Source organism: Impatiens glandulifera, chromosome 6 (genome assembly GCF_907164915.1).
Source record: "Impatiens glandulifera chromosome 6, dImpGla2.1, whole genome shotgun sequence".
NCBI lineage: Eukaryota > Viridiplantae > Streptophyta > Magnoliopsida > Ericales > Balsaminaceae > Impatiens > Impatiens glandulifera.
In genome coordinates, this window is record NC_061867.1 from 6,282,456 (window position 1) to 6,354,544 (window position 72,089).

The window sequence follows — 72,089 nt, forward strand, 5'->3', positions numbered from 1 at the left end:
AACCGGCTCCCCGTCGACCGAACCTGAATCCACATCTTCACGACTCCTCAATGGTACGTATTCCTGACTAGTAGCTTTTAATATTTAGGATTATGGAACTACTACACTAGATTCTGTTATGTGATGTTGTTGTCTCTTTAATCTTTTGGAAACCCTACTCTCAAAATGTTACCTTGACTGTAAATCAATGTTTTTTTCATGCACGTGCAGGCTGCCTCAGCATCCGTCCAAAACTTTGGCAAAGATTGGATTTTATGCCCAAATCAATTAACAAGTGAAGAGATAGTACTCTTCGTTACATTTCTCCCTTTTTTTTTCCATATTGTTTAAGTTTTCATCCTGTTTAACTGAAATATTTATGATTGTTCTTAAACAGCACTTGATGCAACAATATGCTAACACATGTGGTGCCACGGTGTCAATGAGGTGGCGAGACGATGTTACCCACGTCATAGCATCCACCGATTCTAATGGTGGATGCGGTCGCACTATCAAAGTATTGAAGGGCATATTGAACGGGAGTTGGGTCCTTACCATTGATTGTGAGACTCTGTTATTCTTAACCCTTTACTGTTAACTCAATATTCATTTTCACATATATGAAACTAAAAACACCTATTGCTTTTATACAGGGATAAAATCATCAATCAGATTTAACTGTTACGTGGACGAGGAACCATACGAGGTGCAGCGAGATAATCATGGGACTGTGGGCGGTCCAAGAGCTGGCAGAATGCGTTATTTGAACAATGTAAGTTTTGTCTTATTCCCTCCTCCATATGATATTCAATTGTCCATCATTACTAATAATGTATTGTATTTTCTTTCAGCTGCCCAAACTCTTCGACAGTTACACCTTCATATTTGCAGGGGAATTCATCCCGGCTTACAAACTTGATCTTATGGGGTTTGTAATTGCTGGAGGAGGTACAACTAAAGAAATGGAGAATCCATTTGTCGAGCCCGAGGACGACAAAACTATAGTTGTATACGACAAGTCTAGGCACGATGTTAATGAACTTGTTTGGGTATTTGAGGCAGAGAATCCTCTGAAGACATATTTGGATGTGTTTGGTGTTCCTCACACAAGCTTGCTAGAATCCATTGCTGCTTGTGATTTGCAGCCTTTATTTTTGTAATAGACATGTGTTGGTTTAATTTTTTACTTAATATTTGAATATTTTGCATTCTTGAAAATTCAATGTCATATTTGATTTCAGAATTATGTTTTTTGTTCTTCGAATTGTTTTTTTTTTAAACATCAGCCTTATATTTAACTAAATCTTGAAACATTAACAAATACTGTATAAATTGAAGTATAAATTTGATAAATAATTAATATTTTTTAAAACTACTGTCAAAATAATATTTGTGAAACAATTGTCAAAACAATAATGTGAAGAAATCTTCGCTTACTGATTGATTGATTGATTTATTAATTTAATTTCATAATAATTTTTGTCATTTAATTATTAAAATGAAATAATTTTTTTAACAAGTCACCTCACCGCCACCTAACACCTGCCACCTTTTCATTAAATGCTGCATGCAGCAAGCCATGCTGCTAAGCTAGACAACTTTGTACTCTTCTCTCTCTCTACTGTACGACCATTTCTTCGCCGGAGTTATACTACATTGTCTACCATCGACCTCTCCTTCGCCGGAGACTTCATTATAATATCAATCCGTCTTCCTAAATTATAAAATGGTTTGTTTTTGAATGTCATCTATACCTCCTTTACTTTTCTTCCCAACCTTTTCTATGTTTTTTGAATCATCGACATGAAAAGGTCATGTTCTTTTTGATTATCAGGAAGGAATACGTATCAGCGAGAATGATATGGAGGAGAATGATATTATTGATTTAAGGTAACATTTTTTAACTTCTCCAATTTTTGTAGTGCACATGTAAGCGAAGATCTCTTCACTACTACATTATGAGATAATATCTTATGAAGCGAAACTATATTCGCCTAATATTACATTCTTCATACTGTTGAAGTGAAGCATTCTTCGCTTATATTGTTTTCATTTTCCAATAATCTACAAACCTTTATTTTCCACTTGTTCAAACTGAACAGCGAATCTGCTACTTGTCGTCGTCAATTGAATTTCGATGGAAACGGCCAACCTTTGGAGGACATCGAATCCAACTTAATTCCACTTTTAGGTAGAGAATTTGAGAGTGAAGAAGAAGGCTACGTATTCTACTTAGCATACGCTAAACTAATAGGATTTGGTATAAGGCGCAGTTCAAAACATGTAGACAAGGAGGGTAAAATACTGGATAGAGTTTTTTGTTGTAGTGCACAGGGTGAACGGGGAAAGGACAAACGTGATGTCTATGTGAAACGTAGACGTTCTGTGACTCGGTTCTGTTGTGAAGCGAAATTGAGGATAAAGCGTGCAGACAATGGAAAGTTCCAAGTGGTAAATTTTATTAGTGATCATAGTCATCCTCTTGCAAGTCCAAAGAAAACTCACCTGTATAGATGCCATAGGAATATTTCTGCAGTTGCAGGCTTACATATCGAGATGGCCACTAACGTGGGAATTCCTCCTAAGTCATCACATGCTCTAATGTCTAAACAAATCGGTGGAAGGGAGAATCTAGGTTTTCTTCCTGAGGATTACAAAAATTACCTGCGCACGAAAAGAACCAGAGAGTGTAATTTTGGGGAAACAGGGGGTGTATTAGAGTATTTGCAGAACAAACAATCCAATGATCCTGGTTTTTATAATGCTTTTCAACTTGATGCGGACGATTTGATAACGAATATTTTTTGGTGTGATTCCAACATGCGGTCCGATTATTCATACTTCGGAGACGTGGTCAGTTTTGACACCACATACAAGAAGAATAATGAAGGTCGTCCAGTTGCGCTTTTTGTAGGTGTCAATCATCACAAACAATCAATTCTTTTTGGAGCAGCTCTATTATACGATGAAACTGCGATGACTTTTGATTGGTTGTTTGAGACTTTCACCAAAGCTATGCATGGGAAAAAACCAAAAACCATTCTTACAGATCAAGACGCGGCCATGGCTAAGGCCTTGGCGTCTCAATGGCCCGAAACAAATCATCGTCTCTGTATTTGGCACATATTTCAAAATGCAGCCATACATCTTAGCTCGGTGTTCCATAATTTCAGAGATTTTTCTAAGGATTTTTCTTCGTGTATATATGATTTTGAAGAAGAGATAGAGTTTGTTGAAGCTTGGAATCAAATGTTGACAAACTACGGGCTTGAAAACAACGATTGGTTGAAACGCATGTTTAGCATCAGGCGAAAGTGGGCATTAGTGTATGGACGACAAATGTTTTGTGCTGATATGACGACAACACAGAGAAGTGAGAGTATGAACAGTATGTTGAAAAGGTACTGCTCCTACAAACACAAGTTTTTAGAATTTTTCAAACACTTTGAAAGACTACTTGATGAAAGAAGATATGATGTGTTGAAGGCTGATTTCAAATCAATTACCAGCCAACCAAGTCTTAACTATCCAGTTTTGATCTTAAAGGATGCCTGCAAAGTTTACACCCCAGAGGTCTTTAAGTGCTTTGAACAACAATGGTTTATGTCGCATGATTGTGGTGTTGAAATGTTAGAGGATGTTGACACACACAGAAAATACAAGGTAACACCCCACACTAGGAGATGCTCTCATACAGTTACATTTCATAAGAATGACGATAAGAATATCGAGTGTAGCTGCTGTAAATTTGAATTTGGAGGGATTTTGTGTGCTCACATCCTAAAGATTTTCACAACGATTGACGTGTTGAAGATTCCTCCGGCGTTGATATTGAAGAGGTGGACAAGAACAGCCAAAGATGGAATATTTGGAACTGATCCAACCGTGGACAGTACTAATGTTGATCCGAGTGAGCTTCATAACATAAGATACAGAGATTTGTGTGGGTTGTCCATGCATTTATTTAACAAGGCAGCCGAAAGAGATGACACTTACAATCATGTCAAAGAAATCATGCTGAGCCAGTGCACGTTTGTGGATAAAAAATTGCAGGAGAGTTTAAATATGCAAACTCCACCAACCGGTTTATCACGTTCGGCCGAGGGTGCCCCTGTGCAAGCAAAAGGAATGAAAACTAAGAAGCCAACAAAGTCGGGTAAGAGAAGGAAAGGTGGACTGGAGAAGAACTCAAGAAAACGAAAATCAACAAGAATAACTAGTGAATCACATATTCCGGTATGAAATTGCTGACTTACCCTTCTTTACTAATAATTGTGTTATTAATATTCATATAATAACATACTTTTAAATAAATTTGATCTTCCTTTCCAGCCATCAAGTGCAATGCCAACGACAACTCCTCAGTTCTCAACTCCTCAACAATGGGACGAAAGTTTCAGCATGGACGCCAATACTCCGTTCACTGTTCTTTTGTCATCTCAACTATCGAATTCCAGTTTCATGTGAAATCTGATATGTATATAGTATTGTATGTACGTTGGATTTGAAACAAAGAATAAGGTCGAATGTATGCATGCGAAGTTTTATGAAATACCAAATGAATGACCACACTAATTCATTTCTAAAAAATTACAAACACCTATATGAATCGAATATTTATTCGCCCCAAGTCAACTAATATTAAGTATCCTTTTAGTTGCAAATTGAGAAAATGAAACATAATACTGAGGCGAAGATGTTTTCGCTTGAACCTAACCATCTTTGTCTGATGAAATTGATCTTTATGTTGAAACTGGTATTTACATGTCGTGGTAAGTGCAGTGACATGACAAGTCATCCCGCTTCTCATGGATGAGATGGTGGCTTTACATTATCAGTAACGTGAGGCGAATATGTATTCGCTTCATCGAAAATATGTATTAGAGGCGAATATTTATTCTCTTCATATTTCTTTCATGAAATTAGAGGCTTCACATACATATTTTATGAAGAGAAGGTGTTTGAAGCGAATATTTATGCGGCTCATGTTTATTTCACTTAATTTATTCATTTAACACATAATTGAACAAGTATTTGAAAATCAAATTTCATAAAAAAAACACTTCATGTAAACACGTTCCTAAGTGTGAGGATGTGAAGTAACAATTTTTTAGAATTGAAATTACACAACATATTCTTTATTGTAACAATAAATCATTACAATTATAGGAATAGTTTAATTACCCCATCTGTCTATGAGTACATTATTGTACTCATGTGAACTAAAATTATTTGTAAAATTTAATTACACAATATGTATATAGTTCCTAAATCATTGACTTATCCATTTACGGCAGGAATTGTAGACCTCGCTCCTGGCCTTGTTGAGCTCCGAGCCAATGACACGCCAACAGTATTCCATCCTCAATGTCCTTATTTGGTTCCTTACATTTCTTTTAACTCCAAAGCCAGTTTTCCACCCCTTCACCTCACCTTCATACGTCTCCATGTGTCTCATGCAATAAATGCCGCAGTCAGTGTAATTCTTTGAATCCTGCCATGGCAATTTCAGACATGTCTTTTCCAAACCGCCATACTTTTTAGCAAGAACGGGGTCTACGTCGTTCATATATTGTTGAATGTAGTCATCCTGATACATCATTACAAACAACATTATGTAATGTATTTTAGTGCTACTAGAATTTCAAAATTGAACTGTTTTAAATTTTAATTGTAGTGTCATACCAAGATTTGTGCATTCTTATATCTTCTTTCAAAGGGCGATTGCATAGGTGACTCGCGGTTATCAATTACTTGAAATTGCCTTTGTATGAAGTTATAGCAAACAAGGTAGAAATGTCTGTCATCAATGATTGGGAAAAACAACTGTGGATAGAATTAGAAAAGATTAGATTTGAACTGAGTGGTAAATGATATTATAAGGTATGACAGCCAAAGATGTACTTACGAGGTCCACTTCCCAGAGGTCCATTTTTGAAATTTGGAAAGCACGACCTTCTAGACAGAACCTGTCATTGAATTTTTCTCGCGTAGTTATCCCACCTTCACGAAAAATCTGTTTACAGCAGTCTTTAGTCTCACAAGAATAACATAATTGATAAATAACAGTGCTAGTACAACTTACGGTGAGCACGGTTGTGTAGAAAATCTTCTTGTAACGAGATTTGACATTTTTCCTACAAAGGTTGTGCAAAATGTATGACCAAACATCAATAATCATACTGTCTACCCAGGTTTCATTAGCCATTGTGAGCATGTCCCCGCGCGTCAAGTGTAGACATAGGTGTTCCGCAATAAATAACATTTCACTGCATGGAAACAGCAAAACATTTTTCAAGATGGTGTGCAATTCCTATTTTTTATGAATAATTAAGCATTTGCAGCAAACATTACCTTGGATCAAGTCCTCCAGCAAATACGAAACCCACAAAAATCTTCTGAAAGTTTGTTAGCTTCTTGTCATCCCTAAACATTTTATTGAATTGTGGTGTTTTCAAAGCTGTAGGCAATTCCAATGCTTTAACCCATTCTGTCGTTCGCATGTTTGGACGAGAAGAGCCAGTTTGAAGTGGCGGTAGTACACTGGAGATGCCTTCTTCCGGTTCATTCTTTACTATCTCCAAAGAATAGGCGGTGTGAAATGGCGTTAGTAGACTGGAGATGCCTTCTTCAGGTTCATTCTTCACTGTCTCCAATGACGAGGCGGTTTGAAGTGGCTGTGGTAGACTGGAGATGCATTCTTCAGGTTCCTTTTTAACTATCGCCAAAGAAGGGGAGTTTTTGTTGGTTTCGGTTTTGATGACATCGGTTAACCAATCAGTTTTCAAATTTCGTGGGGCTTTTCTTTGGACATTTAAGGCCTTTGAAGGTCCTGCTTCCTCATTTTTTTGGATAATTAGGGTAGGAGGCAAGGCTGGGGTGGTTGTAGTGCTGGGGTTCGTGTTGGTTTCTGTTTTGGGAGTAATTGGGTTGGCTTTGGTTTTGGCTTGTGCCATTGGAGGGGTTGTGGTTTTGAGTGGAGGAATGGGGTTTGCTTTGGGCTTGTCTTGTGCCATTGGAGGGGGTGTGGTTTTGAGTGGAGGAATGGGGTTTGCTGAGGGCTTGTCTTGTGCCAATGGAGGGGGTGTGGTTTTGAGTGGAGGAATGGGGTTTGCTTTAGGCTTGTCTTGTGCCAATGGAGGGGGTGTGGTTTTGAGTGGAGGAATGGGGTTGGTTTTGGGCTTGGTTTGTGCCATTGGAGGGGGTGTGGTTATGATTGGAGGAATGGGGTTGGCCTTGGCTTGTGCCATTGGAGGGGGTGTGGTTTTGAGTGGAGGAATGGGGTTTGTTTTGGGCTTGGCTTGTGCCAATGGAGGGGGTGTGGTTTTGAGTGGAGGAATGGGGTTGGCTTTGGCTTGTGCCACTGGAGGGGGTGGGGTTATGATTGGAGGAAGGGGGTTGGCGTTGGCTTGTGCCATTGGAGGGGGTGTGGTTTTGAGTGGAGGAATGGGGTTTGTTTTGGGCTTGGCTTGTGCCATTGGAGGGGGTGTGGTTTTGAGTGAAGGAATGGGGTTGGCTTTGGCTTGTGCCACTGGAGTGGGTGTGGTTATGATTGGAGGAAGGGGGTTGGCGTTGGCTTGTGCCATTAGAGGGGGTGGGGCTGGGGTTTGGGTAACTGTTTTGAGTGGAAGGGGGTTCTTGTGGGATTGGGGTGTTGGTGTGAGGGTGGGTTGTGTGTGGTCTAGGGTGTTTAGAGGATGGGTGTTGGATTTGGCTTGGTTGTCTGCGTTGATATTTTTTTGGATGTTGGGAGAAAGTGTGCTCTTGTTGGATGGGGCCGTTGGTGGGTGGTTGGCTTTTGTCTTCGTTTCGGTGGAGGGGGTGAATGTGTTCTTGTTCGATGGGGCCGTTGGATTGGTGTTGGCATGGTTGTTGGTAGGAAGGGTGTTGCCTTTCGCTTGGGTGGTGGCTTCCGTGTGGGGGTTAATGCGACTTCCTCTGGGCTGCTGCTTTTTGTTTTGGTCCAGACTCCGCTGTAAGCCTTCCCTCAGGATTGCATTGGAGTTTAGCACCGTGGCCAAGGGCTCAAACGCAGACTGTACAAGTTCCATGGCGTTTATCTGGTGCATCTCATTCAGATATTTAGCCCCTTGTGCCAATTCTTCGGCAGCGGCAGCAACCTTCCTCAAACATGACGCCAGGTTTTGTGTAATTGGAGCATGCTCAGTTGGATGGTCATCTCCAGTTTGTGGTGGTGTTGGCTGCACATTTTGTTGCATCGGTGGTTGCTCATTCGGCATGGCTATGCGAGCAACCACCCTACCATGTCCAAACCCCCCCTGTGCAGCCTCATAATCAACCCTTTCGTACATCTTCTTCTCGTCCCAGCATCCTAGAATAGGAAAACTCCTTGAGATCTTACTGTTTACCTTGAACTCAACCACACGGTCCAAGTAGCACAACTGATACATTAGCATGAACAAATATATGTTACGTTCAAAGTCATCAAAAAATTATGAATGGACAACCTCCAGCAAATAGATTTCTACACTCACCAAAAGAAAGGTTAATGGTCCATGGAAATAGGATGTCTTCTTTGCTTTCCACTTATAAACACTGTCGACTAGCCCGTCTAACGTGAACTTGCACCAGTTGTAGTCTTTGATTTTAGATACATCCTGGAGGGATTTCAGTACTTTGAATCTGAAAATAAAAAAGTATTGACTCAAGCCATTTAAAATTATATTGAAGTTCTAAATGAGATCACAGAATTAATGCTAGGTTCTTTGGGTATACCTGCACTGTGGATTTTGGGATGTCCACAAAAAACTGGATACAACAAACACCACGAAGTCCATCTTGAAGTTACTGTCTCCTTCTGTGTTCTGTAGAATTTTGTCCGGCATTTGGTAGGTTGAAGGACCTCCACTGTTCTCGAATCCCCATCTCCTTCTCCACGCCGTGAGATGGTCCTTGTACACCTGGTCGTCCGTGTGAATTCCCAAACACTCTGCCACAACTAATTCACCTCTGGGTATGTTCAATACACATTGAACATCCTCTTCATCAATCTGCATCTCCTCTCCACTGTGTAGGACGATGCTCCTCCTTCTGGGATTGAATAGACTCACAATGCAGCGTGAGAATTGAATTGGGCATTTTGATATCCCAAGTGACAGAAGGGAACCAAATCCTATGTCCCTCACAGCCTGCTTCTGTTCTTCAGATAACCTGTTAATCAGGTGATGAAGGCCCGATGGAGAGGTTCTGCTCTTGAAATCGACCTCAGGGTCACGAGTCCTTCTTCTTTTCTTCCGAACCTGGTTCTCACTAAGTGCTTCATTCGCCGCGTTGGCCAGAATATCCAGTGGTGTCGTTGGCGTGCCTGATGAATCGGGTTTTCGTTTCCTTTGTTCAACACTACATTATCATTAGCAAATTGGCTTATTTACCTAATCCAAATATAGTCAAATTTTAACAATTGTAACATTCGCGTAATTACCTTAGTGTGTTCACTTCAGTCGTGGATTCGGTATATGGAACTATTTGCATATCGGAATCCTGATTCTGAGATGTTAAAGTCACATTTAGATTCGAATGACGTAAACTAAGAAAAAGAAATACACACAAGCATGCAACCGTAAACACTTCTTACCATTTTCGCTGGAGCCGAAGATACTAACCGGAAGACAAATGGATTCGTAGTCGAAATGCAGGAGACGACAGCGCTAGGTCAGATGGTCGAATAACGTACGACGGCCGGATTCGGGTTTCAGATGTTTTACAGTTTTACTTGGCACAGTGCACTGTTAGTGTGAATGTATTTTCATTAGGCCGTATCGGGTTTCACAAACATGAATAAGGAGTTTCTCATTAACTTCGTACGAGTCGAAGCGATATTCGCTTTTGTAGTGTGAAAGGTAATTATTCATTATGAAAAGTAACATACTACAATAGACGAGGATGTATTCGTGCAGAACTCCGCCATGTACGAATATATCTTCGCTTAGTACATGTCATTCTTGTTTCACATGACTTGAAAAAAAATTCCAACGAAATGAACAACTATTTGCTTCTCGATCCTGAATAAGCGAACAAATCTTCGCTCTGCCAATCTTACAGATCGTATCCAATCTAAACGAATGACATTTGATTCGATGGTAGCGATTGACTGGCCGTCGTCACAAAGCCTGAGACTTTGTGACAGTTGACCTGACATGTGGAAAATTTTTTGGCGGTTCAGTGTATTAATTTCATTTTTAATTGAGCTGTGAATTAAATTTAATTAATTTTTTTTTTCAAATATATATGACAATATATAAATTTAACTTTCACACTCATGTAATAAATAAAAGGTTTGTTATGTATGAATAATTTAATATTTCATATAATGTTTTTTAGAGGAAATGTAATTTTTTAATTTATGACCGTCGTATTCAGATATGATGTATGTATGAATAATTTTGTTATGTATGAATAATTTTTTGAATAATTTTTTAATTTTTTAATTTTTTACAACAATTTTTTAATTATAGTAAGTGTAGATCAAACATCACCTAAACTTTTGAATTAACAATATATAAATTATGATTGATGTTCCCTATCTAAAATAATGAAGACTGGTCCGATTCGATGTATAATGATTACTTTAAGATATGATGTCAAGTAAAAAAATATGTGTGTAATGAATTATAAATAAAAATGAAATGTGATCCAGGGGATAAAAATATGTCTTGAAGCGAAGATTTATTCGCGGCGTGTGTTTTCCACCCACATTCATTCATTAATTTTGGTATTCACATACAAGCGTTGGTGCACTTACATCAGGTGTACAGAGTCTTCTCATGTAAGGGTTGTGTGTGCCACATGTACGTCAAATGAGAATTCATTCAAGCGAAGATTTATTCGCTTCAAATTAGTGCCTCATAACTTGCAATTTTCGCTGAACACGGATATATGTTCGCCTCTTTTCATATATAATTACTTGAATTCATGTGTGTAAAAATAGAAAAATAAAATAATTTGCAACTTTATTCAGATATAATATTTTTAACATTTTGTGATGTGACAACAATAATGCACACTGTTCCGATTTGACATGTCATGACAGGCTTAATACTTTTACTGAATCCATAGATATGAAATGATTTCTTTATAGGGTTTTATACAAAAACACACTTCTTTTTCGATGATGACATATAATTTCTGCATGATGTGACAAAACAAAAGGACTGCCTACTGATCCGCCAGGTCATTAGAGCGAATATTTGTTCGCTTAATGTCAGTTATAATAATATCATATTATATGAAATAAGGGGAAATTTAAAATACATTTCACGTTGGTCTACACATACACGGTTTAGTGTCTTTCCATGACAGACAAGTGGTCTACACATACAAGCGTTGGTGTACTTACATCAGGTGTAAAGGGTCTTCTCATGTGGGGGTTGTGTGTTTCACATGTAAGTCAAATGAGAATTGATTCAAGCGAAGATTTATTCGCTTCAAATTAGTTCCTAATAATTTGCAATTTTCACTGAACAAGGATATATGTTCGCCTCTTTTCATCTATAAGTAGATGAATTCATGTGTGTAAAAATTGATAAAAAATATAATGTGCAACTTTATTGAAATATACAATTTCTTACTTTTTGAGATGTGACAACACTAATCCACACTGTTCCGATTTGACATGTCATGACAGGCTTAATACTTTACTGAATCCGTAGATATGAAATGATTTCTATAAAGAGGGCTTCTTTTTCAATGATGACATATAATTTCTGCATGATGTAACAAGTCATTTGAGCGAATATTTGTTCGCTTAATGTCAGTTATAATACTTTCATATTATATGAAATAAGGGGAAATTTATAATACATTTAATTTTGGTCTACACATACACGGTTTAGTGTCTTCCCATGACAGACAAGCTGGCTTCTCATTGTTGTGTATGGGGGATGTACACGGGGGACAGGTCGAACACAATTGTGGCGAATATTTCTTCGCTTAGGGAGTTAATGAAGCTCAGATCTTTTCCCTGTTCATATAGCAATACTATTATAGTATTATATTGAATATAATTTTATAATTATTCATGAAAATATTTTTATTAATATTGAAATAATTTATTAACTAATATAATGTGTTGAATGACAATATTGAATTATTTCTTTTATTTAATATTATGAAGTGTTATTACTTTTTCGTGAATGAAATTACTTTTTAATGATGTAACAGAGAGACTACACACTGTACCGATTTGATATTTCATCACGGGACATTTACTTTTTCTGAATCAATAGAACTAATAATTTATGAACAAAACAGAAATTCTGTTTCCTATAAATGTAGTGATTACATGAACAATCTTCGTCGGCAGCATGAAATATCTATTGAGCGTTGTTGTTGAGAGTGTGTGTTTTTTTCATATAAACTATTGGGATGTATCATTTGGGAGATTCTCTGTGATGGAAAACTTGTACAATGAAGATCAACTGGTGGAAAACATCTTCAGTGTACACGAATGCTTGGTAACTCAAGTAGAAACTACCGATCAAATGAAGATCATTCGTGTACACTGCTGTGGTTGCTTCCCTGGGATGTACCATTTGGGAGATTCCCTGGGATGGAAAACATCTCAAGAGATAACTCAACAGGTGTATGACCCCAGTTATGCGTTAGAGATCCGCCGTGGTTGCTTCAATGGAGATGCCTTGAAGCTGGAGATGCAGATGAATATTGTTAAAATGTACAAATGTTTATGAAACGGGGAAATGTTTATGAAACTTGTAATGAAAATTTGTACGTCGAATGATAATAATTATTTGTTATTTATATTTTCATGCACATGTCATTAAACATTAAAAAAAATGAAGTTTTGGTCCGATTCGATTTGTAATGATTATAAATAAAAATGAAATGTGATCCACGGGATAGAAATAGAAAAATTGTTTGTAGCGAAGATTAATTCGCGGCGTGTATTTTCCACCCACATTCATTCATCATTTTGGTCTTCACATACAAGCGTCGGTGTACTTACATCAGGTGTAAAGGGTCTTCTCATGTAAGGGTTGTGTGTTTCACATGAACGTCCTCTTAGAATTCATTCAAGCGAAGATTTATTCGCTGCAAATTATTTCCTCAAATTTTGCAATTTTCACTGTACACGAATATATGTTCGCTTATTTTCATATGTAATGAGATGATTTCATGTGTTTAAAATTTGGAAAATACCCATAATTTGCAACTTCATTAAAATATACGCATTTTTATTTTTTGTGATGTGACAACAATACTGCACACTGTTCCGATTTGATATGTCATTACAGGCTTAATACAGTAATCCATAGATATGAAATGATTTCGTTATAGGGTTTTATTCGAAAACACACTTCTTTTTTCAATGATGAAATATAATTTCAATACAATTCCGTTCACTGTGGTCGACCTCAAATATGAAGATCAAGCGAATAGTATTTCGTTTCGTGACAATGAAAGTGTCAACAATAATATGTAAATTCAAAGATTGGATGCGCCATCATCTTCGTTTTCAAGGGTTTTACATGCGAAGAAATGTCCGTTTTACTGATTAGATACTGTGTAAGGAAGCGAGCAACCAATCGATGGATCAATCTAAGGGGTTTACATGAAGAGATCAGTTGTTTTACATTATACTTTGAATTGATCATGAGTCATGACATCCAAATTGCAATCATAGAATCAAACATAACAACAATGAGTCGATTTATATCACTCCACAATAAACTCACTACATAATGTAAAATATAACTTCAGACTATAATCAAACATAAATTCATAATATTGTTGAATACACAAAAACATTCCATAATCCGTTTACATAAGTACTGCACAGATTAACCAAAAATATAGCTGTTCAACAATACAAAGGAAGCTCTAGTCTGATTCATGAGATGATGACTCGTCTATCGGCCCTGTCAGCGACACGACCTCATGTTCGATGACGGGTGGAATGTATAGCTGAATGGCTTCGTTCACAGCATTGATCCATCGGTTGGGGATGAAAACAGTCAAAGAATTTTCAATTATTGATGCGTACTCTAAGTAAAGATGTTGAGGAGTAAACATGAAGTCCTCCGGAGGATTGTCTCCATTTGAAGGTAGGGGATTCCGTAGGCCAAATTGTCTGTATATGACACTTGTGCAGTAGGAGGTAGTTCCCTGAAGGCCCAACAAAATGATGAATGGAGAACCCCTCATCTCGTACATCATTTCAGTAAACAGATACCACGGAACAATGAACCTAATTGGGTGAATATCCGAAATAAAATTCGGAGGCACGTGTGCATTGACCCTTTGCACTTGTAGATTGGCAAAGGAAGTGTAGGGAACTGAAGGACGGGGCAACCAATGCAACTTGTCTAACAACCAGAGGTATAGAACCAAAGGTGATCCACGGCGAGAATAGTTGTTTTCCTCGGGAACAAATTCGTTAAGACCAAGTAATGTCTCAGCAAGTACCAGGCTAGCCAGGTTTGGGGCGTTTCCCATCAGTGCAGGAACTACCCGCAGGAGCCTTTCCGAAGGCCGGCGTCCTGCAGCCGGACATAAAAAAAAATGAGCCAGAACCACAAGCATGATCAGTTTGCTTTGTGTGTGGTTGATGGTCCTCTCAGCTCCCTGGACACGCCAAATGTACTCGTCTATGTTTGTCATATTCAGAAATCCATGTTGGAGGGTAAACAAGAGAGCATCAAACATTGTACATCCATAGAAGCTGTCGCAAATGTGGACGGCCATATGAGGATCTTGATGGACAGGCAAGATCATGAGTGCATTTGTACCACACCTAAGGATTGAAGCAAAGTCCTCTAGCGTCGGGCATATGTGCATTTCCCCAATAACAAAAGAACGAGAGTCCGTATCCCATCTGCTTTGCATGTGGGCCATCAGTCCGTCGTTAACGTTTATTCGTAATAGAGGAAGAATCTCATCTACATGATAGACACTAAAAGGGATAGGGTCATCGTTGATCAGACTTAAGTATCGCTCCAGCTGTTGCTGCGATAAAACCAGCATGTCTGGGTCCATCTCTACATCCATCTTATGAGTTTTACGCTTAATGACTGAATGAAAGACAACGGTAGATTGAGATTCGGGAAGGAGTGAGAGTGTAATGTGAGAGTGAGAGTGAGAGTGAGGGTATGAGAGTGATGATCTTGATACAGCAGTAGTTGAAGTTAATAAATGAGTTTTCATTCTTGAATTGACATCAATACATACCACAGGTAGGTGCATTACATGTTGCGAGGATATCTTCGTTTATGAATTGGCAAACATATAGCGAAGAAGATATCTTCGTCTCGGATATTAAAAATATGGATTGCCCCAAAATTTAACATAAGAAGATATCATCGTTTCGGATATTACAAATATGGATTGAGCCAAAAAATGAAAATAAGAAGATATCTTCGTTTACGAATTTCTAAATTTTCAGTGAAGAAGATATCTTCGGCTCGGATATTAAAAATATGGATTGAACCAACAAATAACATAAGAAGATATCTTCGTTTAGGATTTTGAAAATGTTTAGTTGCGAGGATATCTTCGTTCATGAATTTAAAAACATATAGTGAAGAAGATATCTTCGTCTCGTAGTTTCGAAATATCGACTGTACCCCAAAATAAATTAAGAAGATATATTCGTCTAGGAATTTGAAAACATATATTGAAGAAGATATCTTCGTCTCGTAGTTTCGAAATATCGATTGTACCCCAAAATAAATTAAGAAGATATATTCGTTTAGGAATTTCTAAATATATAGTGAAGAAGATATCTTCGTTTAGTAATTTGCGAACATATATTGAAGAAGATATCTTCGTCTCTGATTATCAAATTAAGGATTGCACCGAAAAGGAACATAAGAAGATATTCGTTTAGAAATTTGAAAATGAATAGTTAAGAAGAGGGCCACAAGAAGACATAACAACATAATTCTGTTTCAAGAGGTGGTCATCATGTCAATATTACGGTTGCAAGTTTATCAGTTTGATCATGTTAAGAATATATCTTCGTTTAAGAATATTCAAAGATACAGTTAAGAAAATAACATCGTCTAGGATTTCACAAATATGGGTACAAGAATACATATCAAACATCAATACATTATAAGCAATTCATTATAACTCCATACATTAAGATCTGAACTGCCTTCCATACATTAAGATCTGAATTGCATTATAAGATTTACTGTACAAGTATAATTCCGTATAACACATACAAAACCCTAATATCTTGATCTAATTGCAGTCTTTAACTTGAACCTATTGACATTGTGGTCAGACATAAGAATTCTGTATAAATATTTTATCCTCAATGTACTCAAAGCTTCGTCGGCCTTCAAAAGAACAAGAGAAAGTATAAGAACATTTAAAATTGATAAATGTCATAGAATAACATATAAAAAACACTCACATTTTTTTCGGTGATGTCACATGACCAACCCTTCATCTTTCCTCTATATGTTTCCATATGTCTCATTAAATATACACCGCAGTCGGTCTTGTTTGTTTGGTCTTGCCAAGGCAGCTTTGGGGCCGTTATCCTGTACATCTTAACCTTTTCTGCAAATCTTTGTATGCCTTGCCTTTCCAAGAAAGTCGAAAAACTATCGATTTGATTCCTCAACTGGACATACTTCTCCAAAATTTTCATTCTATGCGGACGACCGGAGTTGTCTAGGACATTTATTTGGGAGTCTTTAATATTCACACATACAAGAAAGAAATGTCCAGAAGTGACGACAGGTAGGAATATCTGCAAAAAGAACATAACATTTGTTATTTTATGGCAGTCTCGTTACTTGGAATTGAGGGATATGTACATACCAGGTCAGCGAAGATGATGTCTTCTTTTGTGACATGGTAGTTTCTCATGTCTTCTTCAAGGGATTGACAAAATAAGGTCCTATCATACTGCAGATTAACCTGCAAAATAAGGGGGGAGACTCAAAGTCATGAACATTGAAGGATACATAGAACAAAACAAGAGAAGCACTTACATGTGAAATTGTTGAAAAACATATTATTCGTGGCTCATGCCTTGGCAACCTACGGCATTTGAAGTGCACAATTATGGACCAAGCGTCCACAACTTCGCTCGCAATTTCACGACCCATTTTCACCGTTTGAAAGAGCTTACGGGTGATATTACCCGGTGCACCTACGTACAGAACGTCCCTGCAAAATACATTCATTTACAAGACCATAACTAACTAATTTCATATTTGAAATTCCGAAAAGCATGAGAGGTAACTTACATTTCAGGCAGGTCTTCATCGAACACAAAATCGGCTAATCTCTGTTCCTTGATGGTTATGTTGTGGTCCAACATATCTGCAACTTGTTGCATGTAGGGGGATCGAAGGTGCACAGGAATTTTCGTGATCTTCCTCTTAGGATATTCTCTAATGTTGATGCATCCCCCCCCATCACCTTCATCTTCATCTTCAGAAGATTCAACGGCATCAGAAGCCTCAACCTTTTCCTTGCCTTTAACCTGATCATTTGGTGCAACAGATTTGGGTTCCGCAACATGTTCATTCCCTTCACCCTGAGCATTTGGTTCAACATGCTGCGCTTTGGGTTCCTCAACCGGTTCCTTCCCTTCACCCTGATCATCGTCTTCAAGAGTGGGTGTCTGCACTGGGGGTACCTCATCCGGTTCCTTGACTTCGCCATCATGATCAGTTGGTTCAACACGGGGTGAGGCATCTTTGTTGGGAAGAACTGCATCCTCAGGTTCGTCCGGTTGAAAAGGGGGTGACTTTCTTTGAATGGGCTGAAATGCAGCCTGTACATCTTCCAGTTCAACAAGGAGTGATTCTTCGTCAATGTCATGACCTACATCCTCAACATCTTTCGGTTGAACAGGGAGTGACTGATCTTCATTGTGCAGAACTGCATCATCGAGATCATTCGGTTCCACGTGATCCGAACAATTTTCTTGATGGGGCATAACTGCATCCTCAGGTTCGTCCGGTTGAAAAGGGGGTGACTTGGCTTGAATGGGCTGAAATGCAGCCTGTACAACTTCCTGTTCAACAAGGAGTGATTCATCGTCAATGTCATGACCTACATCCTCAACATCTTTCGTTTCAAGAGGGAGTGACTGATCTTCATTGTGCAGAACTGCATCATCGAGATCATTCGGTTCCACCTGATCTGAACGATTTTCTTGATGGGGCATAACTGCATCCTCTAAATCATTCTGTTCAACCCGTGTTGTTTGATTGTCTGCATGGTCCTCCAATGCAGTCTCACATGTGTAATCAACCCGGGGACTAATGACTTTCAAGCCCGCACACGGTAAAGTGTCCACAAGTGCCTCCCTTGTAGGATCTTCCACACCTACATGAACCGGACCATCGATCACCACCTTCAAGTGTTTCATGAAGCCTTCAGACTCTCTGAGGTTCAGGAAACCGGCCTCAAAAAAGGGCTTCGGATCGATGTTGCGTTTCTCCAACTCCCCTGATAGGTAATTCAGCTGTTGGGCTGTATCTTTAAAAGTTTGCAGGATTTTGGATGTCAACAACTGTACATTATGAAAAACATACTTCATTAATCTTGAAAACAGGATAATAAAGAACAATGGGAGTCAATTTATTGTTTCCACATACCTCATTATCGTCTTCTTTTACTTCAACCGAGTCAACTGGATTCTCGGGTTGTCTAACTGCTAGGCGCGCCCTTGCCCTGCCAAGCCCAAAACCACCGGCACGACCTTCTAAGTTGGTAAACTCCAACACGCTGACGTCATCCCAACAGGAGATGATTGGAAATTTTCTTTCGTAGGGGATACGTTCACCTTCCACAAAAACACCATCTAGGTAGCAAATCTGGAGTAAAGGAGTGGGAGACATGTTAGAAAATATTACATATCTATAAATCATATATAAGAGAGGCAACAATACTTACCGATAAAAGGGTTATAGGTCCATCGAAATATGGATTTTTATTTTTACTTGCTTTTTCTTTCCAACTTCTTACACTGTCAATCAATCGTTGAAGTGTAAAGTGGCACCAGTTCAGTTCCTTTATGTTATCAACCTCCATTAAGGATTTGAGAATTTTGAACCTGAAATGAAAAAAATACATTTGTCAGTATTCAAAAATACAATTAGATATATAAGAGGTTTGAATACATGTTTACCTGGCTCGTGAATTTTGAACAGGACATAAAAAACTAGAGACAACAAAGACAACGAAGTCTATTTTGAAATCGTTGTCTGCACTTGTGTTACTTAATATCTTGGGGATCATAGAAAGTGTTTCGGGAGCTTTGGAGTCTTCCCCGGTCCATCTGGTCTTCCAATCCCTCAAGAAATTAAAATAAGCAGGGTCCTTAGTCTTGTCCAACCCAACGGACTCGACTACGTTCATTGAGCCTCTAGGGAGGTTCATCACGAGCTGTACGAGATCTTCATCGATACGGATCTCATCACCGTTGGCCAATACCAGAGAACTCTTATCCGGGTCAAAAGATTGGATTACATGTTTGGAAAAATGAGCAAGGCACTTGGAGACGCCCATTGTAAGAAGAGAACCAAACCCGATTTCCTTAACGGCTTCCCTCTGTTCTACGCTCAATTGAGGAATGAGTTGAGCGAGGCCATGAGGTGATGATCTGGTTAGAAATGTCACTGGACGTTTCTTGCGGGTTTTGATTTTTTGGGGAGAGGGGGGAAACTCTTCATCGAATGGGGTAGTAGACGGAGAAATATTAGTGGTTTCTGGGGGTGGTTCTGGTAACTCTTCATCGACTGTTGGATTGGAGGTAGGAATAACATTTGGTTTTTTTTTAGGGGGAAAAGGTGGTGGTAAAATATCATCAGTACCTGCAGCAACATCAGTAGCTTCGACATCAACTGTGGAAACTGATTCAGCAGTCGATGAAGACTTAGTATTCGTCTTCGGATTTCTCTTCCTCTTCCTTTCATATGTAAAGTTATTAAACCTCGAAGTCATTATTTTGGGTGGGATAGCATAAATCAGTATTCAACGAAATAAATTGAATAAACATGTGTAAAATTAGTATAAACACAATAAGATCAACATACCTCTCTGGTTTAGTGCTGGGATTGACGTTGGATGCCGGAGTGGGTGCAGTTTCGTTTTCGTTTATGCTCCTACAAACTTGCAAGACGACCTCTCGGGAGTCGATGGGATGATCCACTTCCATGTTCTTGCCTTGGTTACCCGACATGTTCAGAAGATATCCTTGTAGTATAAACGAAATATCTAGGGTTCGACGTTCAGTGTTTGGATTATCGCCGGGAGATAGAGAGAGAAGAATATGAACAGTTGCTTATGAAAATGAAATTGAGGGAGAGTCGGCTTGTAGCGGGAAATTGAAATTATATCAACTAGTCATGGAAGCGAATAAATATTCGTTCGATATCGTAACTTCTTAAAAAAATAATAAAAATAAATGCAAAGTAAAAACTATTCATCGAAGCGAAGATTTATTCGCGGAATGTAAATGCACGGGTAAGTGAATTTACATTACAGGCAAGTTGGCTTCTCATTGGAGGGGAGGTGGTTTTACATGAACGTGAGGATAAAATTATTTTAAAATAAGAAATCTTCGCTTTCAATCATCTACTCGAAAAACAAAATTCAAGCGAATATCTGGTCGTTTACTGATTGTCAATTTAATTTAATTACATTAACATTTATTAATAAACGGAAAAAAATAAAAAATAAAAAATAGCCTGGTAATTGAGGCGAAGATTTGTTCGGTTGCTGCATGTCATCTTCAATTAATTGAATTAATATTTAATACATGGAAATATAAATTCCATGTCAGTTTGGTCTTTACATAGACGGGTAAATGTGTTTACATGGTAGGCAAGCGGTCTTCTCACGGGTGGGTATGGGGGTTTTACATGATGTTTTTATTAGAATTAATTCAAGCAAATATATCTTCGCTCATGAATGTCTCCGGAAAAAAAAAATTAAATACAAAAAAAAAAAAAAAACCGGTAATTGAGGCGAAGATTTGTTCGGTTTCTGCATGTCATCCTCAATTAATTGAATTCATATTTAATAAACGGAAATATAAAATCCATGTCATTTTGGTGTTCACATAAACGGGTAAGTGTCTTTACATGGTAGTCAAGCGGTCTTTACATGTGTGGGTAGGTGGGATTTACATGGGGTTTTTATTAAAATTAATTGAAGCAAATATATCTTCGCTCCAGCGAGTCTCGAGGCAAAAAAAAATTAAATAAAAAAAGTAAATAAAAAATCCAAGAAAATAAAAGATTGAATTACTTGAAGCGAATATTATATCGCTGCCTGTGTTATTTAATAAATTAAATTAATATTTAATAAACGTAAATATAATATGCATGTCAATTCGGTCATTACATGGACGTGTAAGTGTATTTTCATGAACGGCAGACGGTCTTCTCATGGTTGGGTATGGGGGGTTTACATGAGGGTCATTTCAATGGGCGTGTAGATCAGAGCGAAGATATCTTATCTGGGTATTATCTGAATATTATATTATTTCCTGGCGTTAACGGGAGCTTCCGTTAACGGCGTCGTGTGTGAACCCGGGCCTAAACCCGGATTCCGGATTCTCCCTCCCTCCGTCTCCTGCCCAGATTGATTTATTATTAAATTAATAATGCTGCAATCTGATTGGTCCGCCACAGGGGAACACGGCAATCGGTAGCAGAAGATCTGAACTGTTGTTAGTGACCTGAACCTGAAGAATGCATTGGTTCGCGTCATGAGAGTATCGCGTCAATGTTGCATTTTACCGTTTCGAGTATATGATTATCATTCTCGTGTTGACTCAACTCTTGATTTTAATTTTTTCAGTACATGGGTGATGAATAAATGTGGATGATGAGGTTATATTTTATTTATATAGTTATTGACATTGATGTTGTTGATTGTAATAACAATGGCTAATATTGAAGTTCAAGGTCTCCTACATAGTTCTCATCAAATCCTGAATGTGAATATATTATATGCATAAGAGATCAAATAAATAGCGATTTTACATAACAAAAATGTATATTTTGTTCTCATCAATTTTGGCATGTGCATAGTTTGTATGCAGAAAAGAAAGAGATCAAATAAATATCAATTTTACATAATAAAGTTTTATATTTTTAAAACACTAAACCCTACATGTTGATATTGTGGTCATATTTTTTACTCTTTATGTTATAGGTACTCATGACTTGGTAAAATATCAAATACAAAAATGTAAATATCATGACTTTTTTACTTTTTTTGGCATAAAATATGATCTTCTAAGTCTTACTTTCTAAGTCTTACTTCTAACTCGAAGCTTTTTGAAGTGTAGGTAGAGATAGAAGACAAAGGCTTGAGGCGAGGGGTTGCAGCACAAATTGATGTTTTATTACGAAATGGGCAAACTAGTAACTGTTTGAAAAATTTGACAAAATAAAAGAAGAAACAAACGAAAAAACACACTAACAGAATTTGATAACGGAGTTCGGCCAAAATGTTACATACGTCTCCAAACACTAAGAATATCAATTAATAAGAAAGAAAAAAAATACAAGTATTGGGTGCAATAAATCAAATGGGGAGAATTTCTTTTATAGACTACGAAACTTCTCTCACTCCCATCATTTTCCGTTGTGAGATTCTATTCTAATTGTGATGAGAATTTCTTTTATATATTAAGAAATTTATCTCACTCCCATCATCTTTCAATGTAGAATTCTAATTGTGCCAAAAATAACAAATCTCCTAATTGACACAGTATCATTTCAAATCTTCATTATTAAAAAATAGTTCTTAAGTGTTTCTATTTGACGTTTTTTAGCGCCGACTCGAACGCGGAAGATTTTTACCAAATCTAAACAATGTTTAGATTTGTTTTTTCTCATGTCTTTCATCTCGAACTCTTTACCCAATTGAGTCTTCAATTTGTCAATTTCATATTGGCTCTTTGATGTTATCAACATATTATCAACGTACAAGAGTAGATAGATATAAAACTCATCTTACAGTTTGTGCAAATACATACAGGAATTGAATCTGCTTTTTGTGTATTTGTGCTTCATCATAAAATTGTCAAGTCGTTTGTACCATTGTCTCGGCGATTGTTTTGACTCGTACAATGATTTGTTCAACTTGCAAACCCTATTTTCTTTATCAACAACTTTGAATCTATCTAGTTGATAAATATAGATTTCCTTGTTCAAATGACTGTGTAGGACTGCGGTCTTCACATTTAGTTGAACTATTTCCAAATTCATCTACGCTATCAAGACCAAAAAAAATCTAATGGAAAAATTATTAACAACATGAGAAAAACCTCATTATAATCAACTCTTTCCTTCTGAGCGTAGTCTTTAACTACCAATTTTGCTTGTAGCGAACATCAATTTTTCGGGAAATCTTTCTTTCTTAGCGAATATCCATTTACAACTAATAGCCTTCTTCCCCTTTAATAATGCGTCAAATTGCATGTCTCATTTTTCTGAAGATTGCATCTCATCTTCCATATTACCTTTCTTTTTTCCATTTTCAGTACTTCAACGGACATCTGAAAAAGTGGATGAAACATCATTTACGACTAAAAGTGCATAGGTCGCCATGTCAACAAACCTGGTTTTTGAATAACTCGTCTTGGTTTGTTCAGAACAATTGATTCACGTTGTTGTGAAAGTTCTTGGGTCGGAACATCCTCCTCATTTGACTCTTCGTCTATCGTCGGAGAGTCACTTATAGTTGGACTTATCTTTATCAGCTAAAACTCCACATGTTGCAGAGTACAATCAATCTTGTCTGGTGTTACCTCATTTAACATTGAATAATCGTAAAAAAATAACATCTCTATTGATAATGATTTCTTTGTATCCAAACACTAAAGGTGATATTTTTTAACTCTAGTAGTAAATCTCATAAAAAAAACTTTCTTTCCTCGTGTATTTAACTTTGATTCAACTACATAATAATATATTGTAGAACAACAAATATGCAAAGAATCATAATCAATTACAGATTTTCAGACCATATTTCTAATGGTGTCTTGCCACCAAGTGCATATGATGGTAGGAGATTTACCAAATGTTAAGCGTATGACATAACTTCTGCCTAACAACCCTAAATAAACTTCAAATTGAGAGAAACATGAATAAATCAAGTAGGAATTCGAAACAAGATTTTACCTATGAGAACAACGATCTTCATAACACTTCAAATTGAGAGAAACATGAATAAATCAAGTAGGAATTCGAAACAAGATTTTACCTATGAGAACAACGATCTTCATAACACTTCAATCCTCATTTTTTATTTCCCTATACATATACTTTTATATAACTTAAAACTTTCCCATATTAGTTAGTTATTTTGACTTTAATACTTGTAAATGAATGATATATCTTATAAAATTAAGAGGCTTATATGAATATAAAAAATTAATTGTTGGGTTTTAACTTTTAATAATGTTTTGTGTTAAGGGTGTCTAGGCTGGTTGGGTTTTAATAAGAGATTTGGAGAATGGTTCATTATAATTCATGGGCTCAATAGACTTATTCTAAATATTGTAAATAGTTTATTATACAAAACTTCAAAACCAACTTGTTTCAAAATGTATTCATGGCCGAAATGGGATAAGCCCGACAAATATACAAATGATAGTAGTTCACCTAAGACAGACCATTTAATAAAAATAAAATTTAGTTAAATTTGTTAAGTCTTTTAATATGTTTAGTTTAATAGTTTATGATAAAAAATTGTAATTTTAATTGATTAGGAGTTATAATCTCACTTTAAAATATTTTCTTAACTAAATTAGGGCAAGTAAATAAAGTTTCACGTTTTTTTACATAGGGATTAGGCTACCCAATTCTCGAACCTGTCACTAAATATATTATTCTAACTGTGAAAGATTTCATTTTCACTAAGTTATTCAATTTTTGTATTGATCTGTGTAACACAATATTAGTTTAATTATAAAAGTCAATTAAAATGAAAATTTTAAGGGGAATGACTTGGCTAATTTGATTGGCTGAAAATAACAAGGTTTTGAAAACCGTTTCGTTCATCAACCCGGTTTTTTGGGCGAACTTCGGTCCCACCGGTTCAACCGGTTGAACCACTGGTTGGACCGGTTTAATTTTTGTAGGATGAAACCAATAAATAAATAAATAAAAATGTTTATTTAAAAGTAATAAATAAACAAAATCATATACTTTATTTTTAATTTAACCATGATTAATTTTTAACCTAACTATGATTAATTTTTAATCTTAAATTTATTTTCTCTCTCCAAATATCATTTCTCCAAAAGTATTATCTTCTCTCTCCTCTAAGAAATATCATCTTCTCTAAGTATCATCTTATCTTCTTCTATCTTCTTCCAGCGAAGGTAAAGGAAGGCTCATTCTCCATGTTTTTTATTTGACTTCATAGCTGAACAGATCTAATCAACGAAAGGAGAACACGGAGGAAGGAGATCAATCTTGAACAGATCTGATAAGAGGAGATCATATTGAAATTTTGGTGTTTAGAGAGAGAAAACCTTTCCAACCGGAAATTTCGGGATCATTTTTTCGTTCAAACCGTCTGGTTCAACCGGATTTTAACCGGTTCGTAAGGTTCACGTATTGAAGCCAACAACCGGTACGGTTAATCACCCGTTTCACGGTCGGACCGGTTGGACCGACGGTCCGACCGCGTATTTTAAAACCTTGGAAAATAACGAATTTTCCTATTCTTATCATTTATCTTTTATCAAATTTTAGTGATTTAATAAGACGCCCTTCCCTCTTGTATCCTTCTTATATTTATATCATTATATTGATTAATAAGGATTAAATTTATATTGGATTAGACATGATTGAGATAATTCAATTTAACATTTTTTTATAAAATTGTTTAATTAATTAATTAATTTTATTAATTAATGTTTAATATATTTAATTCATTTAATTATAAAAAAAATATTATTAAATTTTTAATATATAATATTTCTTGTTATAATTAATTTTGTTTATTTATAATAGTATTTTATTTACTTTTGTTAAAATTTCTAATTCGTTAATTTAAATTATTTTAATTAATTAACTAAATTCAATAGCTATTAAAAAAAAAAGAATTGATTGTCAAATTAATGTGAAAATAAGTAAAAGTATATTATATCGAGGTGAAATTTAATCTAGAAAAAATAAATTTCTTTTTATTTGAATAATTTGGATAAATCCAATTGATTCTGAATTAAATACAATCCGTATATTCAAATTAGTATTTTGAATTATAATCGAATTAATGTTAAATGCCTATCTCTAAACTTGATAATGTAAATATATTTTATATGAGAAAATAATTATCTTAATTATGACTAACGTTTTGTTTGAATTAATTAGGTTTTCGAGAAAATTTGATTATTTAAAAAGAAATTATTTGTGATAATTTTGTGGATTTAATTTTTTTTTATTTAAGAATATTATTAAAAAGTGATAAAATAAAAATTAATATTAATTTAAAATAAAAATTATTTTAATAATAAATTAAATAATAAAATTAATAATAAAAAAATAATAAGATATTTTTTTTGAATTGAATTATTTAAATAATTCAAACAAAAAAAAGTCTTAGGGAAGAAGATGATCGATCTTGTCCATATCCTCGTGACGTCTAAAATGTTGAAAATGAAAGACACAAATTGAAACCTCTTTTGTTCTCAATGTCTCCTTTTTCTTTAATGGCCAAAACTCATTATTATCATATCACACCAACAAATATTATTATCTATTTTTAACTTGAACATTATATTGAAACATTTACTAATTTTATATTTAAATTAACATAAATAATAGAGTCTATTTAGTTAAATATTTTAACACTGGAGAGGTAAAAACTTAAATGCCTGTCTAACTCACCTCACCCTAATAAGTTGATTCTGATTGTTAGAAATTATAAAATTCCTAAATAAATACATCTACACGTAATACCCTACTTTTATTAAGGTGTTCTTAGAAGAAAATAAATGAATTTGAAGATTTATTTTTCTTAAATGAAGGGATTAATTAATTTGAAAGGGTTATTTTCATTAGGTGGGGGTTAATGGGGGCACTTTCATTTCATACCAGGCCCCCACCATTCACATTTTCCAATCCTACTTTTAGGTTTCTCAATCACTCAATATTCAATTAACAAATTAAGCCTTTAAGTACTTCTAAATTTACCAATCAATTAACAACTTTCACAAACTAATCATTTACTAAACTTTATAGTAAATCACTATAAACATATTTAAAGTTAGGATATTATACTTAAAAATACAATGTTTATATATATAAAAAAATCATATTTTCTTGTCATCACAAGACTCTTTTTATGTGTGTGATGACATATTTATTTTGTCTAAATTATATTTTAACTTATATTTGATAGCTTAAAATGAATTGGGTCAATTTAAAAATTAGTATCATTAGTTGAACTAGGCCTAACTTTTCCATTTTAACTCAAGTGAAAACAAAAGTAATTTGAAATTATCTATTCTTAGCTTACAAATAAATACTTCACAATTTACAGAAAAATATCATTTTGTTTGAGTTAACATTTAGATAAAATATTGAATAATAATAATAATAACTTTTGTATAGATATTTTCTTGTTCAAATTCACTTCCAAGAAGTTTAATTTCTAAGTAGTGGTTGGCCTTGTGGTGGAATACACACATAAGATTTCAACATTTAATTATTTTTTCCAGTTTATTATCTCCCCACCAATAACGCACTAACTAATGGTTGGACTGTTTCTAGAAACAAATCAACTCAATTTCTTATACAATTTTATATTTTTACAAGTTTAAATTTTGAAACAATACATTCAATTCGAAATAAATCTTGTTAGCAAAAAGAATACAAAATACGAAATAAAACCCACTAACATAGTTTAGTGTCAAGAATAGGTTTAAGAGAACAAATATAACAGTTCAATTTTCGTGAAGAATATCTTAATTTGAGTTTTTATAATAACTTAAACTCTATATTATTTCCACTCTTATGTTTTGCCTTAATTATGATTGACACATAGTCTTATTATTGCCCTTAAATAAAAAAATGTAATTATAAAGAAAACTAAAATTTTGTAAAATGATATATAAATAAATAGTGGGAAAGGAAAAGATAGTCTCTTTTCCTATGGTGTGAGAAAAGAATATTTTGTAATTTGACTCCTAGCTTTGAAATATTTGTTGCATAATATAGGACAAGTATAATGTACCTTTCCAAAGACTCTTCAATTATTAATAAATTTAATTCTTAAAAACATAAAATAAAATAAACTAACAAAAATTTCGTTGGCTTAGTTGAATTGATAATTATTTTTGCAATTAATAGTTCTAAGTCCGATTAATCTAAGTTTTGTTGCATTGAGGTTTTATAAAACATGATAATTTTAAAAGTAATGATGGATCATTAATTATTTTCATAGAGCAATTTATTTAGATAAAAATATCTAAAAAGTATTAATATATAATAATAAAATAAATAATAATAATTTAAAGTTTAAAATATAATATATTTAATATTTTAATTAACGAATTTAGTGATGAAGTTGAATAAATAGAGAGTTTGATGTTATTTTTTAAATTATATTATTTAATCTCAACTCCGAACCAATTCGCCGTAATTTCATTTCATAAATATATTCTTTAACCTTATCTAGTCTTGAGTATTGACAATCTATAAACACTTTTTTTAGCTTAATTTAGTGACTATACTTTTATAAATATATATATATATATATATATATAATCTATTTATATGTGATAATATTTTAAAATACAAATGAACTATTTTATCTATTTAGTTTTTTTCCTTCTAAAACCTAAACTTATGTTTAAATTTAACTATATAAAATATTTTAAATAAACAGTCAAAATTAAAAATTTAATTTCTGAATCAATTTTAACAAATAATAATCGAGCTTGTGACATAAATTTTTTAAAGAATTTTTTTTATCACTTAAACTATTTTATTGAATTAAAATTAAAATAATTTATAAATTCATATCATTTTAAAAATAAAATAAAACTGACTAATTTCAAGATAATATCATTTCATTTAATAATAATATATTTGCATAGATCATTGTACATTAATTGTAACATCTTACTAACCGAATGAAATAAAGTACAAAATAAAAGGTCATATGTTGTTATCAGTAGTGACTGATGTAAAACAGTTGGCAAATAGATAATTGCACAAAAAAATTTTTATTTAATTACAATCAACTCTTCAATCTTCATAAATAAGTTAGTTTCATTTCTTTGTCAGTTTCTTCTCATTAACAAATTTACTTTGTAATTTATAAAATATAATGATGTTATTTAATTAATAATTCATTATCTTTAATTAATTTTCTTAATTATATATGGTTAGTTGGTTACTTGTACATTTCAAGTAGTCACCTCAAACTTATATTCCAATACAAATTTATTTACATCATACAAAATTATTTTGAAGAAAAATAAAACATTTCAAAATCTATATCATAATTCCAAAATAACCATAATTAATTAGTAAGAATGACAACATGAAATCGGTTCGAACCGAACAGATTGATGCGGGTTTTTTTCGCTTTGACTGGGGATCGAGACGGATCAAGAAAAACTTGAAATATGTTGATCGCTTTGACTGAGATCGAGACGGATCAAGAAAAACCTGAAATATGTTGATTGTGGTTCAAGGCGGTGATGATATTTACATGTCCCGCACTAATCCCCGAATCGAAACAAAAATATGCAAAATAAAAATAAAATAATAATAAAAATGATAGATGTTTAAATTAATTAATAAATATTTATTTATTTAATATAATCATTATATTTTACTTGATTTTTTTTTATCTTCTCTTATTTAGTTACTACAATCATTATGATTATAAATCATGAATATTTTCATAATTTATAAATATAATTATATGAATTATTTTATTATTTATATTTTAAATTTAAACTATTTTTGGGTTTCGGTGTACCTTGGAAAAACACCGTTCTCGATCGGGGCGGAAATGATTTATATTTAAAATCTCCATCGAGACAAGGCAGGAATCAGGACGGGACCAATAGATTCGGGACAAAAATAATAATCCAATTCTCCGAACCGAAACACCTCATTGCCATCCTTTATAAGATATCATTGACCTCAGAATAGATATGAATTTAAATTGGTTTAATTTGTACACTCTAATATTAATAAATAAAATATTATTTTAATTTATTTAAAATCAAAATTTATTTTTTTATAAATTTACACCCTATTTCAATTTAAATTGAGTCATTCTTAAAACCAAATTGTAATGGAATAATTATAAAGTTATATATTTACAATAATTATTTGTGATGAAGATAGAATTATAAGGCCATGTTCTCATGTCCCTCTCTTTCTTCTTAACCACCCATAAGAATATCATTTTCATTTTTTTATTATTTATTTGTCTTTAATTTCACAATCAACGGAAGAATTATAAATTGATTGTCAATATCAAAATATCCAATGAGTTTTGATATTATTTATCATCTTGTAATTCCTTATACAATTGATTTTTTTGTTGATTTTTTTATAATAATTAAGAGAAATTATCCCATAAACATGTTATATTTAGTTCGAAAAAAATAAATAAAATTATTAAAATCTTGAAGAGTTTCATTTTCATAGGGTGATCACGTGATTTTACCCTCTAACTAACTATAATCGATATTTAAAACAAGACAAGTTAATTGCTTATGTTTTAATTTATTTTCTAAAAATTAGATGAAACAAAATTATGATTTGAAATTGGACCATAAACACTTGATTAATGTAATTATAGACCCCACATAACACAAAGCAAACCGCGTAAGGAATGTGACATAATAAAGAAACAAACAAGGTTTTCATTGTGTATTTTTATATTATAATATTTCCATGCATTATAATTTCATTTTATTATTAAACTAAACTTAGTTAGGCACTAATCATTAATGCTTAGACCTAATTACTTAGGACTTATTATTCAATCATGTATTATCTTACTATCAATCTATTATGCATTATTTGATTCTTACTAAAATGTGTCCTAATTATTTTGGGATTGTATTAATTATTTTAAAATAATAAATTTTAATTTTATTAATAATAAAAAAAATATGTGACGGTTCCTTATATAAATTAATTCGATATTAAAATATATTTATAATATTAGTACAATAATTAACTCATTAATAATACACTAAATTTAGTTAGTACTAAGTTGACATCTTTTACTTAATTTTATATCACTACACATATTAAACATATTTTTTATATATATTTAATACAAATAAAATCAATTTCAAACATTTGATTGACATGATAAGTTATAGTTAAAATAAATATATTCATATAAATGTTAAATAAAATATTTAAATAAGATATGTAGATAAATATAAAAAAAAGTTATTTAATATTAATTATTTTTAAAAAAAAAAATTACGAGCTCAATAATTTTCTTATTTTTTATTTTCTATGGATGGAAGTATTCATTTATAATTCAAATTGAATAGTTGTTAGCATAAATATATTAGATAAAACAAGTATTCCATATAATTGATAGCATAATGATTGATAAATGATCTATTGATTACATGCTTAAAAAATACTCAAAAAATAGATTATTTTTTACATTCAATTTAAACAAGTATATTTTAAAACCCTATTTGATTAAAGTCTTAATATAGATGAAAAATAGAATCTTCCATAATCTTATGATTTTAGTTTATAATTAATATTCAATTTCCTAACTTTAAACAAGATACCCTTAATTTAATCCCAAATCCCAACCATAATTAAACTTTTAGTCAACATCTATCTAGTTGTCATGTAATTAAACTTAAAAAAAAATTAAAGGATACAAATAAATTAAAGTATGTAATTAATTAATTTGATCCTAATCATATATCATCGTATCAAAGTCCTTATTTGCCCTGGCTAATTGAAAACGACAAATTTTACAAATTTCTATCAATTATTATTTTTTAAATATGTTTTCTTTAGAGAATCTTTTTTAAATAACCTAAATCCAAACCCGCCTCAATCAAACGTGATACCAGAGATTCCCAAGTTTTATAGACAATGACTATTAGATAACTTATTTATCATTATTGTAATTATTATTTTAAAAAACCATCATTCAAGTAATTTGAAGGAAAAAAAATGATGATTTGTGATTATTTTGAAGAAGTGATTATGTTTTTTATTGTTTGGTAAAAATACTTAGAAACGTATTGATATATATAAATAAAATAAAAAAAATAATTTTAAATAAAATGTATTTTAGTTAATAAATTAAATGATAATGGGAATAAAATAATGTTTAATTTTTTTAAGGTTATTAAAATAACTCAAAACAAAATAAAATCTATGTTAGATAATTAATTTTAATGAAGAATTATAATCAATCAATTATTCCCATTTTAATTTTAATGCATAAAAATTAAAAATTAAATATAATAATTTAATACAAATAATTCACATTTTAATCAAACAAAAAATTCTCTCAATTTTTTTTTTATCATAACAACACTTACATAAAATAAACCCTAAACCTGTTTATATGTAATATCATTAAATAATAATAAAAAAATAGTAAACATAAAAATGTAACAAGTTTTATCAAGGAACTTGTTTGATGATGTGATTTTTAGGATTATTATCCAAATAATTATATAACCCAGAATTTAATTAAATTGTTATTATATTATAATAATTTAAAATTTTAAATAATCAATTTTGTTTTTTAGTTTTAGCTAGTTGATTTTGGGTTGTGTGTTTGGACTTTGGAGTCAATTTGAACACTAATAAGAATAAATATTTAATAAATATGTAATCGTATGAGATCATTTGTATTGGTGAGTGATGTCAAAAATTGAATATAATTTTACATTTTTTTTTTCATCTAAATTTTTTGCATTATATAAAGAATCTCCATGATAAGGTGGAATATAAAGAAAGAGAGAAAACAAAATAAGTGATAATGTCTTCTCTCTCTTCAATTGTGTTTTTCTTTTCTTCTCTTTCCTTTATCTTCTTCTGCTTTCTGGATAATGGTTTCGCCGGCGCCGACGAGATTTCCGGCGGTCGCCACCTTATCCGTGTCGCCTCTCTTGTTCCGGCGACCACTTGCTCTCCTTCTATGCCCAAAGGTAATTTCATTTATTTCTTGATCTGGTTTTTTCTTATGGGTTGAAAAAGTAGATTATTTGAATTTAATTATTAATATTTATGAAAGAAAATAAAGTAAGTAACCATGATATACATATTATATGATTTGTTTGGAGAAAGAAAATATATTTATATATTTTAATTAATAAATTTAATTAATTAAGAAATAAGTATAAGAATGATTGATTATTAACTACTCATATTTGGACGAACTCTTTAGCAAAAATACCATTTATAATTAATATTACAAAATAAATAAAATCATGTAAATGTTTACTTGTATAATTAGGTCTTTTAGAAGTGTGATATTAAAAAATAGTTTAATAATGATGTAATTTTGTTTTCTTATTGAGTTAATTATTAAAATATAAAACTTGTGGTTCTCTTCGTTTTAATTAATATTTTAAATAGTTATAAAGAATCTTATACATATCAAACAAGTTATAACACATATTTAAGTTTGGATTTAATTAACTTATTTTAAATACAGCTTTAGTTTAGTTATTTTGTTACACAAGTTATAGGTTAGAAGGTAAGGTAAAATCAGAACTAATATTATTTTTATTATTAGTTTTAAAATCAAGTTAATATTAAATTATTGAGGGAGAGAGATATTTTATAAAATGATATTATGTAATTGAGGAGGATATAAAAACATGTTTATGTTTAACATCGTTTTTTTTATCTTATTCAATTATTTAATTCATTTTAAATAAACTACTATTAAAGTAAATATTAAGTTTATTTTTCATTTTAAAAAAACAAAAGGGTCCTGAATTCATTATTACATTATAGAAAGTTTTTTATAAGAATAAATCATAATAATAAATCATTAGAATAATTGAAAGTGACCGGTGTTGACAATTAGGCCTTGTTTGAATTTTTTATAGCTAGAATTAGCTATACAGAGTGATTAGATATAACTAGACTATAGTGATTACAATCACACCAAACAAAGCTTTAGGTCGGGTCGCTTTGCAAATAAAGGAAAATATCTTTTGTCAGGCCTTCTTTGTTTTCATTAAAATAAAATAAAATGTTTTTAAATAAATATAAAATTAAAACTCCTTATTAATTTTCTTATCATTAAAGTTATTATCAAAAGCTTCTTATTTGAAATCTAAAGTGGCATCACAATATTTTGTACCTAATTTACTATCACTATTTTCACAAAAAAAAAATTTAGCCACCCATCCGACATACATCTCGGGTAGCCTTATGGGTAGAACCGTGATGAGGTTCATTACGATTGTTCTCTCAAAATTATTACTCATCATTATTTTTTTAAATAACCCTATTTCGAACTAAATCTAATCACGAAAGTTTTATTGCCGATGATAACTTCTTTTGTTTGTTTTTACTATCGAATTTCAAAGAATCGAGAATAATTTCATTCCTTTTCAGTTGCCGACGACAGGAAGTCATCATCAGCAAAGGTAGTACACCGGAACGGTCCATGTTCAAAGTTAACAAACAATAACAAAGCAACCGTGACTGAGTTCTTAATTCAAGACGAATCACGAGTCAAATCAATCCATTCTCGAGCCAAAATCAACTCGGCAAGCAAAACCAATACTCCTCTTCAAGACACAGATTCCATTTCAATTCCAGCAAAATCCGGTGACACTCTCGGCACCGGAAACTACATCGTAACCGTCGGTCTCGGCACACCAAAACGCGATCTCTCCTTAATCTTCGACACCGGCAGCGATCTAACCTGGACTCAATGTCAACCATGTGCACGTACCTGTTACTCACAACAAGAACCAATATTCGATCCATCTCTTTCAAAATCATACAAAAACGTCTCCTGTTCAGCACCTCAATGTTCCGCTTTAATCTCCGCCACCGGAAATACACCTTCATGTTCATCATCAACCAATACATGTATCTACGGTATTCAATACGGCGATCAATCGTTCTCTGTTGGTTATTTCGCTACCGAAACCCTAACCCTATCACCAACTGACATTTTCCCCAATATATACTTCGGATGTGGAGAAAACAATCAAGGCCTCTTCCGCGGCGCCGCCGGTTTAATCGGTCTCGGCCGGGATCCTCTCTCACTCGTATCACAAACCGCCGGAAAATACGGTAAATACTTCTCATACTGCTTACCTTCTTCAGGCGCCACCGGTCATTTAACATTCGGAAAAGGGAAATCGAATTTCGCGAATGCGAAATTCACATCGTTAAGTTCAAATTCACAGTTAAAATCGTTCTACTTCATCGATATAATCGGGATTAAAGTCGGGATGAAGATCTTACCGATACCCAGATCCGTATTCACTAACTCCGGCGGGACTGTGATAGATTCCGGCACTGTGATAACTAGGTTACCGCCTACAGCATATACAGCGATGAAAACGGAATTCAGGAAACAGATGTCGGATTATAATTTGACGAATCCGCTTTCAATACTTGATACATGTTACGATTTCAGTTCTTATAAATCGGTTCTTGTTCCGAAAATTGGCTTCATCTTCGCCGGAAACGTTGTGTTATCGTTGTCGTCGAACGGAATATTTTATGCGGCGAGTACGGCTCAGGTGTGTTTGGGTTTCGCCGGAAATAATGATGATACGAGTTTGGGTATATTTGGTAATGTTCAACAACAGTCGTTGGAAGTGATTTATGATGTCGCCGGAGGGAAACTGGGATTTGCCGCCGGCGGGTGTTCTTAGGATATGTTTGATTTCGTTTTATGATCACATTCAATAACGTAGTAAAATATATATATAAAAAAAAGGGACATCTCTTTAGTTTGGTTGTTTCGTTTAAAAGCAGGAAAAAAGGTCTGTCATTGTAAGTGTTTAAAAAACCCATTTATGTATTAGAATATGTTTTGGGGTATAAAATTTAAAATGTGATTATAAATTATTTAAAGTCTTTTAATTTACTGTCAATAAGAAATTTATTTGAAAATATTAATGAAGCATTAAGTGATGAGATCCATATAAGTGAGTTAAACAAGGCATCTAAGATGTAGTTGTATTATTATCCAATAGAATTTCTCACAGTAAAAAAAAAATTTAAACAAAATTTTGATTCATTTAATAAATCTAATATAATTTAACAATTTATTTTATTTTAACGTGTAAGTGTAAGAGTTTAAAGATTCAAAATATCACTTCACTATATGAGAGATTATTGATAGATATTTAATGCTAATTACCATAGTTCAATGCTTGGTGAAAAAATCAGCAATCTAAAATTGAGTATAAATATGTTTGGCCACAATAAAGTTCTCTTTAAATTTATCTATTGTAATATGAAAATCAATTTCTAGATGTTTCGTATTTTCATGAAAAACTGGATTTTCGGTGATGTAAATTGCAGCTTAATTATCACACCACATCGTGATCGGTAGCTGCACATTTTTTTTTCAAATCTATTAGAATATAACTAATCCAAACAAGTTCACATACTGATGAAGCAAGACTACGATATTCTGCTTCAGCGGTTGATCTTGATACCGTAGTCTGTTTTTTTTGTTTTCCAAGAAACAATTGAATTTTCTAATTTAATGCAAAATCTAGTTAAAGATCTACGACTATCTAAACAATTTACTTACTCAACATGTGAAAAACACTCAACAATTTTATCAGATTTATAAGTATAAAAAAGACCAATAGAAGGATTACCTTTTAGATACCTTAATACTCTTAAAGGTGTCTGCCAATGTAATGTATTTGGTTGATGCATATACCGACTAATTTGTTGAAGATAAAATGCAATATCTGTATTGTAAAATTAAAGTAAATAAGTCTACCTATGAGTCTTCGATATTTGTCTAGATTTTTTAACAATTCATGACTAGATTATTCCAATTTAAGACATTTCATCATTGATTTTTTTCAGGTTTAAAACTAAGAAGTCCTGTCTCGATAAGAATGTCAAGAATATATTTGCGTTGATTAACACAATTCCCTGTTTAGTTACTTTGTCTCTTTCAAGTCTTTAATTGAAAATTGATCATTTAGAAACTTTTTAATCTATGGAAAATTTCTCTCAAATCATTTACAACAATAAACATATCATAACATACACAACTAAAAAAGAAATCTTATCATTTTTATGTTGAATAAACAAACAATTATCATGCGGTGATAGTTTAAAATCATAAGAAATCAACATATTCGTAAATTCAACATTCCATTGTCTAGAAGACTGTTTTAGTCCATACAAACTTTTGATTTTCAGAATTAGAATAACCCTCTAGTGCTGTCATATAAATATTTTCATTAAAGATACCATGAAGAAAGGTATTATTGACATCAGCTTGATACAAATGCCAATTATTAGCAGCGACCAAAGCTAAAATCAATCTATTGGTAACAGTTTTCGTAACAAGGGAAAAACTATCGGTATAGTCAATTCATTCTCTTTGATTATATCATTTTTCCACAAGCCATGATTTTAGTTTACAAACCGAACCATCATAATTGATTTTAGTCTTAAAAATCCATCTACATTCTATATTCTTTTCTCTTTTAGAAAGATCAATCATTTCCATATTTTATTATCTTCTAAAACTTTAATTTCATGTTTCATTATTGTATTCCAACCATCATTCATACTTGCTTCTTTGTATGAATGTGGTTTATTGATCTTAGTGATATTAATCAAGAATGATTCGTCTTTTAAACCATTTAATTTATTCAGGAAAGGAAAAGTTTAAGGAACATAATGACATTTACTAATACTCATAATATAGTCTTTTGTTTAAATATGTTTTCTTTTTAGTCTATCATTTTTACTCAATGGATCTTTAAAACTTCCTTGAATAATATCATTAGAATTAAGTGATGTTTCTCCACTCTCATCTAAATTAGAAATATTTTGTTGTTTATATTTTGTGTCAAATTATTTTTTTGAAAATTTTCTGTTAAAATTTTTCTGTTATATTTTGTTTGATTTTAAAAGTTTAAAAAAAAAATAAGATTATACTCAAATTATGGAATAAGAAAAAATATTTTCAAGAATAAGTTTATTTGTCAATTTCACTTTACCTGTAAAATTGGGAAGAAATACATAAATTGGTTCAACTAATACTTTAATCTCAAACATATTATATTTTTCAAAACATACATTATTACTAGCGCTAGTATCAATGATCCATAACTGTTTTTTGAGTTTTAAAAATTACATTTTTTTGATTTAGAACAATTATGAATTTCACAAAATACATTAGAATAAAACTGTCATGTAATATTTCTGCTAAAATGGTAATTCAGAAGAGGAAGAACTATTATGCTTAATTTGTTGCAGCATATTAATTGCTTCTTGAGAATATTCTTGTTGAGAGATGTTCTTCTTCTCTTCCTTCACACAGTAACTAAATGGAGTGGATGCCATGTTAACTTGATTCTTCATTTTCTTCCCTTCTTTATTCCTTTTCCACCACTCAGGACACCCTATTAATTTGAAGCAACCCTATTGTAAATGTCCAATTCCTCGACAGAATTTACAATGCAAATTTGCCTTTGAGTTTCCCCCTTTAGTGCCTTTGTTTTCTGACCCAACTTTACTATGATAAATTAATCCACCATTATTGATTGTCATTGCATTATATTTAATATTCTCATCCCCAACATGACTAATTTCCCTTTGTTTTTGAACCGAGAGAATAGAAGCATATGCTTTATCAATATCTGGTGCAGATTCAGACACAAGAATCTGATTTTTTACAAAATCGTAAGTCATTTAAACCTGTCAATTTTTTTTTGACTTATTATTCTCTTAACATCAGCTTCTTTTACTTGGTCTGAAATTATGCAGCATTTGTAAAATCTAATCTTGCAGTCGCATCTTGGCAATGGGTTTAATGCCCTGAATTCATCCCACAATATGTTCATTTTGGAATAATAGGGTTCCACAATACCTAGTTCTTGTTTCATTAAACTAATCTCCCTTTGAAGTTGGAAAGAAGACTGCTAATTCTTGACTTGATATCGTTTCTTGATAATTTTCTTTTACTTATGTAGTTAGCGAATTCAATATCCAAGACCTAACAAGCAAATCAGCTTTAATCCATCGAACTTGTCCAATAACATCTTTTGTACAAAAAATTGATATATATATATATATATATCTATATATATCTTTTAGGATCGGTGTCAACTATAGAGATGAGGGTCTAAGTATAGTTAACAACTTTAAATTTTCAATTCGATATTAATCTTGTGAGAGATTAAGATTTGGTTCTATTCTTCACAAATCTTCACAAACTCTTGAAAGGATTCAAGTGCGGAACTGCTTGCTAGATTTGAAGCGTTAGGAAAACGAATGCACAAAGCGAAAAGGAAACAACACACCAAGTTTTATGGATGTTCAGAGATAAAACTCCTACGTTACTTCTTCTTCTGTTTCCAAAAGGTTTTTCACTATGCTTCGACTTGGTGATTCCACTTCTTTGGTACAATTCATTCTAGTACCTTGATTCTTGTGAGGAGAGGATGAAGCTCCAGCTTCACTCTTAGCTCTAACAAAACATCGGACTCAATACCAGCTGATGAAACGAGAGTGAAGGGCTTAAGACTTTTACCCAGAAATCGTAGTAAGGACTTTGCCGGGTGTGATGTGAAGGAAGACATTGAATTGGCGCCTCCGAAGGCAGGTGCCATAGGTAAACTCTATTTGGCCCGGAGCATTGATTCCCCATAACAAATAGGCTAGCTCTATGATCAATTATCTATCATGTGCTCAAGAAGGTCCTACTTTGATTTGTATAGAATACTACACAATTCCAATTAGACACATAAGACTTAACAATTGTCTGCTTCTGAACTTCTAGCTAACTCTTTGTTGAACAGAACAACCTCTATTCAACTTATAATACTGAGATTTCACACAGGAAGAACAGTAGATGAATTACATAATGTTCTTGGAACAAGACTAAAACACAGCGCTTAATAATTCTTGATTCGTGCAAAGTGTTCGTAGAATAATCGAGAGATCAGAAGTCGAGCCAAATAGAGAGAGATTCGTCGTTGTCTTTTGATTGCTATTTATGCTGAAATCACACCAATAGTCGAATCTTTCTTTTGAACACGCGTCAGCTAACCGTTGGACGCACGCCAGGAGTACAAGAATGTACATTAGAGAATATGCGTTTGATTGTGGCGAATGAGATCGTACTCCAGAATATTCGTAAGAACGGGGTGTACGGGACAATATAGAACGTGGATTGGTGAAATATTTGAATACGTGGTAGATAGGCAATTAATGTGTGTTCAGTTGTCTAGTCAGACAACTGATAATGAATGTTGATGATTGCCAAGCTAATGATCTGAGTAGTTAAGTGGATGCTTCTTCAGATGGCAACTAAAGCAAGGCATCAGACACTTCTTCAGACGACCCGTCTGTAGAAGTTTAGACTACGTTTGCTCGCGTACTACTTCAGACTAACACGTCTGAAGTAGTTCAGACTTCGTCTACTCGCGCAATACTTCAGACTAACACGTCTGATGTAGTTCAGACTTCGTCAGCTCGCGCTTGCTTCAGACTGCATCTGAAGACATACGTCTTTTGAGTTGTACCTACGCAAAGACAAATCACACAACTTAGTTCTGTTCAGACCACAACTTAATTTTGTTTAAACCACAACTTAATTTAATTTATTCAGACCACATTATTGAAACTATGTCGTATTTATTCTCTTAAATTTATTAATTAATTTAGTTTTATGAAAAGTTAGCTAATATGATGATCACATCCAATAATGTAGTAAAAAAAATATAAAAAAAATGGATATCTCTTTAGTTTGGTTGTTTCGTTTAAATGTTGGAAAAAAAGGTCTGCCATTGTAAGTGTTTAAAAAACCCATTTATGTATTAGAATATGTTTGGAGGTATAAATTTTAAAATGTGATTATAAATTATTTAGTCTTTTAATTTACTGTCAATAAGAAATTTATTTGAAAATATTAATAAAGCATTAAGTAATGAGATCCATATAAGTGAGTTAAACAAGGCAGGTAAGATGGAGTAGTATTATTATAAAAAAAAAACATTTCACAAAGTATTCAATAATTTATTTTATTTTAGTTTGTAACTATAGGAGAGATTCTTGATAGAGATTTAGGGCTAATACAGAAAATAATGAGAATGAAAACGCAAAAAGGATGACTCCTACTGGGTCACCTTCCGTTTATTAAAATGAATGGTAAAAGTGTAATATAGTCCTTAGACTTCTGTTATAATTACAAAATGATATCAAACTTAGTTTAAAAATATGTTAATTCTATCAAATTACTACAAATTTAATCTTCTAAATTTTCTTAAATTATAAATAAATTATTACAACTCGATAAATATGCATTCCCATTTTACATAATTTATTTTAACACTCCATCCTCAAGGTGAACATCCTTAAGGTTCAACTTGAACAACAAATCTTGAAATATACTAAAATCCAATGCCTTGGTGAAAAAATTAGCAATCTAAAATTGAGTATAAATATGTTTGGGCACAATAAAACCCTCTTTAAATTTATCTCTTGCAATATGACAATCGATTTCTAAATATTTCGTCTATTAATGAAAAACTGGATTTTCGGTGATATGAATTACAGCTTGATTATCACACCACATCGTGATCGGTAGTTGCACATTTTCTTTTAAATATGTTAGAATATAACTAATCCAAACAAGTTCACATATCGATGAAGCAAGACAACGATATTCTGCTTCTGCGGTTGATCTTGATATCGTAGTCTGTTTTTTTTTCTAAAAACAATTGAATTTCCTAATTTAATGTAAAATCTAGTTAAAGATCTACGACTATCTGAACAATTTACCCAGTCGACATCTGAAAAACACTCAACAATTTTATAAGGATAAAAAAGACCAAGAGAAGGATTACCTTTTAGATACCTCAATACATTTAAAGGTGTTTACCAATGTAATGTATTTGGTTGATGCATATACTAACTAAGTTGCCGAACATAAAATGCAATATCTGGTCTTGTAAAATTAAGGTGAATAAGTCTACTTATGAGTCTTCGATATTTTTCTAAATTTTGTAACAATTCATAACTATATTCTTCAAATTTAAGACATTTCATCATTGAATTTTTTCAGGTTAAAACTAAGAAGTTCTGTCTCGATAAGAATGTCAAGAATATATTTACATTGATTAACACAAATTCCCTGTTTAGTTCTGCTTATTTTCGGCCCAAGAAAAAACTTTGTATATTTAATTGAAAATTTTCTATTTATAAACTTTTTAATCTTTAAATTTTTTTTAACAAATCGTTCCAACAATAAACATGTCATCAACATACACGCAACTAAAATAGAAATCTTATCATTTTTATGTTGAAGAAACTAACCATTATCATATGGTGATTGTTTAAAACCATAAAAAACATATTGTTAAGCTAAGGAGGAAGAACACAACTTCATGTTTTCTCATTCTTCCATCTGGTTCAAAAATTATATATCTATAACATGCCTACCGTTTAGTACAATACGCGTTACGCAAACTATACAATTATACAATACTCGAGAGGAATTAAACAATACGCGTGACGAATTAGATAATACGCGTGGGAAATTTTACAATACGCGTAACGAATCAATACATAATGTGACGAGAAATATAGTATTTTTCACAAAATTAGGTCACTAAGAAATCATCAAAACTAATGTACCCATTTGAGAATGCCGATTGTTTTGGTTTTCACCACTTCAATTTTGCTTAGTGTTATCTCTTTTCCTATATATCAATGAACTTATCTTCTTTTTATAATATGAATTTACAGTCCAATTTTGCTTAGTGTCTTGGTATAATTAATTTAGGGTTAATTCTTAAACTGTAGATTATAAAGACAATTAAGCAAAACCAATGTAGAGATGAAACAATCTAACAGATGATAACATTTTATAGCAACAAATCGGACGGTCTGCAGTAAGCAGAATTTTTCAATCGTCGGATCAGAATACCAAAATTTATCTTCCAACGTTTATCATTTTCATTAGAGAAATAATACACACAAATTATATACAACAAAAACGCACACACAAAAACAGAAACAAAGAAAAGCACTGAATCATCATCATCATCTTCATCGCTAGTACGTCGGAACGACGCCGTAACCGCCGTCGGCGGCGACTGCCAACGGAGTAAATACTCCATCATCTTCAACCTCAGTCGTCCTCTTCGCAAATCTACCTTTAATCCTCGGCCGTGTCTCCGCATAAGCTTTCCTCGACGCATACCGTATCGTCTTCTCAAACTTCCGATTCTTCCTCTTCTCTCTATACCTCATCACTCTCGCCTCTCTATCCAATCCTGTCAACGGCTGACTCGGTAAGCTAGCCGTGGATACATCCGCCATATTGTGATCCGGTACCACTCCTACCTCCACCGATGACGATGATAACTAATTCATAAATCAATGTTAATCAAACAGGTATGTATATATATGTATATGTTAATTGAGTTCAGTAATGATTATACATACACTTGGACTGATGGTTTGAGTATTGAAGTTGTAGAGATAAGGTTTAGATCTGGAATAATCAACTTCAAAGCAAGGAACACCGTCTACAACTGAAGGAGTAGGTAAGTTATTTCCCTGATGAACAACAGCAGGCACAACACAGTCGTTCTGATGATGATGATGATGATGCTTTTGATCAGACATCAGATCTAGATCCAGATCCAGGTAAGGATCAACATCAGTAAACAGATAATCATTTCCTTTCGTCTCATTACAATCAATTACTTTACTACTAGGATTCTGTAATATCCACGAAGCCGCTTCCGCCTCCTCCGCCTCTCCAGATTCAAGATCTAAGTAACGATCCTCTCCATTTCCACCACCACTACCACCACAGCAATACTTTGGAGCAGTTGATGCCGATTCGTAAAACGGAACGACAGGGAAACGTTCATGACGACGAGCGAGTGGATTAGCTGAATGAATATCGTGGTCACAAGTAGAGCAAAGAGCAGCAGCATCGGCTTTACAAGTTACAGAAGCAGGTGCTTGTTCACAGACTTCACACATCCAAACACGAGCATGTCGTGAAGCGAGTTTGTTTGCTGCGTGAACTTTGGTATCACAAGGTATGCATAAGAATGCTGAATCGGCTCTACAGAAGAGAGTCGCCGTTGCTGATTTACATGAATCGCATAATTTTCCGGCCATAGTCCAATTCTCTCTTACCATTAATTGATTGATTTTCTCTCTCTTGTTTTTTCAGTGTGAAGATAGATAGGGTGAATGTGAAATGAGTGAGCTGTATCAATTCTCTCTAGTCCTATCTTCTTCTTCTTGTTCAAATGGAAGATGGTGGAAGATGGATGTGGGGACCTTGAAGTGTACTCTCTCTCTATATATCTCTCTTTCTCTCTCTATATATCTCTTTCTCACTCTCTACAATCTTACTATCGATCTTCTTTGGGGTGAGGGAGATCTGGATTGCAACGAATCAGTGGCCAACAAGTGGACCAGTCTTACCCAAAACGATGCCGTTTTTTTCACATGAAAGCCGTGCAAGGTTAGGCTTCTATCTCTATTATCTCTTTCTTTGACATATTTACAAATTATTTCTTTATTTTCATCCATTAAAAATATCATCATTTATATAATAAAAATATTAAAATTTTATCATTATTAATTTAATAATAAAATTTATTAACTAAAATATCTTTATTTTTTTTATAAAATGTAATAATTTTTAAATATCATAGATGCCCAAGAATATAAATTATAAGAGCATGTTTGATGTAGGTTTTTTTAATTTTATTTTAAAATTTATATATGTCATATAATAATTTAATAATAAAATTCTTTAACTAAAATATCTTAAAAAATATCATAATAATTTAACTTATTAACATAAATAATATCCAAGAAAAAAATAAATAAACTCATGGTTCAAGTGTGTTATTTTAATCTAAATTCAATTAAAATTTCTTCTTAATTTGTTTTTTTAGTAGTAATATCAAGATAGAAATAAGTACTATATATATTTGTTTACTTTTAAAAATCATAAAACTAAATAAATAAGTTTTTAATAATTATTAGAAGGAATATATTAATACAGTTGGGGGACCCTTGTGGAATAGTGTGCTGGTCCACTTTGTTTAGTCCCCATCCATTCCTTATAGATTGTGGGGTCTGAAGTTGATTTTAACTTATATCAATTAAGAATTTTTACAATAAAATATATAAAAATCAGATTTATTTAATTTAAACTTTATCAACCAAGAAAATTATAATATCAAGATTCTTAAAAAAAATATTTACATATACAAATTCAAAAACAAGTTGTTTTCATAGTCAAATAAATATATTTACATTTTTAATGTCATTTAATTCTGAAATTAATTACTTTTTTATATACTATATAACTTATATATTTATTTATTTAAAAACTAATGACTTTATGTCGACCAAGATTATTTGAAAATAACCATTTGATTGTTCAAATAAATCAAACAAGGCCATAAAAAGGCCCAAAACAAACAATTACAACTAATATCACAAGGGAGATGAAATCAAAACAGAAGACACAGACATGCTAAGTGAAGGACAAGCAAAAAAACCTAATACCTAAACTAGCAAAGGAGATGAATTATGAACAATCACTGGAAAATTAAGCAACATATTGTAGTACTTTCAAGGCCCTAATACTCAAAAATACTTTTTTTTTTTCTAGAAAATTCTAACCACAAATTCAAAGGAGCAACACACATCATATTTACCTGCCAGAAGGAAGTGAAGCACCCACAAAGTCTAAAGTGACAGGCCACAACAAGCATGATCAATCAAGTGAAGTATACACCTGGGACCCAAAATCTATACTCAATTTGAAGATCCCAGAGCCATAGGAGGTTTCATTATGCAGGGAAGAACAACAAATCTATACTCAATTTGAAGATCCCAGAGCCATAGGAGGAGGTTTCATTATGCAGAGAAGAACAACAATCACTAAACCAATCAAGCCATTTGTGGGCGACAAGACGAAAAGTTGTGCAGACAAGAAGAAGATTTGTGGGCGACAGACGATAGACGATAAATCACAGACGAGAAGCACAAATACCAATGAAGCAGAGAAGCAAGCAGTAGTAGTAGTAGTGTAGTAGACACACCTCGACATAAAAAAAGAAAATGCATCAAACTTTATTATTCGGATGGATGATCTATATCTTATCTATTCTTAAAACTTTTTCATACTAAATAAATATACTTAATATTCAGTAGTGCCTCAAATAAGATGATGCAGGCAGACATATATAAGTTTCAGAATTTAACAAAAACTAAGAATAATACGAAATTACCAAGTAAGAAAGAAACTTAACCAATCCACGAGAGCTGAGGCGGCCGACTGCAGTCACCCCCCAACAACTCAAAATAAAGTCTTATATCATTTGTCCATCGCAAGAAGAAAACACGTTAAATTGCCTAAAAATTCAACGAAATGCCTCTGTTGGCACCACAATCTAGCTCCTGCTTCTGTGACGATCCCTCACACCATTTCTGCATACCAAATTTAAAAATTAAAACAAATTAATCTAATTAAATAAGACTGTTTTTAAGTGCATACCCATTAGTGTATGGAACCTCATCGCGTGCGCGATATGGCGGTGGTGATCGGCTGAAACTTTTAGCACGTGGCGACAAACTGCGACGCCTAGGTGAACGCCCACGAGGACTGTAAAACCAATTGCAAGACATCTTAGAATTATAACCTATAACACAAATTAAAAAATAACAATAATGCAAAATATTGAAAAACATTACCTGTTACCGTAACTTGGACTCCTACGATATCTAGGAGGGGTTCGACTGCGGCCTCCTCCTCCTCCTTTCCCAGAGCCTCCACGGTTGCGACATTCGCGAGCAAAGTGACCTGGTTGACCACACTCATAACACTTCAACTCAGAACCGCCACCACCACCGCGATCACTGCCGCCCCTTCCTCCTCCACGACCACCGCCACCTCCTCTAGCATTGTGAGAAAGCTCAACTCTCCATCCACTCTTACCTATTAAGTATTAGATATACGTAATATGAGTTAACAATAAAGACCCCAAAAATAGAACATTCTATTACTTACCATCTAACGCACGGATTGCATCTCGTGCATCTCTGCTGTCGTCGAAGTCAATGAAAGCATAACCTGGTGGTCTTCTTGCAACCCAAACACTGAATAGAAAAAGTAAATCATTTACAAAATGCATTACACGGTACGTACATAGCAAAAACATAGGCAGAAACCCTAGGACGGCCCAAACAATAATCAAATCCAGACAATTACATACAAGATTAAGATAAAGCATCTATAAGTGACAAATGAACATATGTCCCCTGTTTGAATTATAGTATTTGATACAACCACATTTTGACATAAGCAATCGCAATATACTCATTTTGAAATGTAGCTATCTCTCTTAAGAATGTCACATTTACCAGGATTGGATACCAGACCAGTAACATAAACAAATATAAGAAAGCTATCCTAACTTACATTCTCAAAATACAATCTTTCTCTAATAAGGAAAAGAATCTCGAAAGTAGATGGAGACACAACATTTCAAGGATTCTAAAGGGTATGAGAATTTCTTTCAATCAACTGTGATTTAACAACAAATGCCTATCATTATCAACCAGGTCTAATGGAAACATGTATTATACTTATATGAGAACAATTTTTACCTTCGGATGACTCCATAGATGCGAAATTCATCTTCCAATTCCCTTTCACTAACCCTTGGGTCCAAATTCCCAACATAAACTCTTGACATTTTCAAAGTTTTGGCACCTATATGAACATCATCAGTGGACATACAATTATCAAAAGTCTGATCAAGCATAAACCCAACTGGAAAATCACAAATTTTAAGAGAAAAACATAGTATACAGAAAGTTTAAAGATGGCAACTATTCAACTAAATAAGTTTAAAGGGTGCACTGCATCAAGTATCCATTATAGAGATAAAACCAATATTGATACTATATGATATGGGTAACTTTGCCTGAGAAAGAAGATGAATTGATGAAGATTTACAGATATAGAGAACAGAAGAGGAGGAAGACGGATGAAAAGAATGAGATGAAATCAGCAAAATTATTCTATCCAGAGTTAGGTCAAAACACTATATGCACAAGAAATTTCAAGAACTGGTTATCTCTACTATGATTATTGATACTAACTGATAGAAATTCCTGAAGAGTTGAGATGATCATGATATCCTAGATCTGAAAGTCTAAAAGGAGTTTCACTACGACGACGACAAAGTGAAGAAAAAGATAAGAATAGAAGGAATGGAACAACAAGAACATGTAATCGGTGTTCATGAACAGGAGAAAACAAGAATAATTAATTTACAGAGAAAGAGAGAATACCTGAAACGATGAATCTTGATGAGAGAAGCAAGAAACCCTAGACACCGATAAAAGTGAAAAGGAATAGAAGAGATGAAGTCGATTATATAAGGTGTTTTGTTTATGCATATATTTGCGTCCAGCGTTTTTACAGTGGGCCTCGATCGCTGGGCTTCTGCTGTCGGCCCTAACCAACTCATATTTTTTTTTTTATAAAATTTTGTTTAATTATTTGAATTTTATAAATAAATTAACAGTCAAACTGTATTCGACTCTTATATTTTGTTCTATTTTATTTAGTTTTTTATGCTCTATTCTATTCTTTTTTACTTATAGACAAAAACTTTTTATATGTAAATATATTGAAGAGAATTCCTCTCCACTATTGTCAATAACCCTCTTTATTAGTTATAGAGTTTAATTTGTCGCACTTGACGGCCATAGAATTTGTCGTACTCTATAATCTTTAATCAACTAATCTCATTTCATGGGACATAGAAAAATTTTAACGATTTCTCTACAACTAGATAGACATCGAAAGTTTATTGAATTTAAATGATGCGCCGCCGACTCAAAAAGTGTGCGATCCGTCGAGTTATCATGAATCATAAGAGCGACGGGCAAAACTCGCGTCGGGCAAAACTCGCGTCGACCTTTATCTAATAAATAATAAATTTTTATCTAATAAATAATAAATGTAGCCACAAGTCAGTGCTTGAAACGTGCAAATGTCAAGGCACGCCAAAATATTCACGCTACAAAAACGATCAGGGCTCCGGCACGCCAAAATATTCACGCTACAAAAACGATAACGATCAGGCCTCCGTCCCAATCGGTGAGCCTTTTTGGCGTGCCTTGAACAAAGAATGTGTGCGAGTCAACGGGCGATTATTCTGACTCCTCCTTCCTTGGATTTAGGAGAGTTGTAAGCTAAACCATCGAACCTTAGGGTCCACTCTCCTTCCTCTTCCAATTCTGCGACTTCGAGTTCTTCTCCTGGGAGATCTGAAGGTGGTGGCTCATGGTCTCCTGATGGAAACATAGCCGTAAAACGGGCGGCAACGCAACCCGAGAAGTCGTAACAAGGTTTCGTAGCTCATAACAAAATAAAAACTAAAATAATTATGATGCAAATATGTTGGTGTTACATCCATCCAAATTTTAAGACAATTTGGGATTTCGGATCTCTTTTAAAGTAATAATCTAATCAATTTCGTTTCTAATGAAGCTAAAATGAATAATCATAATGTTCATGTAACCATATTATATTAGCATCCCAAACCCGCCGGTGTTCATCATATTATCATAATCATCATCATCAGGTATTATTTTATACATTTATTCATCATCATCTAGCTAGCTAGCTATCTAAACAAACTAGGCTTTAGGACGAGTATCCTCCGGCGAAGCAACGCCGGTAGCAACCTTAGCAACATCAATAGCATCAGCTTCAGGTTTCTTCTTCGTATAAAGAACACCATAAAAGATAGCTCCCGTAAGTAAGAAACCTCCAATAGCCATTGTTGTGGTGCTATAAGGTAATTTCCGACGCTGATGAAGTACGCCGCCAGGGTTATGTCCAGGAGGAGTCCTTTTCGAATCGTCCATTCCAACTTTCCTTACTTCTTCAGGATTCATCTTACTCCTCCTTTCTCCATGAATGCAGAATTTTCGACTTCTTTAATCATCGGTGAAGAGAGAGAAAATAATTGCCACGTTTAGTAACATCTGTATGATTCAGACACGCGTATTGTTGCCCTAAATGATACGTGTCTACCGGTTATTACAAAGTTTATCAATTTGATCACTAAACTTTATAAACTATTTCAAATAACTCTTCTAATCTCCATTTCTCATTTTTATTCTTTTTCTATTTAAAAGATTTAAAAAAAAAATCAACTCATTTATTACTCTCTTCAAAATTACTCTTATCTCATTTTTCTACCTACTTCATTAATTACATTATTTTAATAATATACAAAAATATATTTTTTATATTTTCATTATATACTTATTTTTTAATATTATTTACAAATATAGATTTAGTTATTATCTCAATTTAAATTATTTTGAAAAGTCAGTAGAACTCGATATCATATACAATAACATTTTTTTTGTTTTTTTTTTCTATTTTTTATTTAAATTTTCTCCTTTATTCAAATAATTTTTTATTATTTTTAATATATTTGAACAATTTAAAAAATATATATCCAAATAACTCCATTTTTCTAGATAACTTCTACGTTTTCCTATGGTGTATTGTCCTGTAAATAAAGTATAATGATATGCACAGTAAAAAAAAAATTGTTTGGTTGATGTATATTTTATATACAGTATTAATTAGGTATAATTTATACCTTGTAATATTATATCTACCTAAACTAGTTATAAGAAATCATAAGCAATTATAAAATATAATATTCTTATTTTACTTTTATTTTTATAAAATTATTAAAATTTTAATTTTTTTATTATGTTTTAAAATTTAGTAATAACAATTAATTATATCTGAATATTAATTTAAAATTAAATTTTTTATTTGATTTTTAATTTATATATTATTTTATCTCTATAATTTTTTATTATTATTTTATGTATAAAAAATTTTAATGTGACAATTTTGATACATAATTAAATATAATTATTATTTAAAAATAATAATAATGTTAATTAAAAAATAATAATCATGTATAAAAGTATTTCATTATTAATAAATAATATTTATAATTAATTATATAAATTACTATTATTATTATTCATACAACTTATATCTATAATTTATTTCTAAACTAATTTATAATTATAAGATTCTAATTTCAAATATTATTTTATTAAAATAATTATTATAATTAATATTTTATTTTATATAAATAATTAATATTATTTTAATATACAAATATTTGTAATAAGACATAAATTTCAAAATTGAATATTAATTAATATATAAATAAGTTTTATTTATATAATTATATAAATTAAATTATAAAAAATTATATATAAAATAATGTAAATCATATAATAATATTATTTATTTTAAAAATATATTTTAAAAATAATTATATTTTAATTTTTTTATAAAATTCTATCTTATTAATAATACAAATTACTCTTAACAAATATTAAAATAATAATTTTAAAAAATATATATAAATTTAAAATAGTCTTTTATGTTTCTTAATAATTTTTTATACTTCAAACCAAACACAAAATAACAAAATATATATAACTTATACATATTTTTTACTCTAAACCAAACACTAATAATTTATATAATTTATACTTTATAATACTTCCTTATAATTTATTCCCTTACAGATAATACATCCTACCAATTTTTTTGGTAACATACCCTAAACATAATATTTTAAAATAACTTAATAATTATCTTAATATTTTTTTTCATAACATACCTTTTTCTCTTTTTTTTTTTAAAAAAAAAATCACTTATAAACATATATATTAATAAAATATTGTTTTAAATATACATACTATCAAGAATAGTCGTATATAGTCTCTTTTAATCAATTATGATTAATTTTTACTTTTTTATTTATATATTTATTAATTAAATATTAGTACTATATTTTATCTTTTTCTTTTTTATTAATTAAACAATTTAAATTTATTTTATTTCTAATTTTTTTTATTATTTTAATATTAGTTTCTTTTTTCGGTTTTTATTTCTCTTATTAATATTTAAATTCTTATTTTTTAAGAAATGTAAGCAATTTATTTATGAATTTTGTTCTGCTATAATTTATTTTGTTATGAACAAAAATTAAATTAATAATTTTTTATTCATAATTTATATTAATAGTAAGGAATATTATAATGTTAGTTGTACAAGTACACACAAGTACTTATTTTTTTTAAGACAAAATAATATTTATTATTACTATTATAAGTTATGAATTAAAATTTAAACAAAAAATTAATAATATAATTTTTATAGAAAAAATTTCTTCATAACAATATTACAGTAAAAAAAATTATATTAAAAATTTTGAAAATATTACAGTAAAAAAATTCATAAATAAGTGATTAAAATTTTTTAAAAAATAAGAAGAATAAAAACTGATAAAAAAATATGAAATAAAATAAAGAATAACTAATATAAAAATAATAAAAACTTTAAGAATGAGATAAATTAAATTTTTTATAATAACTATTTTTAAATGATATTTTATTTATACATACTGGCATTATGCTTCTTGTTTTCTATAAGTCCTTTACTAATAATGTAAATTTTTTTTTTTATAGATATATTAATTTAATTTTTACTTTAATAAAAAAATTGTTAACTTACTTTTTGTTTTAATAAATAAATTATTTGAAATTATTATGATTATATTTTTGTATTTAATTAAATTATTTATTTTAAAAACTAATTTAAAACATATTAAATATTGATTAGTCTAGGAATTACCAATATCTAATGCATTTAATGCATTTAATTAGTCATATATATGTAAGAGGATGATGAAATATAATTTACATAATAAGATTTGTTTTAAATTTATCCCTGATAACTTTAGGTCTTGTTTGAGGTGGTTATTGTGTTTTTTATATCCTAAACTCAATATACCACTTTATGATAATTTTTTTAATTTAAATTAATTATTTAAAAATGTAGAGAGTAAGAATAATTTGGTAAAAAAAAAAAATTAAAAACCATTTTTTAGTTTTAATCTAATGGTTTTTGGATCACTCTTCTAGCACAGAGGATGTGAATATCCGCAACCTTCTTCTATAGGTTCTAAGTCCGAGTCCGTCAAACAACAAGTTTTGTTCGCCTGCTTAATTGGTTAAGTGTGTTTATGAGTCATGTGCTTAATCCGTGTAATCGCATTATAAGGAGAAGCGGAATCCAACGTTCTAAAAAAATGTTAACATAACAATTTTTTTATAACATACTCCTAAGCAAAATTATTTTAAATATTAATAATTCTCAAATAATCAAAGATCAAACAAGGCCTTGAATAACAACACAACACCCTTTTAAATTTAAAAAAAAAATGATTTATGTTTTTTCTTCTTGTTTTTCACAATGTTACCGTTACTTAAAGTAACTTTTTCCAACGGCTAGTTACCATGTTTCTTCTCAATAAATACCCATCTCCTCTTACAACCCATTTCATCACTCAATCATCTTCTCAAAATCCCATTTTCAAAAAATGGCATTTTCATCATCATCTTCACTATTACTACTCCTATCAATCCTCACCATAATCAATTTATCAAATTGTAAAGAAATATTAATAGGAGGTAAACCAGACGCTTGGATTGAACCCACATCCTCAGACCAATCCAATTTCCTCAACATATGGGCTCAAAAATCTCGTTTCCAAATCGGAGATTCCATTTGTAAGTGTTAAATTCAACAAAACCAACTTCAAATCTCATTTACAGTTTCAATTTCTTAATCATTACTCTGTTTTTGATCAGTATGGAACTATGATGGAGATAAAGACTCTGTTTTGGAAGTAAACAAGAGAGATTACATTACCTGCAATACTTCGAACCCAATTGAAGTTCATAAAGATGGAGATACAAAAGTGAAGCTTGAAAGATCGGGTCCATTTTACTTTATAAGTGGTGCTCAAGGTCATTGTGAAAAAGGGCAGAAAGTTATTATTGTTGTTATGTCTAGGAAACATCATTTGGTGTTTGCTCCGGCGCCGGCGCCGGTGGATGGTCCGGCGGTTGCTCCGACCAGTGGAGGGTCTAGAAATTGTTATATTCTAGTGGTGGCATTTTTAGGATTTGTTTTGACATTGTTTTGATTGTGTTTTTTAATTTTTGAATTTTGATGGATGTAGTGATTGGTTTATTATTTTGAAAGCAAATATATATTTTTATTTTGAATGTTGGGAACTCTTTAAAATATACTCCCTCATTTCCATTCAAAATTTTACGATTATTGTTTTCACGTTAATTAAGAAATAATGTATTATATGTGTGCATAATTGAAATGGGTAAGAAAAGATAAAAAAAGATTGTAATAGCCTAATCTTGTATGCAAAATAAATCAGCCAATTGCATCTCTTTCGCTAGGTAAAAAAAACTAACTTAGAAGAAAAAATGAGGAAATCCATGGAAAATGTAAGATCTATATAATGAATTATGCAATACCTAGTGTAAACATTTTGGAGACGTAATGTTCTAAGAAAATAATGCTCCCATTAGGACATGATGCGGACGACTAACTAGTGGAAAACGAAGGCCATAGTACTATGCAACTATTTGTTGATTGTGTTACAGAAGCTAAAATTATAGGTAGTAATCTCAATATAATTGTATGGGCTATATGTGTTGTGCTATATGTGTTGTATTTATGATAGACTTAATAATGTTGTATGTGAAGTTTGTGTAGTGGGGTAGTTGATAGTTATGGAAGTTATGTAACTGTTATGGTTTGGGTAAAATAAAATCCCCAAACCTTTTTTATCAATGAACATGAAAAAACTTAAGATTGATATGTACATTTACCTCCTTATTGCTTGAATTATTGGCTCTTAATCATTTGCCAATTCTCTTCTTCATGAAAATCCTTCTTTTGCTGCCATAAATTCTTAAAACCATATAAATCACTACTCTATCAAACCCTAACTTGTAACATCTTGGTATCAAATCCAGACAATCCTACCATGGTGGAAATCCGACAATATCTAGCTAGAGATAGATGCCCTTCGTGCTTCCATCGAAACCTTAACTGCTTCCTTTTTGATGTGAACACACCTGAATGGATCGTAGGTTCAACACTATTGAAACTCGAATGATGGACACTAAAGTACAAGTTCATATTCTTGTTCAAGAAAACTGCCCTCGGAGGCACGGGGGTAATGGTCGTCAGAACCTCCACATGATAGAAACATCCGGAATATTCCTCCAAACCGGTTCACCAAGGTCGACTTCCCTCAATTTGATGGAACTATAGTGCAGGGCTGACTCATAGGTACGTGAGATCGTTCGTACACGATCCCGTTAGAAACCTTATTTTTTTATAGGTACCCTAAAACCCTGTCTGTTGATAGGTACGAGAGATCATTCGTACACATCCCATTTTCAAACCCTAGTTGTTATTATGTATCAAAACCTATATGTCGATAGGTACGTAAGATCGTTCGTACACGATTCCATTTTCAAACCCTAATTGTAATTAGGTACCCAAAATCCTATTTTTCAATAGGTACGAGAGATCGTTAATATACGACTCCGTCCAAAAACCTTGTTTGTTGACAAACACAAAATAATTCATACATGATCCGTAAACAACCTTGTCTATCGACGAGAACCTAAGATCATTCGTACACGTTCCATTTAGAGTCTATTTGCCGATAGGTCGACTCGAGACATTGTTTATAATATACAATTCTTTCAAAACCCTATATGTCGATAGGTCGAGATATCGTTTATATACGATTCCGCCAAAACCCTATATGTCGATAGGTCAAGACATCGTTTATATACGATTCTGTACCAAAACCTTATTTGTCAATAGGTATGAGAGATTGTTTATATACGCTTCCGTTCTAAAAGCCTTCTTTGTTGACAAAAACACATTGATCATTTATACATGATCCGTTAATAACCTTGTCTATCAACGAGAACTTAAGATCATTCTTACACGTTTCATTCAAACCCTATTTGTCAATAGGTCGAGACATTGTTTGTACATGATTCCGTCCACAAACCCTATTTGTAAATAAGTATTCAAACCCTATCTTTTGATAGGTATCCCAAGCCCTATCATTCGATAAGTAATAAGAACCCTATCTCTCGATATGTATCCTCTCTCACAACACCATGTGCGACCCTATATCTAAAAACAAAGCCTTACCCATCAATAAGCATTCAAGATCATACATACATGATCCATCAAAACCCTATTTCTCGATAGGTATCCAATCTTTGTCTATTGACAAGCACAAAGATCATTTGTACATGATCCGTTAACAATCTTGTTTGTTGACAAAACACGGAGATCATTTGTATATGATCCACAAAAATCCTATCGTTCGAATATGTATGAAAACCCTATCGCTTGATAGGTACTCAAAGCAAAAGCTTATCTCTCGATAAGTATTTAAAAATTCTACTTATAGGTATATCTCCCAATTCATAAAATGCAAAACCCTATCCTTTAATAGGTATCCAACCCTTGTTCGTTGACAAGTACAAAGATCCAACGGTCACACAATTAAAGAATTTTATATTAATTTGTTTTTCATTTATTTTAAAACAAATTCTCAATACAGTAAATAAAAATGAAAAATCAACTATAAAAATTACTTTCTCCAATACTTGAATTTTGATTAACAAATATGATTTTGAAACATGTTTGAAATTTAAATATAATAAAAAAAATTAAAGGACACTAATAAATATTTTAAGAAACAAAATCATATATTATTCTGTTAAGAAAATAGTTAAATCTCACACGACTAATAAAATTTTTCATAAATCTACTAAACAATAATAGTAAACAAAAAATTTGGTAAGAAAACAAAAGAACACTAAATTCTACATATTGCGAGATATGAACCGGTGAAGACAAAAATCGATTGTAACAATGTTGAACTTACAATTTTAATAAATGTTATTATAATATTTAATTGACTATATTAATTTTTTTTAAAATATAATATAAATTATTATATACTTATATATTTTTGATATTAAATAAAATATAAAAATAAATATTGCTTGTAACTTAAATTTCAGAACCCTTTCCGGTCTTACTCACCTTTCAAACAAAATTTCCCAAATTACCTAACTTTTTCATTCTCATTCCTAAACTACCCACCTTTCCCTCTCTACAATATTAATTAACCTATTAATTAACTCACTCACTCTCTTAACCCACTACTTAACTCCCCATCTCTCTAAACCCATTAATTAACTCCTCTCTCTCTTTCAACTATTAATTAATATCCTTACTTTTAAACTATTATAATATATCCTCTCTCACATATGTTTTATTTTTATTTAAATCTATAAATATAATATATATAGTTTAAATTAAATACACTAAATTAAATAATTTAAATAGCTATTATAAATTAAAACAAAATAGAATACATAAACGAAACTTGAAACTTCGAAATAAAATACATTACATAAACATTACATCACAATAAAATACATAAACATTATAATAAAATAAAAGACATAATAAGTATTAATCACGTTCAGTACATCGCGAACTTCGTCTTGTGTGTCATTCTTGTCCGCATCGTCCACAAACTCTCACTTTTCGAGGGTTGTCTATTTCAGTTCGAATACGCAAACTTTGACCCCTCATACCAGGTTTTTTCTTCTTCTTCATGTCTTCATCAACAATGAGAACACCATACATTTCCCAATTATTTGCGAGTGGAAACGTCCAATATGCTTGATTAAGAATTGGGTTAAACTCGTATTTCCACATTTCACAAAGTGTTGATAAATTGTGGTATGATTCAATATATTGTTTCCAATCTAAGTTGCATGTCAAACAACTTACCACAATATGTGAACATGGAAAATGATATCTACTCCATTTTTCCACAAGAGCAAAAACCTCTATATAAATCCACATTATGTTTGTTACCACCCTTCCAATATCCATTTATGGTTTTGTATTGTGCAGTAACGATTTCGAAGACTCCTCTTTGTTCATTGTATGGAATAACCTTGTGTGATGATGCTTTTTTCTCAACAGTTTCAAATAATTCTCTTGACCTTTGACAATAAGTTTGACCATTTTGAAGGTCATTAAACGTCGCAGTTCGTCTTTGTGAGACTAATTTCACAAATCGATAATATGTATACTCTATCATTGATGTGACTGGTAGATATCTAGCCGAGCGTAAGAGTCCGTTGAAACTTTCAACCATATTTGTTGTCGCTTGGCCATAACGATAACCTCCGTCATGAGACACAATCCACATTTCTAGTGGAATCATTCGCAACCATATTTCTGCATCAAGATTAATTTCTTTAATTTGTGTCATTGCTGCTTCAAATTTTCGTACCTGAGAAGTACTTCCGGCCATCCAACAGAGCATCTTCAAATGTGCGCCTGGAAAAGCTGAACAGAAATTACTGCGTAAATGCAACAAACAAAATCGATGCATACCCCACTCACCGGTGAAACCACTTTTTACCATTTTCATGGCTTCAATAATTTCAGCATGTCGATCAGAAATAATGCATACACCCTTTCTATTTTGACAAACATATAGTCGGAGATGATGTAGAAACCAAGACCAATTGACGGTTGTCTCTTCATGAACTAAGGCATATGCAATGGGATATTGTTGATTATTTGAATCAGAACCCATTGTAATCAATAATTTCCCATTGTATTTTCCTTTTAGAAAAGTGCCATCGATGTTAATAACAGGCGGAACATTCTGCCATCCATCAATCATTGGTTTAAATCCCCACCAAATACGTTTGCACACAGATGTGTTGGGTTTTGTACTATGAGCTTCAGCATCAATGAAAGCAATTGTTCCTGGATTAAAATGTATCAAAGCGCTAAAAAATATAGGAAGTTTAGCGTAAGAAGTCATCCAATCGCCATAAACATCTGATATTGCTTTTTGCTTTCCGATTCATGCTTTCTTGTAACTAACATGATAGTTGTACATAGATGTAATTTGATTTCGGATGTTGCTTACTTTCAGATAAGGACTATCTATAACCTGACATAAATATAGGAAAATAATTTATAACATGACATAAAATGAATAAATTTATAAGTAATAAACTATTCAATATACTTACTTGTAGTTTTATTACATCTTAGTTTCTTATGATCTCGTTCTAATGTCATCAATATACAAGTGTGTTCAGCAGGTAGTTTAGTGGTTACAAACAACCCAGATTTCTTTGATCTCATCACTCGAATTCTCCATGGACAATCTTTCATAACACATGATGCCTCATATCGTGTTGTATCACTTTTCACAACATGAAAATTTCTAGAACTTCTGATATGATATTCTTTTATCGCACTTATTGCAGATTGTTTATCTGTAAAAGATTGACTTTTAAATAAATTGTAATCGAGTGGACCAATGTTTGAACAATTACCTGAATTAACATTAATCTCTTCTGTTTCAAACCAAGGAGCAGTTGGAATATGTTCATCATCGTTGTCAGTGCTATAATCTGAGTCATCTTGCTCTACATTGTGTATTTCATCGCACTCAGATTCATCACTTTCTAACTTATTTTCATGATTTTGATCAGCATCAACACCACTTAAGTTGTATATTGCATTTGATCTTTCAATTTCGTTGAGAAGATTATCCATCTATCACAAATAAAAAAAGTATTAATAATAAATTACAAATACATAAAAATCAAACTAACATAACTAAAAAAAATCTAACCTTGTGAATCTATTTGAATTCTCAATACTATGAGGAATTATTTGATTAACAAGTCACTATAAATATAAGATTGATAAAAGTTGGATTGACAAAATCACTACAAAAGTTGATATGAATCTTTAAAGTTGAATGGACAAATACTAAAAGATAAAATTGGCAAAAGTTGGATTGACAATGTAGGTTAAATAGATGTTCGCAGCGGAATAATTTATATATCTAAATAAAACATCTAATCATATGATCATGCATAATTGATAGAATCATGATATATAGTTTATAAAATATACCTTTGATGCGTGAACCGGATCAGATCTGGTAGTAATGAATAATCGAGAGCCCCACGTGTTGCTCCTCTACTTGGTCCACACGAGCCCGACTAGATCTCTTTACTTTCGACTGCTAGGACGAAAAAGACAAAGGGAAAGCAATCCAATTGCTAGATTAAAAGATGATTTCTTCCTCTTGGAGTTCTCACCGTAATATATCAAAAGCCGTTTTGAAAGAGGAACAATTCTCTCTCTATTCACACTTCCGTTTTTTTGCAAATAAGTGAATCCTTTTGTATTAAATAAAATTCCATAATTAACCATTAATTATATATTATTTTATTTCACAAATAAATAATATTTCTTATTATTAATAATATCTAATATGTATTAATTATATATTATTTTATTTCACAATCTTAACTCCATTATTAACCATTAATTATATATTATTTTATTTCACAAATAAATAATATTTCTTATTATTAATAATATCTAATATGTATTAATTATATATTATTTTATTTCACAATTTAACTCCATAATTAACCATTAATTATATATTATTTTATTTCACAATCTTAACTCCATAATTAACCATTAATTATATATTATTTTATTCCACAAATAAATAATATTTTATTATTATTAATAATATCTAATATGTATTAATTATATATTATTTTATTTCACAAATAAATAATATTTCTTATTATTAATAATATCTAATATGTATTAATAATTAACCATCTTTCTCGTTTATCTAGTCGGTCAACTCTAAGTGTGTGACCTCATAGGACCCGATTATAATAGTTATAGGTTTAACCCCATTAATCGTAGTTGGCTTCTAGCAAAGCACTACGACTCATAAAATAATCGGATTAAATTATATCTGTTAATTTGTCCTATCCAAGTTTAGTCATTGCACATTAAATTAAAGGACACAATTCCTTCAGGCAAATCACTACAAAAGTTGATATGAATCTTTAAAGTTGAATGGACAAATCACTAAAAGATAAAATTGGTAAAAGTTGGATTGGCAAATCACTACAAAAGTTGATATGAATCTTTAAAGTTGAATGGACAAATCACTAAAATATAAAATTGACAAAAGTTGGATTGGCAAATCACTACAAAAGTTGATATGAATCTTTAAAGTTGAATGGACAAATCACTAAAATATAAAATTGACAAAAGTTGGATTGGCAAATCACTATAAAAGTTGATATGAATCTTTAAAGTTGAATGGACAAATCACTAAAAGATAAAATTGACAAAAGTTGGATTGGAAAATCACTACAAAAGTTGATATGAATCTTTAAAGTTGAATGGACAAATCACTAAAATATAAAATTGACAAAAGTTGGATTGACAAATCACTATAAAAGTTGATATGAATCTTTAAAGTTGAATGAACAAATCACTAAAAGATAAAATTGACAAAAGTTAGATTGACAAATCACTACAAAAGTTGATATGAATCTTTAAAGTTGAATGGATAAATCACTAAAAGATAAAATTGACAAAAGTTGGATTGACAAATCACTACAAAAGTTGATATGAATCTTTAAAGTTGAATGTACAAATCACTAAAATATAAAATTGACAAAAGTTGGATTGACATATCATTGTAAAAGTTGATAAAAATCTAAAAAAAAAAGTATTGCATCACTCAAAAACTTATTTAACAATTTAGTAAATTAAGTAAATCTCAAATGAGATTATATAAATACACTATTGCTAAGGGTTTGTTTGATTTGAAACTAATCAACCAAGTAAATGTTGTAATATATACCTTACAAATTTGTATTTGATCTTTTGGTTATTTATTATTAAAATATTTTGATAAAAAAATGATTAATAATGAGATTTTGATTATTTTTAAAATAAATATAAATAAACTATACAAACAAGGCATAAGGCATAGTAATTGTTGAAATCTTATCAAAGAAACTATTTAAACGATTATAAAAACATGTTTGTATAATGTTAAAAATCAATTATGGAGTCTAAGAGCATTATTTCTCTTTTCTCTCTTCTTTCTCTTTTGATGTGTGAGTTTTTCTCTTCTTTCTCTTTTGATGTGTGAATTTTTTTCATTCTTATGTTTAAGTAATTTAATTATTTATAAATCACTATCAATCAAATTAATTTTATCTTGATATTATCTAAAATTCTTCAGTAGAAACTTAATTATAAATATTTTTTTGCTTAATTATATTAAAATTTTAAGTTAATTGTTTGACTATATTACAGTAATATCATGTACTATTGAAGTACCAACTACATATAATCAAGAGAGTGTTACATGTATGTATAATTTTATTTGATATTTGATATAGATATACAATATAATCTGATTTTTCAATAATTATCTTCAATGGTATAAAAATCAAACAAATTGTGACCTAATAATCCAAATATTTAATCAAATTAATAAAAATTGTTTTTTTTTTTTGTCAGATATTAGAAAAGGAAAGGAGATAGAATATTTGGGCCAGTGCATTAATTATCGACCATGCAAGGGTGCAAGATTACCCACTTGTACTTGTTGTAGAAATCTCGTTAGTGAAAAATATAATAAGTGTTACACAACGTATGGCGATTGTATAAGTGTATGTGAATGAATGTATGTAGATTTTAAATTCTAAATAATAGATTTAGAATTATCAAGATTATCTACAAATAAATAAACAATTTAATCTCTCAAATTTTATTGCCGAGTAATTTAAAAAAAATATTAATCATAAATTAGTAACAAGCATTAAAACTAATTAATAATCTAATTAATTAACCGTTTATTAAACTGTTATTAATATTTTTATATTCTCCCTCAAAGAGAAACGTAGTAGAAACAAAGTTTCACCTTGACAAAAGTCGATGAAACATCAAGCTACAATCATGTAACCATTGTCTTCAGCAAACCCAATTTTTTTTAGCTATCCAATTTAGACAGCCAAGCAAACTCAATTCAACAAGCTCCATTTTTTTCCGAATTACTCAATATAAATAACTCAATCCTCGTTTGTCAATCCACGACAATCATCGTGAATGATCTTTTCTTCATTGACTGACAACTTTCAACCTTTGCAACTTTAATTTTATTTTTTTTCAAAGAAGCCAATTTAGCATTCTTTTTAATATGGCGAATCACATCCACACACCTCTTTTTTTTCCGATTACAAGAGTATCTTCATCTACAACTTCAACTTCATTTCCATCTTAATCATCGTCGTCTGAACTTCTAATTCGTCCGAAATATCTTTTGGGAATATAACCAGATATATTCTTTTCAACATCCTGGTATTCTTCACTATCCTTGACCTGCATAAAATAGTCAAGCTTAGTTGTCAGTCTGCCCGAATCAACGTAATCATCCAACATCCTGCAAAATTCCTCTCAATTCGCTTAAGTTAATCCTTTTCTATCATCTTTTGCTCCTCTTCTTCCTTTTTCAAGTCAGTAATATTCCTTCTAGTTTATCGTAAATCTTCCTCCACAGTGTGTCAGGAACTGAATCAAGATCATCCAATCTCAATACACAAGGATGTACTCCTTCCCTTGTGAAAGTAATGCAACGAGTGTGCCACTAATCTTCAAGGACAAAAATACCTCACGGTCTTCTAAACGATACCCTTTAGCATCATCATCTTCATTCGCTCTCCTTGCTGAACACTTTTGGAAAATTGTTTGGATATCAATCTCTTCTTGTCACGTTTCTTTAACTTCATTTGCCATGGCAATGCATCCAAGGGAATGTGGAGAACAATCTTCACTTATTTTTTCTCTATCATCGTATTCTTCTTCGCTGCAGTCCACCCAATTGTAGATCTTCGACGACGATGACTACAGTCCTTCATACAGAACTTATACACTGAAGAATTGAACAACATGGACGGTCGAGACACACCTCAAGAGAAAGGGAACCCTTTCTTGCTAAACTATAACTCTGTTGATCTCAATTTCTATCCAGCGGACTCATTTCCTTAGCCTACCGTTGGTGGCTTGGTAAGATACAATGATACAATAATGTAGAAACCGGATAATATAGCCGCAACGCTTATAATTCCCATCAAAATTCCCAACCAAAATACGATTTTTTTATAAACTCCAATTTGGTCCAGGTTTTTTTTATCAATGAGTTTGATCAACATAAATCAACACGATTCAACGCGATATTAGTACAAAACGATACGGTGTCATATTATCTTACTCGGGTTGTGGGTTTGACACAAGACAACACGATCACAATACGATTATGAGTTTATATGACTGTAACACGAACACAACACGAGTATAAATACGACATAAGTATAACATATTAATTAGTTTTTTAAATAATATATTTAACACATTTAACTTATTAAATTAATTTAAGTTTTCTAAATTAAAATAAATAAATAAATTAATAATCATATTTTATAATTTTACTAACAATATAATTTAATATATATATATATATATATAATTAACATGAGTATGTCAAGACATGACATGACACACATGAAAATGTGCATCGCACGACACGATTGAGTCGAAACGATAATCAACTCTAATCAAAATAACACGAAACACAGATTTAAACACGAGTTAGAACGACACGAATTAACACAACACGAAAGAGCTTGTTGATTATAATATTTTGACTGAATCAAGACACGACACGGTCACACGCATAAGATTGAGACACTCCACGACACAACATGTACGATTGACAGTCTAACACGACACGTACGATTATGAGTTTAGAGAAAGTGTTAATGTTAAGTTGAATAGCTTTGGTCATGTGAATAATTGTGATTATATCGTTTCGTGTGCATACTCGTGTTGATGACGTGTTTATACTCGTGTTCTGTCCGTGTCGACTCGTGACCGTGTTACAATAGTATAAACTCATAATCGTGTCGTCTCGTGCTTGTGTCGTGTCCAACCCACGACCCGAATGAGATAATATCGTATCGTGTCGTTCCATACTAATATCGTGTTGATCTAACTCATTGACACAACACGAGATGACGAACTCAAAATCATTCAGCACCGCTTTCACCAAGCCTACCGTCGGTGGCTCCGTGATATACACGGATACAATTATATAGAAACCCGATAATATTTGCTTAGTAAAACATTCATTTCAGCAAGCAAATAACTAATGATTCGATAACAGAAACTGTACTAACTAAAATGAAGAACTAAGGAATCAGACTGTATTTTCTTTCCTTTGGCGAAAGTTGTCTTCGCGATTTCGACGAGACTGAATGTAGTTTTATAACACAAAACTAACATGACACGAACTAACACAACACGAAAGAGCTTGTTGATTATAATATTTTGACTGAATCAAGACACGACACGATCACACGCATAAGATTGAGACACTACACAACAGGACATGTACGATTGACAGTCTAACACGACACGTACGATTATGAGTTTAAAGAAAGTGTTAATGTTAAGTTGAATAGCTTTGGTCATGTGAATAATTGTGATTATATCGTTTTGTGTGCATACTTGTGTTCATGTCGTATCTATACTCGTGTTCTATCCGTGTCAACTCGTGACCGAGTTACGATAGTATAAACTCATAATCGTTTCGTCTCGTGCTTGTGTCGTGTCCAACCCATGACTCGAGTGAGATAATATCGTATCGTATCGTGTCGTTCCATACTAATATCATGGTGTATCGTGTCGGTTTGTGTTGATCCAACTCATTGCCCAACTCTAATCCGAGGAAGAAGAAGATATAAACACCCCTTATTCTTTCTTAGTTTTTAAAACTCCGTCATTCTACAATAATTGTATCAAAATAACTAAGGTTTGCTTGTTCTTAAACTATTTAAGAAACCTAACATTCCATGAAGTCCGTATCTCTCCCTTCAACTTCATAGACAGGATTCCACGATTATACTCATGCTCTAGCCCCTGAATTTGCAATGGCGCCGAGATAGGAGCATAAGTATTCTCGAAAGAGGAACTCTTGTCGGCCTTCCAACTTGGAAGCGACAACCCAGCAATGCCTTCGCCGCCCTCAATTTTAAGGCTAAGCACGGTATAATGGAACACAATTGATGTTTTCAGATCTCGGTTCTCTCTCTTAATCATGATCGTCATGTTTATGGCATACTTATTGCCTTCGTCCATGAACAATAATTCATTCAGGAAGGCTTTCCCCAAACCTACCGTTGATTGCTTGGTAAGATACAATGATACAATAATGTAGAAACCGGATAATACAGCTTGGTAAGATACAAGGATACAATAATGTAGAAACCGGATAATATATACAGCCACGACGCTTATAATTCCCATCAAAATTCCCAACCAAAATACGACTTTATTATAAATTCCAAATAACTTCCTAAATCAATTATTAAGCCCAATATGATTTTTTTTATAAACTCTGACTTGGTCCAAGTATTTTTATCAATGAGTTGGATCAACATGAATCAACACGATCCAACACAATATTAGTACAGAATGACACGATGTCATATTATCTTACTCGGGTCGTGGGTTGTACACAACACAAACACGAGACGACACAATCACAATACGATTATGAGTTTATACGATCGTAACACAGGCACAAGTCGACACGGACACAACACGATAATAGACACGACATGAGTATAACATATTAATTAGTTTGTTAAATAATATATTTAACACATCTAGCTTATTAAATTAATTTAAGTTTTCTAAATTAATTAATTAATAATCATATTTTATAATTTTTACTAACAATATAATATTATATATATATATATATATATATATATATATATAATTAACATGAGTATGTCAAGACACGACATGACACACATAAAAATGTGCATCGACACGACACGATTAAGTCGAAACGATGATCATCTCTAGTCGAAATAACACGAAACACAGATTTAAACACGAGTTAACACAACAAAAATTAACACAATACGAAAGAGCTGGTTGATTATAATATTTTGCCTTAATCAAGACACGACACGGTCACACGCATAAGATTGACACACTACACGACACGACACGCACGATTGACAGTCTAACACGACTTACCCGAGTTGAATACGACCGTTTATGCATGATGTACAATTTTAAAAGGAACTTATAATTTTTCCTTTATATTTTCAAAATCTCAACAACCAAATGAAAGCTATATATTTTAAATTCCATACTTCTATTGTAAATAACTACCAATTTTTCTTTTCTGTCGTAAAATAAATACAATTTAAATCAAATATTATTATTTATAAATTTCAGTTGAAAATATTTACTCAGTTAAAACATTTTGAAAATAATAATACTAGTTAATATTTATTTTATTTTTTAAATCTTATAAATGTCTACTTACATTTGTTCTTAAAATCATTACTTTTAAAAAAAAAAAATAGAACTATATTAAACATAATTTAGTTATTGTGTTGTTAAAAGTTACGCTAATATTATTAGCGACACACAATAAAATAATGTGAATCAAATAACTAATCATTCCAGAAAAATGATAACTACTCAAATTATATAAAGAAATAATTTGAAAATATATTCTAAAATATTATTAATTACCTCAATATTTGAATAATAGATAAAAAAAAAGTGAAATAATTTTGAAAAAACAATTACAACACTAATTATTACAAAATAAATTTGAAAAACTCTTTTAAAATACCTAAAAATAAAAATAGAAGAAAACAAATAAAAAAAGGAAATATAGTTTCAAGCTTACAAATTCAATAGAATATGAAAGATTATAACAATGGATAAGAAAAAAGAATACACAATTTAATTAAGCATTTGATATAATATCTATTTTTTTATTAGTTAACAAACAAAAATAAAACAATAACCAATAAATATATAAGGAAAGAACTGGCTTTAATTATGGGTCGGACTGTCAATCGAATCTTCTGCCCATATGATCAGGGGCGGGCTAAGTCAATGCCCAATTTTTGACTGATTTAATTATTTGAAAATAATAATATAAATTTTAAAATTAAAATAAATTAATAATCATATTTTATAATATTTACTAACAACATAATTTAATATATATATAATTAACATAAATATGTCAAGACACGACATGACACACATGAAAATGTGAATCGACATGACACGATTGAGTCGAAAAGATGACCAACTCTAGTCGAAATAACACAAAACAAGAATTTAAACACGAGTTAGAACGACACGAATTAACACAACACAAAAGATCATGTTGATTATAATATTTTGACTGAATCAAGACACGACACACATAAGATTGAGACAATACACGACACAATTGACCTAAACTACTAGTCACATGACCTAAACTACTTAATTTTACATTAATATTCTCTTCTAATTTATAGAAGAGGATTATTGTTGCAGAGTTTCTGTTCGCCCAATCGATCACGACGGTCAAGTTGTTGTTGTACTTGCTTCCGTCGTCCGTGATCATTAAATCGTTCAGAACGACTCCTTTGCTGCTCAAACCTACTGTTGGAGCTTTTGTAACCAGTATCAGTATGCTAATAACGTGTACACTCATAGAACCACCGCGCTTAGAATTCCCAACATAATTCCCAAACAGTACCATTTTTTTTTTCTGAATGTTGATTATTCTTGTCATGCTTGTTTGTTGTTGATGATATGTACATAGTAGTATGTTTATATAATCGTGTGTTTTTTTGGCTTCTATTTATAAGCTTTAAATATATTATTTACCTAACCTCTAAACTCAATGATGAACATCAAGCAACGCACAATACATTTTCTAGCTTTCAATCAAAGCAAACAAAGCAAGGCATAATAATTTGGATGAACGAACGAACGAAAGACTATAATTTTTTTGAATGATTCGGGGAAGAAGAACATATAAACACTCCTATTCTTTCTTAGTTTTTAAAATTATATCCTTGTATCCAAATAACTACCTAAATCAAATATTAAGCCCAATATGATTTTTTTATAAACTTTGACTTGGGCCAGATTTTTTTATTAATGGGTTAGATCAATATGAATCAACACGATCCAACACGAAATTAGTACAGAATTTCACGATACCATATTATCTTACTCGGGTCGTGAGTTGGACACAACACAAGCACGAGACGACACAATCACGATACGATTATAAGTTTATACGATCGTAACACGGTCACGAGTCAAAACGAACACAACAAGAGTATAGACACGACATGAGTATAACATATTAATTAGTTTATTAAATAACATATTTAACACATTTAAATTATTAAATTAATTCAAGTTTTCTAAATTAAAATAAATTAATAATCATATTTTATAATTTTTACAAACAATATAATTTAATATATATAACTAACATGAGTATGTCAAGACACGACATGACACACATGAAAATGGGCATCGACACGACACGATTGAATCGAAACGATGACCAACTCTAGTCGGAAAAATACGAAACACGAATTTAAACACGAGTTAGCACGACACGAATTAACACAACACGAAAGAGCATGTTGATTATAATATTTTGACTGAATCAAGACACGACACGCATAAGATCGAGACACTACACGACGCGACACGATTGACAATCTAACACAACTTGTCCGAATCAAATACGACCGTTTATGCATGATGTACAACTTTGAGGAGCTTGTAATATTAAACATAATTTAGTTATTACGTTGATAAAACTTACACTTAATAATATTAACGACACACAATGAAATGTGAATCAAATAACTAATTATTCTAGAAAAATGATAACTACTCAAATTATATAAAGAAATAATTTAAAAATATATTCTAAAAAACTATTAATTACCTCAATATTTGAATAATAGATAAAAAAAAGTGAAATAATTTTGAAAAAACAATTACAACACACTAATAATTACAAAAGAAAATTGAAAAACTCTTTTAAAATACCTACAAATAGAATAAAACAAAAAAAAAAAAAGAGAAATACAGTAGAATATGAAAGATTATAACATTGGATAAGAAAAAGAAAAGAAAAAAGAATACACAATTTAATTAAGCATTTGATATAATATCTATTTTTTTTATTAGTTAACAAATTCATAGGTTAACAAACAAGATAAAATAAAACAATAACCAATAAATATATAGTGAAAGAAGGTGGCTTTAATATAAAGGCTTAACTTAAGATGCCATTTTCAAATAATTATAAAATAAATAAATAAAAACAAAGGCGGTGTCCTCGTTGGTTCTTTTTTAATATAAGACTGACCAGGTGGGTCAGGCTGTCAAATAGGATCTTCGACCCATCTGATGAGGGCGGGATATTAAAGGTATATCGAAAATTATGGGTTGGAAAAATTATCGATATTAAAGGTATATCGAAAATACCGTACCGTAATATATCGAAAATATCGACTTTTAAGGTATACCGAAAAATGTAAGGTATGATACCGATACCGTAATTATTGTTACGGTAAATGTATGAAATTTTTAAAATTTTGGTATATTGAGATATACCGAAATAGTATTTATAAGTTTATATATATATATATATATATATATATATATATATATATATATATATATAATACTTAAATAATTAAATAAACTTGAAATTAATTTAATTATAGAAATATAATTTTTGAATAATATCAAAATATAATTATACTAAAATATTATTTCATATATGCAATCTCTACATAACCGATGGGATTAATTTTTTTTAAAATTAATATATTTTTTAGGTATCAAAAGTATAATATCGATACCGTACCGAAAATAAGGTATACCGAAATTAAGGTAAGATAAATGTATGAATTTTTTTATATCGAAATTAAGGTATATCGAATCAAGGTATACCAAAATCTAGGTAAGGTAAAGGTATGCATTTTTTGCTTACCGAAATTTTAGGTAAGGTATAAGGTATGTATAAAATATTAAGGTATATCGTACCGACCCACCCCTAATTTTGACTGACTTAATTATTTAAAAATAATAATATAAAATTCTAAATTAGATTATCTATCTATTATATACAATATATTATATACAATTCTAAATTAGATCTGATCAAACGAAAAAACAAAGACTCTCGTAAGCTTGTTTGGTATTAATCACATAAAAAAAAAAATACATACTCTCCAACCAGAGTGGAGCCCGAGTTTTTAGCGGCTCTTCCTTGTATAAACAATTAATATTATTTTTTGTTGTTCACCTAAGTACAGTTTAAAAATTAATTAAAAAATCTATTTTTGGTAAGAGTTAAACTTTTAACCAAATAAAAACACTAAATTTGTTAGTTGAACCACTGAATTACATCAATTTTAAACGCCATAAATTTCTCTAAATACCTTTTATTAAATGAGGTGTCATGATGATTATATTAATTTGGAAATAAGTTTTACAATATATATATTATTCAATATGTTTTAAAGATGATGAAAGTTTAAATTGAATAAATTCATAAAACAAATTTAATAAATTGAAAGGAATGCACGCGTATATTCATAATAAACACAAACATAGGAGCTAGGAATTTAGCTTGAAATTATCACAATTAAAAAAATTATTTCCATAGTTTTTATTGGTAAAATTATAATTCAGTACTTTGTTTGAATTGTATTATTTGAATAATCTTAAAGCATTTCATACATTTTGTCATCAATTAAATGAAAATATTTTTGTTATGAACTCGATAACCACACTTTAATAATCTCATTAAAAACTTTAATAAGCACGATAAAAAAATGTCAAGAAATATTAAACACTTTGTTGAATATTAGTATATGATTAATTCTTACTTCATTTTAATTCTTATTATGTTATAGATATGTTTCTAATTCTCAACTTAACAAAAAAAAAATAAGTATAACAACTATTTAACCAATTAAGTTAATAAGACTTTATAATTTAAATTTAACATCAAATTTGATGAACTTAACCAATATATATATATATATATATATATATATATATATATATATATATATATATATATATAT

General features: G+C 31.5%; 5 protein-coding genes and 1 long non-coding RNA gene across 6 annotated transcripts; 3 read left to right on the forward strand and 3 right to left on the reverse strand.

The window, feature by feature from the left end:
- The first annotated feature begins 32,948 nt into the window (after nt 1–32,948).
- Nucleotides 32,949–35,880, forward strand: LOC124944137 (aspartyl protease family protein At5g10770-like). The gene is made up of 2 exons (XM_047484611.1): nt 32,949–33,133; nt 34,557–35,880. The coding sequence occupies exons 1-2, from the start codon at nt 32,965–32,967 to the stop codon at nt 35,834–35,836; spliced, it is 1,449 nt and encodes a 482-aa protein (XP_047340567.1). The 5' UTR covers nt 32,949–32,964; the 3' UTR covers nt 35,837–35,880.
- Nucleotides 35,881–43,019: 7,139 nt separating this feature from the next.
- On the reverse strand, nt 43,020–44,447 carry LOC124941426 (zinc finger protein CONSTANS-LIKE 4-like). Its single transcript, XM_047481753.1, has 2 exons — nt 43,620–44,447; nt 43,020–43,538 (listed from the first exon to the last, which is right to left on the reverse strand). Exons 1-2 carry the CDS (start codon nt 44,328–44,330, stop codon nt 43,227–43,229), a joined length of 1,023 nt encoding a protein of 340 aa, XP_047337709.1. The 5' UTR covers nt 44,331–44,447; the 3' UTR covers nt 43,020–43,226.
- Nucleotides 44,379–46,335, forward strand: LOC124941428. Its single transcript, XR_007099638.1, has 2 exons — nt 44,379–44,661; nt 45,826–46,335. It is a non-coding gene; the product is annotated as an uncharacterized LOC124941428 (long non-coding RNA).
- Nucleotides 46,336–46,427: 92 nt separating this feature from the next.
- On the reverse strand, nt 46,428–48,606 carry LOC124941427 (serine/arginine-rich splicing factor RSZ22A-like). Its single transcript, XM_047481754.1, has 6 exons — nt 48,516–48,606; nt 47,826–47,931; nt 47,227–47,315; nt 46,911–47,154; nt 46,714–46,821; nt 46,428–46,646 (listed from the first exon to the last, which is right to left on the reverse strand). Exons 2-6 carry the CDS (start codon nt 47,912–47,914, stop codon nt 46,610–46,612), a joined length of 567 nt encoding a protein of 188 aa, XP_047337710.1. The 5' UTR covers nt 47,915–47,931; nt 48,516–48,606; the 3' UTR covers nt 46,428–46,609.
- A 1,265-nt stretch (nt 48,607–49,871) lies between these two features.
- Nucleotides 49,872–50,448, reverse strand: LOC124943021. Its single transcript, XM_047483588.1, has 2 exons — nt 50,444–50,448; nt 49,872–50,142 (listed from the first exon to the last, which is right to left on the reverse strand). The coding sequence occupies exons 1-2, from the start codon at nt 50,446–50,448 to the stop codon at nt 49,872–49,874; spliced, it is 276 nt and encodes a 91-aa protein (XP_047339544.1).
- A 3,199-nt stretch (nt 50,449–53,647) lies between these two features.
- On the forward strand, nt 53,648–54,360 carry LOC124942922 (early nodulin-like protein 1). The gene is made up of 2 exons (XM_047483494.1): nt 53,648–53,858; nt 53,940–54,360. Exons 1-2 carry the CDS (start codon nt 53,669–53,671, stop codon nt 54,275–54,277), a joined length of 528 nt encoding a protein of 175 aa, XP_047339450.1. The 5' UTR covers nt 53,648–53,668; the 3' UTR covers nt 54,278–54,360.
- The last annotated feature ends 17,729 nt before the right edge of the window (nt 54,361–72,089 follow it).

Bases quoted from the DNA above. Each gene is read 5' to 3' on its own strand.
- LOC124944137 (XM_047484611.1), top strand. From the start codon at position 32,965: ATGTCTTCTCTCTCTTCAATTGTGTTTTTCTTTTCTTCTCTTTCCTTT. The intron at 33,134-34,556 runs GTAATTTCATTT...ATTCCTTTTCAG, and splicing joins CTCTCCTTCTATGCCCAAAG to TTGCCGACGACAGGAAGTCA.
- LOC124941426 (XM_047481753.1), bottom strand. From the start codon at position 44,330: ATGGTAAGAGAGAATTGGACTATGGCCGGAAAATTATGCGATTCATGT. The intron at 43,539-43,619 runs GTATGTATAATC...TTTATGAATTAG, and splicing joins CTCAAACCATCAGTCCAAGT to TTATCATCGTCATCGGTGGA.
- LOC124942922 (XM_047483494.1), top strand. From the start codon at position 53,669: ATGGCATTTTCATCATCATCTTCACTATTACTACTCCTATCAATCCTC. The intron at 53,859-53,939 runs GTAAGTGTTAAA...GTTTTTGATCAG, and splicing joins CCAAATCGGAGATTCCATTT to TATGGAACTATGATGGAGAT.
- LOC124941427 (XM_047481754.1), bottom strand. From the start codon at position 47,914: ATGTCAAGAGTTTATGTTGGGAATTTGGACCCAAGGGTTAGTGAAAGG. The intron at 47,316-47,825 runs GTAAAAATTGTT...TTTTCTATTCAG, and splicing joins ATCTATGGAGTCATCCGAAG to TGTTTGGGTTGCAAGAAGAC. The intron at 47,155-47,226 runs GTAAGTAATAGA...AATACTTAATAG, and splicing joins TGCAATCCGTGCGTTAGATG to GTAAGAGTGGATGGAGAGTT.